The sequence below is a fragment of the Brassica napus genome, chromosome C6, assembly GCF_020379485.1.
Source record: "Brassica napus cultivar Da-Ae chromosome C6, Da-Ae, whole genome shotgun sequence".
NCBI classification, from domain to species: Eukaryota; Viridiplantae; Streptophyta; class Magnoliopsida; order Brassicales; family Brassicaceae; genus Brassica; species Brassica napus.
In genome coordinates, this window is record NC_063449.1 from 14,069,757 (window position 1) to 14,141,845 (window position 72,089).

The 72,089-nt window shown below is 40.6% G+C and overlaps 1 protein-coding gene, 3 long non-coding RNA genes and 1 other non-coding gene across 5 annotated transcripts; 4 read left to right on the forward strand and 1 right to left on the reverse strand.

Moving 5' to 3' along the window:
- The first annotated feature begins 26,256 nt into the window (after positions 1–26,256).
- LOC125588967 lies at positions 26,257–28,884 on the forward strand. Its single transcript, XR_007325156.1, has 2 exons — positions 26,257–28,519; positions 28,624–28,884. It is a non-coding gene; the product is annotated as an uncharacterized LOC125588967 (long non-coding RNA).
- A 6,404-nt stretch (positions 28,885–35,288) lies between these two features.
- On the forward strand, positions 35,289–36,138 carry LOC106404521. The gene is made up of 2 exons (XR_001281000.3): positions 35,289–35,643; positions 35,717–36,138. It is a non-coding gene; the product is annotated as an uncharacterized LOC106404521 (long non-coding RNA).
- A 6,279-nt stretch (positions 36,139–42,417) lies between these two features.
- Positions 42,418–43,105, forward strand: LOC125588969. The gene is made up of 2 exons (XR_007325157.1): positions 42,418–42,586; positions 42,662–43,105. It is a non-coding gene; the product is annotated as an uncharacterized LOC125588969 (long non-coding RNA).
- A 979-nt stretch (positions 43,106–44,084) lies between these two features.
- Positions 44,085–46,343, reverse strand: LOC111206692 (non-specific lipid transfer protein GPI-anchored 23). The gene is made up of 2 exons (XM_022703928.2): positions 45,916–46,343; positions 44,085–45,725 (listed from the first exon to the last, which is right to left on the reverse strand). The coding sequence occupies exons 1-2, from the start codon at positions 46,265–46,267 to the stop codon at positions 45,448–45,450; spliced, it is 630 nt and encodes a 209-aa protein (XP_022559649.1). The 5' UTR covers positions 46,268–46,343; the 3' UTR covers positions 44,085–45,447.
- A 15,893-nt stretch (positions 46,344–62,236) lies between these two features.
- Positions 62,237–62,343, forward strand: LOC125589465. Its single transcript, XR_007325652.1, has one exon. It is a non-coding gene; the product is annotated as a small nucleolar RNA R71 (small nucleolar RNA).
- Positions 62,344–72,089: the final 9,746 nt, after the last annotated feature.

Below are 72,089 nucleotides of genomic sequence, written 5' to 3' on the forward strand. Positions count from 1 at the left end.
CGTTCCAGGGCGTTCTCATCGAGAGTCAGCTTTCTTTTCTTTTTTTGGGAAGTTTCGATCGCCAAGTTCTTTCTTTTTAACTCGGCGGCGAAACATACTTGCGACATCCTGTGGTCTCCTTGTATAGTTTCGACTCCACGAGGGGTTGGAAACTTAAGGCACAGATGAAATGTCGAAGGGATCGCTTGTATGGAATTCAGCCATGGAGTACCGACGATCGCGTTGTACGATGTTAGGCGGTCAATGACTAAGAATTCCGTGACTTTGGTGACGCTCCCAGCTTTAACAACGAGGTCGATCGAGCCGAGAGTCATAGTAGCATTTCCCGAGAGTCCGAATATCGGGCTGGGTCTTTCCGTAACGGCGCACAGATTGATCTCCATTCTTTCGAGGGTGCTTTTGTAGATAATATTGGCCGAGCATCCGGTGTCGACCAACACTCTCGCTACGTCGATGTCCTGGATCATTAGCTCGATGACAAGGAGATCGTTGTGGGGTTTGGCCTGATCGGCCGTTGCCCGGTCCTTGAAAGAAACGACATCGTTAGCTGTTGGAGCGGACATCCTGTGTCTTTTATCGTTTAGTGATTTTTGAGTTAGAGAATTCGTCAACCTCCCCCCCCCTCCTTCTAGCGCCAAACTGTGGGAACCGAAATTAACACCGTCGATTATAATAGTATGAATACAAGATTTTCCTTGAACCCGTTTTTCCTTGAAGGTCCGAATTCTCTGCGTAATCACTTTAGAACGATAAAAAGATAGATAATCGTTCAGAGGCTTTTTATTGAATAGTATGAATACAAGATTTTCTCAGAGAGGAGTAGAGATATGCTAACTATCGGAAGAACATGACAAGAGGCGGTCAAGACGTCCTAAGCCTTGCCGTGCTAGTCTAACCACCTAAGCCCTAAGTTCTCTAAGCTAGCAGGAGTTCTCTAAGTCTAAACTCTCGGATCCTTTTTCTTCTGCTCCTGGTCTCCTTATATGGTCGCTCTAGGTTGGTGGCCCATCCTTTGCCTTCGGGCCCAAGTCTATCTCTTTCGGGCATATTCCATTTTTCGTTGATCTTGATAGTTATCCTCGAATCTTTACATTTATCGTATTTCTGCGAGTTAGGACAAACCGTCATAACTTTTATGGGCTCGAATCCCTTCTGAGAGTGTAGATGGGCCTCTAGACCAGTCTGGATCCTTGCGGAACGTTCTTAGGCCTTTTGGCGTTTATACGATTTCTCGGTTTTGGTCATAAAACTTCGAGAATAACTTTAATCAAAACGAAACGAGAAGTATATGGTCCCGAAGGTTGGATGTCACAGCTAGACGGAAGATACGGGAGTTGAATTAAGTCGGAGAGGCCGGGATCAGGTCGAGCTCGCCGGGCGAGCCGACTCGTGTGACGGCCGAACTTGCCGGCGAACACAACCACGCGACGGTTCAGCTCGCCGGCGAGCTGATCGGCGCGATGGCTGAGCTCGCCGGGCGAGTGCAACCAAATGGTGGTTCAGCTCGCCGGCGAGCTGACCGGCGTGATGATTGAGCTCGCCGGCGAGCTAACCCGCGTGACGGTTCAGCTCTCCGGCGGGTGGCTTTTGTGCGGGATTCGCTCGTTCGTTCACTTCCGATCTTTCTTTCAGTGATTGTTTTGCGAGAAATCCGTGAATAAGAAATAATCATAGCCGTTGATTTTGAAATAACCGTTTTTGACCCCAACAACAGGTTGGCGCTAGAAGGAGGGGGGGGGGGGTATGGATCAATCTAACTCTCAGCCACAACACAACACGCTCGACCAGACATGTCAGCTGACAACACGAACAACATGCAGACTCCTCTCAACGGAGGAAGCAACGATGATCAAAATACTCCAGAAGCAGCCGTGTATGCGGCCAACGTAACAGCTAACGCCGCGACGCTCGTGGAGTTCGAAAAGATGTTCTTTTCCTACGAAAAGAGGTCAAAAGAACAGGACAAGCTCGTGGGTACCTTGACGAAAAAGGTCAAAACCTTAACGGCAAGAACCCGTGCAGTCCTCCCTCACGGATCTACGAAAATCCGCGGAAGAACACTCGACTTCGCAACCCCACTCGACAGGCCTGGAACATTGCGGGAACGTCCTTCGGGTCAAGATCACAGCGAATCATCCCCTGCTGAGAAACAGAACTCTAAAAACCCTCTATCCCCCGCAAAGGTTGATGAAGTCGAGCATGTCGACTTGGATCCCAACGACGTTTCCAACGATACGGAAGAAGACGCTGACATACATCCAAGGAGAACCAGAAACCGATCGGCTCTGGAAGACTCTCCGTTTGATAAACCAATGACGGAAGAGGAGGAAAACCTCTACTGGGTCGAACAGGAAGAGTCAGCAGAAAAACAAACCGAGATCACTCGCAGCAAACGCCGACAAGCTCGAAAATCTGCTGACGAAAGATCAGACATTCGCGACCTTCGCGATTACATAACTAAAACTGCATCAGAAGTAAGGGCCGTGAAATCCCAGATCCATCATGCTACCAGCGCTGCCCCAGAAATCGATAGATTACGCGAGGGAGCTCGGAAAACACCTTTCACTGCTCGCATCTCAGATACCAAGGTACCAAAATACGATGGTACGGCTGATCCTAAAGCGCACCTTCAAGCCTTCCAGACTGAAGGAGAGTGAAAAGGACGCCGGTTACTGCCGTCTATTCGTCAAAAGTCTGGAAGGAGCGGCGCTCGAATGGTTCGCCCGCCTTAAGTGAAACTCCATCGGAAATTTCCACCAGCTCGCATCGGAATTTCTCAAACAATATTCATAGATAGAGAAACGTCTGATGTCGATCTCTGAAGTCTATCCCAGAGGGAGGAAAAACCTCTCCACGAGTTCATAAGCCGATTCAAGTTGGTTATGTCAGGGGTTAGCGGAATAAGCGACAAGGCAACAGACTACATCATAATCCTCAGAAAAACGCTCTGGTATAAGTCGAATTTCAGAAAATGGATAACCCTCGACAAACAGTGAACGATCCAGGACGGCCTTCACAAGGCAACGGACTACATCATAATCGAAGAGGAAACGAAAGTTTTTTCGCAAAAACATAAGCCAACAAAGACGTCCTCGAAAGATGCAGACCAAAAGACCAAAAAGAAAAACTCTCGTAACGACAAATTTGTCCATCATGAGGGGGAAGAGCTTCAAGGTGCGCATAACTACGCAATCAACTCGGAACAAGGCAGAACCTCGGGCAATACGTGGACTCGCAATCCAAGATACGACAAAAACACCTTCTGCGAGTTCCACCAGACCCGAGGGCACTCGACGACCAACTGTAAAGTCTTGGGAGCGAGGCTGGCCACAAAGCTACTAGCCGGAGAGCTCTCCGAAGTCACCAGCGTTAAAGATCTCATCCTTGAGACCGATCGTCCTCCAAAGACCGACAAAAATCCACCCGCGGAAAATTTTCCTCGGAGAAGTCAAGCGGGGGATAAATGCGGAAGGAGATCGGACGACAAAGGAAACGATAACAATCGTCGCAGAGTGAACATGATCATCGGAGGATCACAGTATTGCAACGACACAATCTCGGCCATCAAGGCCAATCAGCGAAAAGCCGAGTCAAGTGCAAATTGGCCTACATGGTCTCCTCCCCGAGATGGTCAAAGCGACTCGATAACTTTCACTGAAGAGGAAGCCGGCATAATCGATCAACCCCACTGCGATCCGCTTGTCATAGATCTCGTCGTACGAGATCTGGAGGTCGCAAGAGTCCCCATCGACACGGGGAGAACAGTTAATGTTATCTTCCGCGATACTCTCAAGAGGATGAACATCGAACTCGGGGAAGTTATCCCAACACCGAAACCATTGACGAGTTTTTCAGGTGAAACGTCAATGACTCTCGGATCGATCCAGCTACTGGTCATGGCCAAGGAAATTACCAAGATCGTCAACTTCGCGGTGGTCGATCATCCTGCCATCTATAATATGATCATGGGAACCCCATGGCTGAACGCCATGAAAGCTGTTCCGTCTACATACCACCTGGGCATCGAATTCCCTACCCAAAGCGGGGTCGCACCTATCTGGGGTTGTCAGAAACTATTACGACTTTGCTTTCTCGCAGAGCATAAGTTAAGACAAATCACAACTACCTCGATGGGATCTCGCAAACGCACGAAGTTAGCTCAGCCCTCGGCCGAAAACACTTCAAAGAAAGATGACTCGACATCGTCTGCTGAAGCAAACACCTCGGACATTGAAACTCAGCCTGATTCCGAAGTCAACGCTACCACTCAACCGGAAAAGAAAAACCCGGACAAAGATATCGACCCTGCCACAGTCGCAACGATTAAGGCGGTCAACACATCACCAACCGCCGAGTAAAAAAACTCGCGGCATGAAATAGAACTACGAGATGGCTTGATCCTCGAAGGGGATACATAGGCAGCTCGTCGAAAGACGAGTTCAGGTATCCCCCTCTCTAAAAGGGGGGGGGAGTGGGTACGTATACTCGTATACTCCCACGTTTTAAATTTTAAAACATGCATTATTGTACTCGAGCTTTTTAAAACTTTTACTACAATACGCATTTTATGAACTCTACAAACATTAAATTCTTGTCAACGGCCGTATCTGGTCCAAATCGCAAAACATTCGCAAACCTTTCAGAACTTAAAACGAATGAATAGTCTTCGAAATAACAGCGAGACGTCGCCAAAGTTAGAATCGAAACTATACGAACAACTGTCCAAACGCGACAATAAAATTTCAACGAATATTTACATCATGCTCGTCGATTGGCCCCGATGAACACATCAGCTGTCTTAAACAAACGCACCCTGATCATTCTGATCCTCAAACATCCGACACAAGGATAAAAGCGCGCTATATAAAAAATCCGAAATTTTGGTCAACCACTTCCAGTTGGCTTAAAAATTGTCTCTGGAGAGATGCTTGATTCATACCTTACAAGTCGTATAAGCCGAGAACCTATCGCGGACTTTATATCGGTATGAATCAGGTTGAAATCGCAACAGAAAAATCGATAGCTGGCTAGTCACCGCATAAACCTTAAAACCGAAAGTAAACCTAGGTCTTGCCCTAAACCCAGCACACTGGTCTCTAACATCTCAAGACATGATATCTAAAAAGTGATAAGAGATCTTAAAACATGTCTCTCCGTCCATATCTTAACGTTCATGAAAACTTCGTAAAAGTAAATAAACGATTTTTACGAAAATTCACATCTTGAGCGAACCGACATATTGAGCGGCTCGTTAGAAGTAAATATGAGACGACAACTCATATTTATTTCAGACATACTCAGAACAAAGTACTTCGATAAATATTCATCATATATAAAACCGCAGAGCAGTAGGGGTTCAAAGCCACCAACGGCCAGTCACGATAAAAACGAAGCGGCCAAACAGGCCCACACAAAGTCTCAACATAAAGGCCACACTCGGCCAGACACAAATAATAAAGGCCACATTCGGTCATAAACACAAGATAAGGGGGGAAATCGCTCCCCGACAAATACTTACTTCGATTCTCACAGATCAAAGTTAAAATTCTCGGACAAGGAAGCTCCGAATGCATCCGCGGGATAGTTCACTTCCTCATCGTCACAAGCAACCTCGGTCGCGACCTCCTCCATATCGGGAGAAACCGGGATGGGATCCCAGAATCCCTGAATCCTCCTATCAATCGGGGGAATAAGCGCCTCAGCATGGGCATGATCATTCATCCCACCTTTCATGGTTCCCATCTCATCCTCGAAAACATAGTCGTCTGTCTGCGTCTTCCAGAGGGTACCAACTGAACCACGACACTCGCGAAAATCACCCACCAAGGAATAAGCCTTCTTTAAGGTTTCCATACTCGGCTTTGAACTGAGAAGCACGATTTCTCATCATCTCGACAATCTCTCTCTTACCTCTCCATTCCGCTTGACGGACGGCCTTGGCATGATCCTTGGCAAGTTTCGAATCTCACTCTAAAATTTCGTTTTGAACAAGCGCAAGGTCTTTCTCCGCTTTCTCTGCTTTGAAGTGATAAACCTGGCCTCCCTGTGGCTTGTCTCGACGGCTGAGCCAAGCATGTTCAGTCCCTGCAAAAACAACTAACGTGTTTAAAAAGAAAGGAAAAGCGCATGATCCTATCCGCAAAGTTCCTAAAGAAGAGAGAGACTAACCCCATTGATTATGCGAGACCCTTCTGCAACTACCTTGGACCTTCCCGTTTCGGCCACAGACGGAGGAGGATCGAAACTTGAGGATAAGCCAGCAAAGAAGTCGTCAAAATCTAGGATAGGCGCCTCGCTCGAACCACTACCATCACCAAAAGCAAGGTCTGGATCCCATCCTGGAAGAATAGAGTCATCCACGGAAAACTCTATATCCCCAAGATCAATGCCATTACCCTTAAAGGACCTCACGTTCGCCTCCTCCGCGGGAACATCGCGAGGAGCAAGATCATCGGGCTCAGAATCACTATCCGCCTAAACGCCCTTTCCAAGGTTGAGATGCACGAGTCTCAACGCCCTACGAACTCTCCTTGGCGTGAAGAAAGTCCAGAAGAACGAACAATTCCTAAGGAGATCCCTCACTTCGATCACATCTTCGGGAAATGAGGGAAGCGGGTTGATGAAGGGACTGCCATTCGGCTTCCTCCGGAACAGTGGGATGCAATTCTGTTTGACAGATGCAACGTTTATACGGACGAAGAAGAAGAACTTTGACCACGAGTTAAAGTTGGAAATAAGCCCCTTGATCACCGTCATATATGTTCGAAGGACCAACCGGTAGAGGTGCGGCTTCGAGACAAGTTGCAGCCTAAAGATCGCTTCAAAATGGTCAGCGGTAAGGGAGAGACCATGCTCGTAACTCAGGATCACAATGCCGATGAGATGCTGAAAGCTGGTGGTATTCCGCTGGCTTATTGATACCTCGAAACGGTCCAACACAATATGATTTCAGGAATCGGAAACCACAGACGGCAGCGCACCAAGAAAGATTCGTAGCAACCAATTCGCAATCGAGTCGGTCGCTACGTAGCGACCAATTCGCAATCGAGTCGGTCGCTACGTAGCGACCGACCAAGCCATTCGTTTGGTCGCTACGTAGCGACCGAACTGTCTCGGACATCGACCAACGGGTACGACCCAAATCCGTGCATTCTCGTATGTTCCTCAAGCTAGCTGCCATGTACCGTAGTCATATCATTTCTCACTCCCATCGATTGGAGTTATCATTTAAACTTTACGATAAAAATCACTGAAAGTTCATTCTTATCGATAAAAATCGTGATAAACGTTTCAAATCGAAAGACGGCCCAAATAGGTCTAAAACACGATCAGAAACTCACTTACTATTTTTAAGGAAAAGCCCATAGATACTATGGCGGTTTATACTTAGTCCGCAAGAAAGGATAAATGTCAAAATTCCGCAGATAAATGTTAAGTTTCCGCGGATCATGAAGATCGGGAAAAATGGAATACTCCATTTTCGAGTTATGAAGGCTTAAGGGCAGGAAAGGAAAAGCTCATACGCGAATTTGGAATAAGACAGCTCCATTTTCGAGCTACGACTTAACTTGGTTTTGCAGTCTTAGCTTGTTAGAACTAGGAATCTCGCCGACAGCTCTCATAGCCGAGGCTTCTACCTTGTTGTAGCGCTCATACGCGAATTCAGAATAAGATACCTTTTGCTCTTTTTACGATTTCTTATGTCTTTTAGTCTTAACTTTCGTGTTCTGATTGCTTGGCGTGTGGTTTAGCAGATATCCGGGACCTCTGGGAAATTAGGGTTTTCCTAACTTTCCTTATTTAAACGGAAATCATCAGTGCAAATTTCAGTTCCCACAAAGCGTGCTTCTTTGCGGATTGAACGCTCCAAGCTTGCAGGATCTGGTGAGAATAGTAGTTGAGTTTCCTTGTTGCTTCTAGTACTGCTGGGCATTTACCTGAAAATCCAAGAAAACCTTTTATGTCAGAAACTTAACAAAAATTAAATCAATAGGCGATCAAAGCTTCCCGGCAACGGCGCCAAATTTGATATCACTCAAATTACCCTAACGAGTGATTTATATTCTCTCAAATAAGAGGTCGAGATGTAGTACTTAGGGATCGAATTCACAGGGAGCTAGGGAACCTAATGGATCTAATATGATTTGTTAAGTAGGAAGTTTTCAAGATTGATTGGTTGAGGTTCTGGTGCTTAAAAAGAAATAGCTAGACTTAGGGTTTCTATTCAGGAAACTTGGAATTATAATCCTACAGATGCCTAATGAGTTGCATGCATGATAATGTAAAGCTCAACTATCAATTCAACAAGTCCATAAGCTATCGCATGTTTGAACTTGTCTATTAACTAGATCTAATGACCCAAACAAATGTGTTCGATCAATAGCAGTGTCGATCAATAATCCTATAGGGATATCGATCGATACACCTTACACTCCGTCAATTGATTGTCCAATATGAATATCGGTCGACGCGCTTCAAGTTAAGCTTTATGCTCGGGTTGAATAATGCTTACTAAGCTCACTAGATCAGCTCTCGCCTTACTCTTAGCAAGAAACTTAGCTCAGTTAGAATGTTTTCAGGCTGAGAATGAAGCTCTCGCTTTTATCTATCAATCCTAGGACAAGTTCTAGGTAGTTAATCTAGAAACATGCATTAATGAACAATCCTAATGATAATTACCACAACTCAGCAATCTATAGTTGGGGCTAATCCCTCATAACCTATTTAAACCCTAAATCTAACAGAGGAACTACTCAAACATGGCCAAATAATCCATGAAAGCAATTAGGTTAGAAAACTTCATAGAATAGTAAAATATATATTAATGGAGTTCCAATCACAAATTATAACTTTGGATCTTCTCTTCAATCTATCACAATCCTAAAACCTTTTGCTGAAAGTAATAAAACTAAAAACACAGAAAATCACATTTTGCCTCTAACATGGTGGCAAAGCTTATATAGTTGGGTTAAAACTCGTCAGGAGTAATCTTGTAAATTGGTGAAGACTTGGGTTTCAAGTCGGCTGTGACCAAACGGGATTTCGGCGCGCTTCGCTGTCGATCGATGTTCAGGTCTGAACATCGATCGATATTCCTCCTCCAATATCGACCGATGGTCGAGCTCGATGATACCACTCAAATTACCCTAAGGAGTGATTTATACTCTCTCAAATAAGAGGTCGAGTTGTAGTACTTTGGGATTGAATTCACAGGGAGCAAGGGAACTTAGAGATTCTAATATGATTTGTTAAGCAAGATGTTTTAAGAGTTTTAAAAGTAAATTGCAGTTTTATATTGAACAAGTATTTGTTCCATAGCAAGTTTTGGGGTTTTGGTGCTTAAAAAGGAAATAGCTAGACGTAGGGTTTTTATTCAGGAAAGTTGGAATTATAATCCTATAAATGCCTAATGAGTTGTGTGCATGATAATGTAAAGCTCAACTATTTGATCAACAAGTCTTTCGGCCTTTGCGAGCATTGACTTGTTGACTATTATCTAGATCTATGATCTCAACTCTCGTTATATTGATCAATAGAAAGTGTCGATCAATATTCCAATGGGCGTATCGATCGATACACCTTCTGCACCGTCGATCGATTATTCAAGTGTGATATCGATCGACGCTCTCTAGTTAAGCTTTATGCACATGTTGAATGAATGCTTACTAAGCTTACTAGATCAGCTCTCGCCTTGCTCATAGCAAGAAACAAAGTTCAATTAGAATGTTTTCAGGATGAGAATTAGCTATGGCTTTTATCAATCAATCCTAGGGCAAGTTCTAGGTAGCTAATCTAGACACATGCATTAATGAACAAGTCTAAAGATGATTATCACAACTCAGCAATCTATAGTTGGGGCTAATCCCATCTAACCTATTTAAACCCTAAAATCTAACAAGAGAACTACTCAGACATGGCTAAGCAATTCATAACAATGGTTAGGTATAAGAACTTCATAGAATAAATAAGATAAATATCAATGGAGTTCCAATCACAAATTATAACTTTGGATCTTCTCTCCTATTTATCAATAAAACAATGAAACACAAAGAAAGCACACTTTGCCTCTAACATGGTGGCAAAGCTTATATAATTAGGGTAAAACACGTCAGGGGCAATCTTGTAAATAGTGAAATCTTGGACTTCAAGTCGGCTGTGACCAAACGGGCTTCTGCGCGCTTCACTATCGATCGACACCATGACTTGTGTATCGATCGATTCTAGTTCTCCAATATTCTAATATCGACCGATTGTCGATCTCGAATGGTCATCTCAAGTGCTTGCTCCAAATATCTCCAAAATGCTCCAAATATCTCCAAACATTCCTGATCTTATAAATAAAATAAATAGACTCTATAATAATATAAATATTAGTAAAAACACCTATAAACTACGGATGAAAACAGGTCAAATCCATAGTCTATCAACTCTCCCAGACTTACCCTTTTGCTTGTCCTCAAGCAAAACAAACAGGCAGTCTCTCTGAAAGAGGTTTTAAAAACCGCAGGGACTCACATCATTTAAAACTTAGAATCATCACCTCTACAATTTTTCAATCCACATCTAAGAAATCCTAATCACAAAAACACATCATACCATATCCTAGGTTAGCAACCAAATTCATCTAGCCAACAACTTAGCATAATCTTGTCTTTCATTCCCCTCTACCAACCTCGTTTCTTAGCATAAATTAAAAGTGAAGGCTTTACCTTGGGAGTATCGATCACAGGATTCAAGGATTCTCAATCAAGTATCTGGACCTGCAGGTAAACATTAGTTCATATCCTCTCTCTCTACTAATTCTCATTTCTTAGCATAAAATAAAAGTGAAGGCTTTACCTTGGGAGTATCGATCACATGATTCAAGGATTCTCAAACAAGTATCTGGACCTGCAGGTAAACATTAGTTCATATCCTCTCTCTCTACTAATTTTCTCTCTTGGTTAAAAATCTGCTTATATGCAAGATCATTATCCAAGATTGGACATGCTTCCATGAATCAAGCCTTAATGGTGTTTGCCACCAAGTCATGTTCACTTCTTTTTGACCTATATCCTAGGATTATTTGTGAAGCAAGCCTTAATGGTTGTAGCCACCAAGTCCTGTTCTAATCCTTTACCTATGAAATTCTTATGAGGCAAGCCTTAATGGTTGTAGCCACCAAGTCCTGTTCGAATTCATTCATAATAAATGTCTAATATAATAATACATATATATATATATATATATATATTATCTAAATTTCGAAAGTAGAGAGAGAAAGGGTGATAAATCTATATACACAGGGCTTTACCTTCCAGACTTGTTTGAAGAATCCAATCCCATGTATACCAAGCCCCAAGACAAGCAGTTGTGTTAGGTTTGGTGTTGGAGGTTAGCTTTGGTTCCTTCAAAACAATCTTAGCAAGAGTGAATAGTTGACAGGTTGATCCACTTTAGTATCTTTAGTACTATCTGCAATCAGTAAGTCTAGAATGGTGCTAAAGAGTGGTTAGATATCTAGCAAAATCTATAAGTTCATAATCCATTTCTTGACTCAATAATAACTTAATTTGAAATTTTTTTTAATAAGACTAATAAGTAAATAAATATCAGTAAACCTCCCCCCAGACTTAAACTACACTGTCCTCAGTGTAAATTCAGTCGGAGTTATGGTGAAAAATAAATCATAAGGACTCAATGTAACAAGTAGGAACGATATACCAGACCGGAATATATGTCGACCGATTCAAGGATGTTGTTGTCGGTCGACGCAGGTGAGGCAATGTCGATCGATGTCGACTTGTTCGCGTCGGTCGATACAGATGGTAATCGTCTACTCGGATCTTTTTTTTTAATGACCTGCAATAATTAAAAACCAACATAAATAGTAAATCAATGAAAACTTAATAAATATTATCTAATAGTGGGTTGCCTCCCACTCAGCGCTTTGTTATAGTAATTTAGCTTGACTTTGGAGGTGTTTTGGGTAGTAGTGTTGAGAACTAGGACTTGTTGGAAAGCAAGTATCCATCTCTTCTTTGCGCTTGTTTAACCATGTACCAGTGAAGTCTCTCATTGCTTCATCCCATCTGCGCAATTAATCCTTCATTGTTGCAGTTGTGTTTTCAATCCTCTGCAATCTTTCACCAAGACTCTCAAGGTTGAATTGATTTCTGGTAAGTGCGGCGTAGGTGTCAGCTGAGATCTCCTTTCCATGGTAAGGTGTGTTGGACATGTCGGATGTCGTCTTTGGTACTAGCCTGCCTCGGTTTGTATCAATGTCGATCGATGCTGAATGGTTGGTGTCGATCAATTTGTTGATGCGTCTGTTGATCGACATCGATGCTTCTGGTCGACGTGCAATGTAACTCTGAATCTCCACCAACTCCCCTTGTATAGCTTCAACCTTTGAGGTCAAAGCACTAATGGTAAGGTCCATTGGAAAATAGATGTCATCACATCTCCCATCAAGCCTCTCTTCTGAAGTTTCCAGCACTTTATAGATCCCTTCTACCAACTGATCTATCTCTTCTCTGGTGTGGAAATTCAGTTGAGACTTCATCGTGTGTGGGCATGGCAGATTGATGTCGATCGATGCGGCGAAGCGGTTGTCGATCAATGTGTGATGGTGTTTGTCGATCGATGGTGATTGTCTGCTGTCGATCGATTGGGAGTGTCGTCTGTCGATCGATGGAGGTCGAGCAACGTCGGTCGCATTCTGAATTCTGGCCATGTCTTGCTTCATCTCCTCCATGCAAGTAGTTAGCCAATTTATACTATCATTCAATGGATAGTAGACACCATCAAGTTTCATCTGGAAGGCTTCTTTGTTCCTATCATGTTCGCCACAGACGCCATAGAACATCTCATGGATCTCTTCCTTGGTGTAGATCTCTGGTACCAACTTTGTCTGTGTGAATTGGCTAGCATGTTCAGGAAGACATATGTAGGCTGGCTCATCTTTTGAAGCTCTTTCCAGAAGTCTTCTGATATCCTTGTTGTGAACAGGGATGGTGTGTCCATTTAGATCTCTGGAAAATTTTCGATCATCTCTATTGACTCCATACTCATCTTTCTCTCCCCAGTAAAATTTCCTGTTACCATAAGGGTCAAAAGCTCTTCTGCTGAATTTTGGCTGTCTGGTGACCGTTGGAACGTCTATGTTGATCGATGGATGGGTTGTATCGCGAGATCGTTGTTTGAAGCTGTTTTCTATGCCACCAACTGCGTCATAGAACTCCTTTGTAGTCTTATGTTCGCTGTTGCTGCATTGATGCATGAACAGATCGTCTGCTCCATTGGCTGTCTGAAGGATATCTGCGATATCTTCTCAAGATACGTGTAGTGTGCGGCCATCTATTGCTTTTGCGAAACCATTGGGGTCCCTGAAAATACCAAATTCGTCTGGGGTTAGATACTGGTTATCTATTTTATCTTTTTCGCTTACAGTGATGTTCGGTATTGGAAGGTTGTCGATCGATGTGATATTGTTGATGTCGATCGATTGTTGAGGAAGCTTATCGATCGATTGCTGGTGACGAGTGTCGATCGATTGGGTTCTTTCCCAAGCGGCTTCAGCTTGAATCTGATCTGTATTGTCGCGCTTTTACATGTTGAGTAGCTCCTCGTCTGTGAAGCTATCTTGTAGTTTATCTGCTCCTAGTGTGTAGGTTATTGTTTCTACTGCAAAGCTCTCATGGTGGGGTTCATCTGCCCAACTACCGATCGAGTAGTCTCCTTCTCGCACACGGTTGAAGTCAGTGTCGACCGATTTGTACTAGGCAGTGTCGGTCGATGCTCGCTTTCGGCATCGTTGTTGAGGTTGAGGGTCGATCGATGGCAAGCTTGCCAAGTCAAACGATGGTGCATTCCTTTTCCAAGAGGAATGATGTAAGAGTTTATCTTCCTCATCAAGGATGGCTCTGTACTCAATGGCTCGTTCCTCCTCGAAGTCTTCATCATACTCGTCTGTAAGTCGTGCCACATCTATCTTCGGCATCTGCACTCGGTAGGTGATAGGGGCTCGTCGATCGATAGGAGTTGATGGTTGTCGATCGATATTAGCTTCTGAGTATTGATCGACGTTGCTGTTGGCATGTCGATCGATTCAGACATTGTTAGGGCTGGGCGGATGTAGGTGTTTTTCTGCGAACTCTTCGTGAGTTAGATTCTTCACGGCATTGCAAGATGCGGTTGACTCCGTAGTTGTTGTCGATCGATACTATGGTACTCCTTTCGTTCGATCTTGGTTGGTGTAAGTCGATCGATGCTCGGTGGTTGATGTCGATCGACACCAATGTGACCCGCCGAAGCTTATCAAACTTTCTACCTCGAAATCGCCTTCTTGCAGCTTCTCTTCCTTCAGCACTTGCCAAAAGTCATCCTCAATAATGACATTCACGTGGTGCTTCATCACATTATCCCCTACTCCTCTTGTTGAAGCTTCCTGCCTCCTAATAGCATCTCCTGTCTGCACAACCTGTATCTCCATCTTCTTCACATGAGAGCTCAAAGTCTCAAACTTTGTGTTCAGGTTGGTGTAGACAAAATCTATCTTCCCATTGAAGTCCACTGTCATTCGCTGCTGTGCCCCAAGAACCCTATCGAGCATCTCTTGAATCTTGCTCTCTTGAGTAGGCGGCGGTGGCTTCTGGTAGTAGGAACTTCCAAAATTCTTGTTGTTGCTGTAGCTGTTGTTGTAGGGTTTAAGATACTGCGAGTTTTGGTTGAAGTTACTCCTATTTCCATAGGAGTTTCTGTTTCCACCCTGGTTTCCTTGGAATCCAACTTCACCAATGTAGTTTACTTCTTCTTCTTCTGTTCTACCCTATACAGCTTCTGCATCTTCAACAAAGCTAACCTGCTTCTTGAGAAGCTTGTGAACACTGTCCAGTTTTGCCTTCACCTCATCCATTTGATCATTCCTAAGGATGGTGGCAGATCTCTTCCTCTCAAAATCAGTATTCTTGGTGCTGTTGCTGGATGCTAAGTTTTCAATCACTTTGACTGCTTCCTCTGGATTCCTGGTGTTGAAGTTTCATTTGATGGAAGCATCAAGAGCCATCTGGTACTGCACCGCGATGCCTTTGTAGAAAGTACTGAGTAGCTGTACTTCATTGAATCCGTGGTGTGGACAGTCTCTCTGGTAAGACTTGAATCTGATCCAAGAGCCTCTGAATGATTCTGCAGGCTCCTGAGTGAATGTAGCAATCTTGCTCCTCAAGTCTTCAGCACGCGTCTCATCAAAGAAATTGCATAAGAATGCATTCTTGATTTCGCTCCAAAATTTAAGAGATTTTGGTTGTAACTGCTTGAGCCAATGCAGAGCTTCTCCAGCAAGTGAATATCTGAAAAGCTTGCATAATAGGTAGTCTTCAGAGACTCTCTTGACTTTAATAGCAGAAATCAGATCCTCGAACCTCTCCAGATGGTCCATAGGATGCTCGTGGGATAGTCCATGGTAGGGCAACTGTCCCACAAGTGTGTAGTAATGCGCTTTCAGCTCAAAATCCCTCTCAATGGTAGGAGGAAGGATGACTGATCTGTTGGTGTAGTAGCGATCTGGACGGTTGTAGTCAGCCAACGTCCTGGGTTGCACAGCCTCATCTATAGGTAAGGTAGTACCGGTAGTAGTAGCATCAGGCTCAGGGATTGCAGCCCCCTGAGCATATATTCTATTACCTGCTACATTATGCAGATGACCCTCCTGGTCATACAGGTCTCCATTGTTGTCCCGAACAAGTATCAAAGGCGGAACAATTGCTCGCGTTTCAGTATCGATCGATGTCCGAGATGGAATGTCGATCGATGTCGGGTGAAGGTTATCGGTCGACGGAAGATCTATGTTGTCGATCGATAGGGGTGAGCGAGAAACAGTCGATGGGACTAGTGTCTGGGTTGACGGTGGTTGAGCAGAATCGAGCGACACGAAGTTGTTGTTGTCGGTCGATAGGGAGCACGCTTCCGTACGGATCGTGCGTTCCAGACTTGCAGGATCTGGTGAGAATATCAGTTGTGATTCCTTGTTGCTTCTGGTACTTCTGGGCACGTACCTGAAAATCCAAGAAAATTTTTTATGTCAGAATACTTAACAAAAATTAGAAAACAGGCGATCAAAGCTCCCCGACAACGGCGCCAAATTTGATACCACTCAAATTACCCTAAGGAGTGATTTATACTCTCTCAAATAAGAGGTCGAGCTGTAGTACTTAGGGATCAAATTCACAGGGAGCTAGGGAACCTAGAGATTCTAATATGATTTGTTAAGCAAGATGTTTTAAGAGTTTTAAAAGTAAATTGCAGTTTTATATTGAACAAGTATTTGTTCAATAGCAAGTTTTGGGGTTTTGGTGCTTAAAAAGGAAATAGCTAGACTTAGGGTTTTTATTCAAGAAAGTTTGAATTATAATCCTATAGATGCCTAATGAGTTGCATGCATGATAATGTCAAGCTCAACTATTTGGTCAACAAGTCTTTCGGCCTCTGCGAGCATTGACTTGTTGACTATTAACTAGATCTATGATCTCAACTCTCGTTATATTGATCTATAGAAAGTGTCTATCAATATTCCAATGGGTGTATCGATCGATACACCTTTTGCATCGTCGATCGATTATTCAAGTGTGATATCGATCGACGCGCTCTAGTTAAGCTTTATGCACAGGTTGAATGAATGCTTACTAAGCTTACTAGATCTGCTCTCGCCTTGCTCATAGGAAGAAACAAAGTTCAATTAGAATGTTTTGAGGATGAGAATTAGCTATGGCTTTTATCAATCAATCCTAGGGAAAGTTCTAGGTAGCTAATCTAGACACATGCATTAATGAACAATTCTAAAGATGATTATCACAACTCAGCAATCTATAGTTGGGGCTAATCCCTTCTAACCTATTTAAACCCTAAAATCTAAAAAGAGAACTACTCAGACATGGCTAAGCAATTCATAACAATGGTTAGGTATTAAACCTTCGTAGAATAAATAACATAAATATCAATGGAGTTCCAATCATAAATTATAACTTTGGATCTTCTCTCCTATATATCAATAAAACAATGAAACACAAAGAAATCACACTTTGCCTCTAACATGGTGGCGAAGCTTATATAATTAGGGTAAAACACGTCAGGGCAATCTTGTAAATAGTGAAGTCTTGGGCTTCAAGTCGTCTGTGACCAAACGGGCTTCTGCGCGCTTCGCTATCGATCGACACCATGACTTGTGTATCGATCGATTCTAGCTCTCCAATATCGACCGATTGTTGATCTCGATGGTCATCTCGGATGCTTGCTCCAAATATCTCCAAAATGCTCCAAAATCATCACTTATCTCCAAAACATTCATGATCTTATAAATATTATAAATAGACTCGATAATAATATTAATATTAGTAAAAACACCTGTAAACTATGGATGAAAACGGGTCAAATCCATAGTCTATCACTCGATGGTCATCTCGGTGCTTGCTCCAAATATCTCCAAAATGCTCCAAATATCTCCAAAATGCTCCAAAATCATCACTTATCTCCAAATCACTCCTGATCTTATAAATATAATAAATAGACTCTATAATATAATAATAGATAGTAAAAACACCTATAAACCATGGATGAAAATGGGTCAAATCCATGGTCTATCAGCTATGGAACCTAATAAATCTAATAAGATTGATTAAGGTAGGTTGATTATGATTAAATGTAAAAGACAAGTTTGTCAGCAAGGCAGTTGCTCGATTGATTTGATTGGGGGTTTTGGTACTTAGATGAAAGTATATAGACTTACGGTTTTTATTCAGGTAATTAGGATTGTAATCCTACAGATGCCTAACAGGTTGTATGCATGATATTATAGAGCTCAACACTTATAAACAAACCATTAGGCTCTTTTCTAGGTTTGTATATTGACCAGTGTCGATCGATGAATCTATTAGAATATCGATCGATACACTTGTTGAACCGTCAACCGATTATTCGATTGGAATATCGATCGACGCGTTTTGTCAAGCTTTAACGCGCGGGTTGATTGTGCTCACTAAGCTTCCTAGATCAGCTCTCGCCTTACTCTTGCAATCTTAGCTCAGTTAGGATGGATTCAGTGTGAGATGCAAGTTATCACTTGTGTCTACAACTCCTAGGGTAAGTTCTAGGTAGCTAATCTAGAAACATGCATTAATGACAATCCTAATGATGAATATCACAACTTAGCAATCTATAGTTGGGGCTAATCCCTCACAACCTATTTATACCCTAAACCTAACAAGAGAACTACTCAGACATGGTTAAGCAATTTATAACATCAATTAGGTATAAAAACTGCATAGATAAATAGATATATATCAATGAAGTTTCAATCACAAATATCTTTGGATCTTCTTTCCAATCTACTAAAAATCCTAGAAAACCTTTTGCTGTGAAAATAGAAAAACAAGAAAGCACACTTTGCGTCTAACAGGTTGGTAAAGCTTATATAGTTAGGTTTAAACTCGTCAGGTGTAATCTTGTAAATTGGTGAAGACTTGGGCTCTAAGTCGACTGAGACCAAACAGGCTCTCTGCGCGCTTCGCTGTCCATCGATGTCAAGATGTGAACATCGATCGATTATTCTTCTTCAATATCGACCGATGGTCGTGCTCGGTGGTCAGCTCGGATGCTTTCTCCAAATGTCTCCAAAATGCTCCAAAATCATCACTTTCTTCCAAATCACTCTTGATCCTATAAATATACTAAATAGACTCTAGATTATAATAAATAGTCATTAAAACACCTATAAACCATGGGTAAAAGTGGGTCAAATCCATGGTCTATCAACTCTCCCAGACTTACCCTTTTGCTTGTCCTCAAGCAAAACATACATGCAGTCTCTCTGAAAGAGGGTTGAAAACAGCAGGGACTCAAATATTTTAAAACTTAGAACCAACACCTTAGAAAGTTCTAATCTCAGAAGCACACTATACCATATCCTAGTCTAGCAACCAAGTTCATCGAGTCAACAACTTAGCAAATCATGTCTGACAATCCCCTCTACCAACCTCAATTCTTGCATAAATAAATAAAGTGTAGGCTTTACCTTGGGGGGATCGATCACAGGATCCAAGGATGCTCAAACAAGTATCTGGACCTGCAGGTATACAAAAGTTCATATCCTCTCTCTACTAATTTCTCTCCTTGTCAAAGTCGGCATTATTGCAAGATCATTGACCAAGGTGTTGGGGTCAAAATCGGTCACGACGGAATCAATGTCTAAAAGTCCCCAGAAAATATTTCTCGCTATATGAATTTCGTATAATTTTTATTGAAAAGGTTGTATGACATTCTAGAATTATTTTATCGACAATAAGAAGCAAACATTGTTGGGGTCAAAAACGGTTATCTCGAAATAAATGTCCAAAAATTGTGTTTCTGTACGAAAGCTTTCTCGACAGACCCTCAACAAAATTTCCTGAGCAAAAGACTCTAGAGAAATGGATCACAGAACCAAACAAGTGGTCCAACTTGTTCGTTCGGACCTTTTTAGGTACAAAACTGCACAGACGCGTCAGATGTTTAGCTATGAATGAAGACCTTTCCATGGTTTGATTGAGCCCATCTTTAGACACAAGATTGTGGCAGAAGTTATGCCCATTTAGCACAGACGCGTCAGATGTTTAGCTTTCCAATGCCACCGGCTGACATCAGTCAGCATCCTGTAGCAGAAGTTATGCCCGTTTTATTGAAGGGTGAACAGAGCACACCGTCCAACTTGGAGGATGGCCGAACTGGATCTACCACAAAACAATCTCGGCCATCCGCCGAGCTGAACCTGTCCAGCTTGGCGGATGGCCGAGATGGATCGACCATGCGACCAGCTCGGCCATCCGCCGATCTGAACCCGTCCAGCACGGCGGAAGGCCGAGCTGGATCGACGACACGATCAGCTCGGCCATCCGCCGAGCTGGACCAATCTAGTTTGGCGGATGGCCGAGCTGGATCGACCACGCGACCAGCTCTGAGCTCTGCCATCTGCCGAGCTGGACCAGTCCAGTTCGGCGGATGGTCGAGCTGGAACAGTCATGCTGTCCTCTTCTCGCCCCTAAAGATTCTTCCCCGAAATTCCATCAAACTTGCTCTTATATTGCTTGTTCGGATGCGCCGTTGGAACTTTACGACTTTAAAATCGCAAGAACTTGTTTTCTCGTGTGAAGTTCGGATTTATCGTATGAAACGGTAATGGTTAACTAAACACCTTGAACTCCTTAAATCGTATGAGAAATCTGGGCTTTCTTCACAATCGACGTCGTTTCGAGAGCGCTCTTCCATGAGTCGTGAAAAACGCTTATGCCGAGAAACGGCCCAAAAAGGCCCATAACGCGGCTAACAGCCCACTCGCAACTTTGTATAAAATCAAGCCCAATCGATATGACGGTTTATCTTTTATGTTGCAGGAGAAGATAAATGTGAAGTTCGGAAGATAAATGCTAAGTTTCCAAGGATAAACACAAAAGATCGAAGAAAAATGGAAAGTTTCCGCGAAGTGATAAACTCAACCAAGGGAAGAAAAGGAAGGGGGAACCGACCTAGGAGGATATATAAGAGGAGCAAAAGCCAGAGGCGAAGGGGATAATACTTTTTACTCTTAGAACTCTTTGCACTTAGAAACTTTTAGGCATTATTCTTGACATGTTCTGTTTCTATAACTGGCACTCGATTACTAGACGAACTCGCCCAGGCAGTTCGATCTCTTGTTCTACTCTTTCAGTCGAACTACGTTCGACTTGATCCTCGAAAGGGGTACGTAGGCAGCCTTTCATAAGGTTCAGTCCGAAATCAATCAAAACCTCTTTCGTATCTTTTTCGTCTTCTGTTATCGAACTGTGACTCAACTAGGTTTAAGGTTTTAGGTTCTTAGAACTAAGTAATTCGCTGACAGCTCTTGTGGCCGAAGATTTTAAAATCTCTTGTAATGATTGCAACGCTCTTACGCGGATTTGAAATAAGATCTACCTTTTTCTATGAGTTTGTTTTGTTACCTTTTCGTATTTTCCGCATTTGTTTGGTTACTTGTCGTTGGCTCTCGCAGAGAATCCGGGACCTCAGGGAAAGTTAGGGTTTCTTGACTTTCCTCCGATTACGGAAATCGACGGTGTGAATTTCGGTTTCCACACAAGGTCGGACATGCTTCCATGAATCAAGTTTTAATGGTTTTAGCCACCAAATCATGCTCACTTCTTTTTAACCTATATCGTAGGATTATTTGTAAATCAAGGCTTAATGCTTGTAACCACCAAGTCCTGTTCTAATCCTTTAACTATAGAATCCTTATGAAGCAAGCCTTAACGGTTGTAGCCATCAAGTCCTGTTCGAATTATTTTCTAAGTTTTTCTATTTCTAACTATATATATATATATTTTTTTCTCATATGAAAAATTAAATTCGAAATTGAGAGAGAGAGAGGGTAATAAATCTACACAAGGCTTTAACTTTCAGACTTGTTTGAAGAATCCAATACCATGTATACCAAGCCCCAAGACATGCATATTTGAGCTCAATTAGGTTGGAGATCAGCTTTGGTTCCTTTAAACATTCTCAGCAAGTGTAACATAGTTGACAAGTTGATCCACTTTGGTATCTTGAGTGCTATCTGCAACTAGTAAGTCTAGAATGGTGTGGTTAGATAATAAGCAAAAATCAACAAGTTCATTATCCCCTTCTTGACTCAATAAAAACTCTTTTTGGAAACATTTTAATGAGACTCATGAATAAACTAATATCAGTAAACCTCCCCCCAGACTTATACTACACTGTCCCCAGTGTAAATTCAGTCGGAGTTATGGTGACAACTAAAATATGAGGACTCAATGTAACAAGGTAGAATGATATACCAGACCGGATTAGATGTCGATCGATGCAAAGGTGTTGTCATCGGTCGCGGCAGGTGATGCTCTGTCTATCAATGTCAGCAGTGTTTCGTCGGTCGATACTCATGGCAATCGTCTACTCGGATCTTTTTATTTTGTTTTTCTTTTTATGACCTTCAATAATTAAAAACTAACATAAGTACTAAACTAATAAAAACCAATTAGATATTACCGAATAGTGGGGTGCCTCCCACGCAACGCTTTGTTATAGTCATTTAGCTTGACTTTGGAGGTAATTTGGCTAGTAATGTGGAAAGATGGGAGTTGCTGGGAAACAAGTTTCCATCTCTTTTCTGCACTTGTTGAACCATGTACAAGTGAAGTCTCGCATTGCTTCATCTCCTCTGCGCCATTTGTCCTTCATTGTTGCAGTTTCATTATCTATCTTCTGCAATCTTTCTCCAAGACTCTCAAGTTGGAACTGATTCCTTATGAGTGTGGCGTCTGCGTCGTCCGAGATCTCTTCTCCATGGTTGTGTTGTATCAGACATATCTGATGTCATCTTTGGTACTAGCCTCCCTCGGTTTGTTGGTGAAGCTTTGTCGATCGATGTCCTTCTGCGACTGTCGGTCGATATGTTGTTGCGTCTGTCGATAGATGTTGATGCCTCTGGTCGACGAGCGATGTATCTCTGAATCTCTACTATCTCCCTCTGTATTGCTTCTATCTGAGAAGTCAAAGAATTCATTGTAAGGTCTATTGGATAATAGATGTCATCACATCTCCTATCAAGCCTCTCTTCTGCGGTTTTCAGAGTTCTGTAGATCTCTTCTACCAACTGATCAATCTCTGCTCTGGTGTAAGAATCTGGTTGAGACTTCATCGGATTTGAATGTGTGAGGTCATCGTCGATCAATGTTGAGAGGTGTTTGTTGATTGATTCTGGTGTAGTTGCTTCGGCCGCAAGCTGTGTTTGGATTCTGGCTATGTCTCGCCTCATCTCCTCAATGCATGTAATCAACCAACTGATGCTATCATTAAGTGGGTAATAGACACCATCAAGCTTCATCTGGAAGTCACTTTCATTCTTTTCTTGGGCTCCACAGACTCCATAAAACATCTCATTTGATAACATCCTTGGTGTAGATTTCTGGTACTAGCTTGGTTTGTGTGAATGACCTAGCATGTTCTGGAAGACATATGTAGATGTGCTCATCCATTGAGGCTCTTTCCATAAGACTTCTGATATCATCCTTGGATACACGGATGATGTGTTCATTTACATCTCTGGCATGTCCATAATCATCTGTAGACTCCATACTAATCCTTCTCCTCCCAGTGGAATCTTCTATTGCCATCACAGTCACATGCTCTTTATCCAAATTCTGGGCGTCTGTCGATCGATGTTGGGATGTCAATATCGATCGACGGTCGGGTAGCTCTCGTGAAAAATCGGCTGAAACGTGTTCCTTCCCCACAAGCTTCTGGTCTATGTTGATCTACTTCATCACGTTCTCGCATGTTCAGAAGTTTCTCAGCAGTGAAAACCTCATGAAGCTCGTCTGCGCGTGGTTGAGAAATTGCTGTCTCTACTGCAAAGCTCTAGTGATAGTGATCATCTGCCCAACTGCCAATTGAGTAATCTCCTTCTCGTGCACAGTCGACTACAGTGTCGATCGATGGGTAGTAGGCAATGTCGGTCGATGCTCGGTTGCAGCTTGTCTGATGAAGACGAGTGTCGATCGATGTTGGGACGGTTTTGTCGATCGACATCGCATTCCTTTTCCAAGAGGAATGGTGGAGAAGTCTATCTTCCTCGGCAAGGATGATTCTGTACTCTATAGCTCGTTCCTCCTCGTAATCCTCATCATACTCCTTTGTATGCAGGGTATCTCTCTGGTGGTCTCTAGAGGGTTAGCTGAAGGTTTGGGTTGTGGTCGGAGTGCATTGAGATGGGCGACGTCTATCTTTGGCATCTGCACTTGATATGTGAGAGGTGCGCGTCAATCGATGGCGTTGGAGTCGATCGATGGCGGTCCCTCTCTGTCGATCGATGGTAGGACCAATTTGCCGATCGATTTTGACATAAAAAGGGCTGAGCGGATGTGGGTGTCTTGCTGCGAACTCCTCGTGTGTCATGATCGTCACGGCATTGCAAGATGCGGTTGACTCTGTAGGTGTCGTTGATCGATGCTCTGGAGAGGCTGTCGACCGGTTTTGGTTGACATCCATCGATCGATGTTCGAGATCTGGCGTCGATCGACACCAATGCAATCCGCCGAAACTCATCGTACTCTCTACTTCGAAATCTCCTTCTTGCAGCTTCTCATGCTTCCCCACTTGCCGGAAATCATCATCTATGATGGCATTCACGTGGTGCTTCATCGCATCATCTCATACCCCTCTTGTTAAGGTTTCTTGCCTCTTAACAGCTTATCTTGTCTGAACAACCTGCATCTCCAGCTCCTTCACATGAGTGCTCCAAGTTTCAAACTTTGTGTTCAGGTTGTTGTAGACAGAGTCGATCTTTCCATTGAAGTCCACCATCATGCTCTGCTGTCCCTCGAGAACCATATCGAGCATTCCTTCAATCTTGCTCTCCTGAGTAGGTGGTGGTGGATTCTGGTAGGATGAGTTTCCATAACTCTTGTTGTTGCTGTAGTTGTTGCCGTAGGGTTTCTGGTACTGCAAATTCTGGTTGAAATTACTCCTCTGTCCATTGCCATAGAAGTTTCCATTCTGTTTTCCAGACCTCTGAATTCTAGTTCCACCAATGAAGTTCACATCTTCTTCTACCTTTGCTATACCCTCTGTGTCTACATCATATGCATCCTCTACTAAGCAAGCCAGCTTTCTGAGAAGCTTGTGAACACTGTCTAGCTTTGCTCTGACCTCATCCATCTGGTCATTCCCAAGGATGGCTGCAGATCTCTTCCTCTCAAAGTCAGTGTTCTTGGTGTTGTTGCTGGATGTCAAGTTCTCAATAACTCTCAAAGCCTCCTCTGGATTCCTAGTGTTGAAATTCCCATCGCTGTAAGCATCAAGAGCCATCTGATACTACACTACGATGCCTCTGAACAAAGTGCTGAGCAGCTGCACCTCATTGAATCCTTGGTGTGGACAATCCCTCTGATAAGACTTGAATCTGATCCAGGGGCTTGTGAAGGACTCTGTAGCAATCTTGCGTGAATGTAGCAATCTTGCTCCTGTGTGAATGTAGCAATCTTGCTCCTCAAGTCTTCAGCACGCGCCTCATCAAAGAAGTTGCATAGGAATGCATTCTTGATGTCAGCCTAGGATGTGAGAGATCCTGGTAGTAACTACTTAAGCCAATGCGAAGCCTCTCCAGCAAGTGAGTACTTGAAGAGCTTGCAAAGTAGGTAGTCCTCAGGGACTCCCTTGACTTGAATAGCAGATATAAGATCCTCAAACCTCTCCTGATGGTCTATAGGATGCTCGTGAGATAACCCACATTAGGGTGTCTGTCCCACGAGTGTGTAGTACTGTGGCTTCAACTCGAAATCGCCTCTCTGGATAGCTGGAGGACAAATAGCTGATATGTTAGCATAGAACTGATTTGGATGGTTGTAATCAGCCAACGTTCTGGGTCGAGCAACCTCATCTACATGTAGAGTAGTTCATGTAGCATCAGTATTGGACTTAAGGATTGCAGCCCCCTGAGTGTCTATCCTTTGACCTGCTGCATTACGCATATGACCCTCCTGGTCATGCATGTCTCCCTTCTCATCACCTATAAGAATCAAAGTCTCAACCATGTCTTGCGGCTCAGTATCGATCGATGTGTGGACTGAAGTATCGATCGACTTTTGATGGAAGGTATCAGTCGACGGAAGAGTGTCTTCGGTGGATGGTGGTGAGAGAGTGTCGGTCGATGAGACTGGTGTCTGTGTCGACAATAGTTGCCGAGAATAAGGCGACGAACTAGTGTTGTCGTCGATCGATGAGGAGCATCTTCCTTTGCGGATCGAACATTCCAAACTTGCAGGATCTGATGAGAATAGCAGTTGAATTTCCTTGTTGCTTCTGGTAATGTTGGGCATGCACCTGAAAAGATAAGAAATTTTCTTATCAGAAATTGGTTTTAAAGAAGAAACCTAGACAAAATCTATTAGGCGATCAAAGCTCTCCGGCAACGGCGCAAAATTTGATCTCACTCAAATTACCCTAAGGAGTGAATTACTCTCTCAAATAAGAGGTTCAGTTGTAGTACTTAGGGATCGAATTCACAGGGACCTAAGGAACCTAATAAATCTAATCAGATTGATTAAGCTAGGTTGATTATGATTAAATGTAAAAGACAAGTTTGTGAGCAAGGCAGTTGCTCGATTGATTTGATTGGGGGTTTTGGTACTTAGATGAAAGTAGCTAGACTTAGGGTTTTTATTCAGGTAATCAGGATTATAATCCTACAGATGCCCAACAAATTGTATGCATGATATTATAGAGCCCAACACTTATAAACAAACCATTAGGCTCTCGCTTTCTAGGTTTGTCTATTGACCAGTGTCGATCGATGATTCTATAGGAATATTGATCGACGCGTTTGGTCAAGCTTTAACACGCCGGTTGAATGTGCTCACTAAGCTTCCTAGATCAGTTCCCGCCTTATTCTAGCAATCTTAGCTCAGTTAGGATGGATTCCGGGTGAGGTGAAAGCTATCACTTGTGTCTACAACTCCTAGGGCAAGTTCTATGAGCTAATCTAGAAACAAGCATTAATGACAATTCTAATGATGAATATTACAACTTAGCAATCTATAGTTGGGGCTAATCCCTAAACCCTAAACCTATCAAGAGAACTACTCAGACATTGCTAAGAAATTCATAACATCAATTAGGTATAAAAACTGCATAGATAAATAGATAGATATCAATGGAGTTCCAATCACAAATCTCTTTGGATCTTCTCTCCAATCTACTAAAAATCCTAGAAAACCTTTTGTTGTGAAAATAGTAAAACAAAAAAGCACAGTTTGCCTTTAACATGTTGGCAAAGCTTATATAGTTAGGTTAAAACTCATCATGGGTAATCTTGTAAATTGGTGAAGACTTGGGCTCTATGTCGGCTGGGACCAAACGGACTTTCTGCGCGCTTCGCTGTTGATCGATGTCAAGATGTGAACATCGATCGATTCTTCTTCTTCAATATCGACCGATGATCGTACTCGATGGTCAGCTCGAATGCTTTCTCCAAATGTCTCCCAAATGCTCCAAAATCATTACTTTCTTACAAATGTCTCCAAAATGCTCTAAGATCATTACAATCTTCCAAATCACTCCTTGTCGTATAAATATACTAAATATACTCTAGAATATAATAAATAGTTATTAAAACACCTATGAACCATGGATAAAAGTAGGTCAAATCCGTGGTCTATCATACCCTACAACAAAACTTTGCCACAAAGCACATCCTCATAAATTTCCGCAGGTATCTCAAAGTTCACCACACCATCGACAATCTCAAACTCCGGACCGATTGTATCCCCCAACCCCACATTCACTACTTTTGCATACGAACTTTTCTCCATGACAGAAATTTTCGTGATTACCTGATGTGTAACTCCTTCCCTAATCACCAGCTCTTCTTTTCCATCGACAATCCGATATTGTGAAAAGCTAACCGGCAGATACACCACATTTACCAACCCGACATACTCCCCATCAATCCCAGTGCGAGCATCCCCACTCTCAATCCGAATCCCCTCCACAGATCCCTCTGTAACTTTGATCCCCCGACCTTCTGACTCCCCCCCAACCTGACACCAGACCCCTTCCTCCAACCTCTGATCCCTCTCTCCCATTGTCACCGTTTGAATCGAACGGCGGCTCGGTCGCCATTATCGCCTTTCTTGTCGTCTTAGGGTTTCTTTCCTTATTTACTATAAAGACTATTCTATTACTCAAACTATAGGTGGTTTACATTTTAAAATTTCTAATAGAGATAACAATACGTATAAATAAAAAGCTAATCTCTGATTTTCTAATCACACACATAGCGCAGTTCCAAACATGAACAGTTACGAATGTATTACTTCAAAAATATAATTAAATAACTAAGTAAATGACTAAAAATAATTATTTGAAAATATATTTGAAAATTTAGTTGATAGATCTTTGGAAGATTTTTAGATCGTATATGCTGAAATTTTGTTGAAAACATATATTTTCAGTATAAACGGATATAAAATCATTAAATTGCAGTAAGCCATAAAATTATCTAAATTTTATATTCTGTTTATAAAAATAGTTATAAAAATCCATTTATGTGGTAAAGAATGAAACACTTTGATCCTTGCTGTGATTGAGATACTCATTGTTGTGGTCGTGGAGCTCTTCCCTAAATAAAAATAAATAAAAATGTATGACCCAAACAAAATTGAAATGTAGCAAATAAATTGAAAATTTCAACGACATACAAAACCTATTTTTTGGTCATCCTCTTGGTTTCTTTGAATGTCTCTCCGCTTAGATTTTTACAACCTTACTTATTGTGTGCATCTTCGTTGCAGTTTAAGCATGTCATCGCTTTCATCTGGAGTGTCAACTGGATGTTACTTGATCCATATTTATTTTTTCTTTTTTTCTTTTCTGGCATAATTACTTGGTCGTCTCAGATTGCGTTTTCTTCATGGTGGTAGCAAGACAACTAGCATATTTACTCTAGGCCAAAACTTCATCACTTGTAAAGGATTTATACCATCTTTATATATTTCTTGTCACTTTTTTTGTTGTACAATATTCATTGACATATGTTTCAACATTTTTTACATATTATAATACTTGCAGCAGGAACGGAAGGGATTTCTACCATCCACCACTTCCTGCAACCACAAGTCTTCTCATTCATGTCAACCACAATTAACATTATTGAGCTCTACCTCATGCAAATTATTTATGGCCATGTAGTGGATGTTAGAGATATGAGAATCATTTGTATATATTATCTCTTCCTTTGTTTTAGGAAACTAATAACTGTATCTCTTGTATATAAACTCTCGTGTATCATTCTCATTATTCAATATACTAAGATACAATCTTTACATGGTATCAAGAGCCTCCGGTAACCCTAATTTTCTTTAGCCGTCAACCAAAATTTGTTTTTTTCACCATGACGACCATCGCTGAACAAATCGATGACTCCAAATCGCTTCTCAACATCAACATGATCAACATCACGAAGCTAAGCTCAACCAATTTCATGACTTGGAACCTCCAGGTTCATGCCCTTCTCGGTGGCTACAATCACGCCGGCCACATTGACGGTATCACCACCGAACCAGACAAGACGATAACCGTTGATGGTGTCATAACGGTTAACCCATATCACACCAAATGGTGACGTCAAGATCGCCTGATCTACAGTGGCCTTATAGGCACACTCTCCCCATCCATTCAAGCGCTGGTGACGAACACAAAGACATCCCGAGACGTTTGGAAGTCTCTGAGCGCTACGTATTGCCACATCCAGCAACTTCGCCTCCAACTCAAACACTCAACCGAGAGAGACAAGACAATCGATGACTACATGAGAGGTCTGGCTAGCCGATTTGATCAGCTTGCCCTACTTGGCAATCCGCTGGACCATGAAGATAAGATTGAGAACATCATCGATGGCCTCCCTTAAGATTACAAATCAGTTGTTGAACAAGTGGAAGGCAGAGACACCACACCTTCAATTGTTGAGATCCATGAGAAGTTGGTTAACAAGGAAGCCAAGCTGCTCTCCATGAACACAACTTCTCTGAACACAGCTCCGGTCTCTTCAAATGTTGCGACTTCTCGACTCCGGCAGTACAACAACAACAAGCAGCAGTACCGCTCCAACAACTCCAACTGGAACAACAACAACAAACCTCCGCAACACTACAACAACTCATGAAGTCAGGACTCAAGAAGCTCGAAAGGATACCAAGGGAAATGTCAGATTCGCAGTGTCTTCGGCCACAGCACAAGATGTTGCCCTCAACTGGCTCAATCATCAAACTCGAGCTTCAATCCTTCGCCCTTCCTACCGAGGCAACCACTGGCCAACATGGATGTCTCTGCTCAGAATCCTACGAACGCGTGGCTGATGGATTCTGGTGGCACACACCACATAACCAGCGACTTACAGAACATAAAGATCATGCAGCCTTATCATGGCACAGACTCTGTTCTCATTGGTGACGGTTCAGGTTTATCGATTTCTCACACTGGCTCTCTATCTCTGCCTACTCTAAAACACCAGTTACAACTTAATAATATCCTGTGTGTTCCAAATATTAAAAAGAGCCTGATATCTGTCTATCGTCTTTGTAATGCTAACAAAGTTTCGGTTGAATTTTTCCCTGCTTACTTTCAGGTGAAGGAATTGAGCTCGGGGCTCCCGTTGTTCCAAGGCAAGACCAATGATGAGTTGTACGAATGGCCTACCCAAACACCAAACCTTCAATCCTTTTACGCCTCAGCTTCACCAAAACCAAAACAGTCTGATTGGAACTTCCGCCTAGGACACCCATCTTCATCAATTCTTCAGTCTATTGTTTCCAGTTTTTCTTTACCTGTTGCCAACTCTGTAACACCAAACACATCATGTTCAGATTGTGCAATCAATAAAACTCATAAATTTCCTTTTGCTCAATCCCCTATCACCTCTACAAAACCATTGCAATATATTTTCTCAGACTTGTGGACCTCCCCTATCATATCCATTGATAATATCAAATACTACCTTGTTTTGGTTGATCACTATACCCGATATACATGGATTTACCCCCTCAAAACCAAGTCTCAAACCTTGCAAACCTCCAAAGCTTTCAAAACCCTGGTCAAAAATAAGTTCTTTTCAAAGATAGGCACTTTGTTCTCCGACAATGGTGTCGAATTCTAACTTTGCGCTCTCTCTTAATGGAAGTTGGCATATCTCACCTTACATCCCCACCACACACCCCCGTACACAACAGAATTGCCGAACGGAAACATCGGCACATCATCGAAACTCGTCTTACCCTTCTCACTCATTTCGAAATGCCGAAGAAATACTGGCCCTTCACCCTCGCCACTGCAACATACCTCATAAACCAACTCCCAACTCCAGTCCTAAACATGGATTCTCCATACCATAAACTATTCCAAACACAGCCCAAATACCTAAAGATCAGAGTATATGGATGTCTCTGTTTTCCGTGGCTACGGCCTTACAATGCGCACAAGATGGAAGATAAATCGATGCCTTGTGTGTTCCTTGGATACTCTCGATCGCAGAGTGTGTATCTATGCTTAAACAAAAGCTCATGCCGTATTTACGTCTCGCGACATGTTACTTTCGACGAGACAAGCTTTCCCTTCAAAACTAAAACATGTTCTCCCACTCCAACCAGCCAAGAAACAGAACAATCACACTTACAATCACCACCACTAACCCTCATTCCCATCCACAAAACACTAATAACTCAGCCGCCGTTCGTACAACCAACAGGCACCACGAGCTTGACTCCTCTCCTGCAGGTGCAGGAAATTTCAACTGCAACTGAAAGCACGACAGCTCCAACGGATGTTCTGCCAGAGACTATTCCGACTCCACAGGCTGTGCTTCCGCAGCAAAAACAGTTGTCAACTACATCTCAGCAGCTTCCGTCTCCAGCTACAACGAAACCGGCTGTAGCTATCCCAGCTCCAACTAATGCAGAAGCACCTCCGAATCAACATCCTATGGTAACTCACCGGAAAAACCAAATAAGCAAACCCAACAGCATATACAACTACATGGCAGCCATGTCTTCAATCATCCTGGCAGAACCCAATACTCTCAAACAGGCCCTGCAAGATAAACGTTGGCGTGGATCAATATCGTCTGAGATAGATGTGTTTGCGCGCAATGACACGTTCGAGCTAGTTCCGAGACTTCACGATCACAATGTGATAGACTGTCGTTGGCTCTACACGAACAAATTCTTCTCGAATGGCTCACACAAATGTTGCAAATCTCGTCTTGTGGCAAATGGATATAATCAATAACAAGGACGCGACTACACAGACACATTCAGTCCGGTAATCAAATCAACAACCCTTCGATTGGTTCTGGACATTGCGGTCAGTAGCAGTTGGCCCATACAACAGCTTGATGTGAACAATGCGTTTCATCAAGGAACGTTAACGGAGGAAGTCTATATGGTGCAGCCACACGGATTTATCGACTCTGACAAGCCAGACCATGTTTGTCGCCGCAAGAAAGCAGTGTACGGTCTCAAGCAAGCTCCCCGAGCTTGGTACAATGAACTCCGTACATTCCTTCTCAGCCTTGGGTTCTACAATTCCCTCGCAGACACATCACTTTTTATTCTAAGGAGGGGTACGGAGTTAACATATCTGCTTATCTATGTCGATGATATCGTCATTACAGGTAACTCAAAACCATCTATCAAGAGAATCCTACAACTTCTTACTGAGCGGTTTTCAGGGAAAGACCCAGAGGATCTTAACTACTTCTTGGGGATTGAAGCTCATCGCACAAACTCCGGTCTCCATCTAAACCAGCGGAAGTACATACTGGATATTACAAAAGTATGATATGACCAATGCTCGCCCAGTTACAACACCCATGGCGTCTTCTCCCAAACTTCATATCAAGTCCGGAACACCACTCGCTGATCCCTCAAAATATAGACAGCTCATTGGAAGTCTACAGTACCTGCAATTCACATGACCAGACATTGGCTTCTCTGTCAACAAGCTATCCCAATTCATGCATATGGCGACTGATGAACATTGGCAAGCTGCAAAAAGGATCTTGCGATATTTGGCAGGCACACCCACACATGGCATCCACTTCTCTGCGACGAACAAGTTGATACTCCATGCATACTCGGATGAAGATTGGGCTGGGGATTCCGACGACTCTGTCTCCACCAACGCTTATATCATCTATCTGGGAAAACACCGATATCTTGCATGAGTAAGAAACAGCGTGGAGTCGCCAGATCATCGACTGAAGCCAAATATAGAGCTGTCGCCAACACAGCAGCTGAACTCTCTTGGATCTGCAACCTACTGACTGAACTTGGGATTCAGCTACCCTCTTCTCCTCTCGTTAATTGCGATAATGTAGGTGCGACATTTCTCTGTGCAAACCCGGTCTTCCACTCTCGCATGAAACACATTGCTATAGACTACCACTTTGTGAGAGGTCAAGTAACAAGAGGGGCTTTACGAGTCTGCCATGTTAACACGAAGGACCAACTTGCGGATGCGCTCACGAAGCCTCTATCTCGCGCAAGATTCTTGGAACTCAGAAACAAGATTGGAGTTACTGTGGACACTCCATCTTGAGGGGCGTGTTAGAGATATGAGAATCATTTGTATATATATTCTCTCTTCCTCTGTTTTAGGAAACTAATAACTGTATCTCTTGCATATAAACTCTCGTGTATCATTCTCATTATTCAATATACTAAGATACAATCTTTACAGTGGATGAAAATTTTTGACCCATTTACAGTCTCCTATTATCCTCAACGCAGTGGGGAAACTACAACTCTAACTTCAACAACCTCAATTTCAGGTGTCTCTCCACTTGGTGGCACACACTCATGTTCAACATCTCTATCTCCTTCAAACTCTGGACTTCGTCATGGTGGAGGAGATCCAACTCCGGCTTCAACATCTTCAGTGGTAGGTGCCTTTTTAATTAACACGAGAGATTTGTTTTTGATATAAAAAACATGTGTCTCATGTTCTCGAGACAGTATCGCTCGATAGTGCTACAGTGTTGCTCGACAGTGCTACAGTGTCGCTTATTGTCGTTACATTGCTACAGTGTTGTACCTATTCATCATTTTTAACTCTTAAAATGTGAAAATACTTATAGTTGGTTGCCTCCCACTAAGCTTGTTTTTAGCCATTAGCTTGACATCTGGAGATCAGATGTGGTATAGAAGAGAACAAAAAGTTTCTCCAACACAAATTTAAATGTCTATTTTCTTCAGCTTCATCACACTGCTCGTAAAAGCCTTCATAGACTATTCTTCTTTGTCTATCATTTCAGTAATAAAGAGTGCTTGAACCTTTGCAAATGGCTGTGAGAAGCCTCTACTACGCACTCTGTATTTTCTGGCACCATTTGAGAAGTATGGAATCAATGAAAACTGAGGACCTCCCTTGGTCCTTTTTCTCTTCTTCTTTTTCCTCTTCTTTCTCTTCTCTCCCCTCCAGACTTTTCTAATCTCGCGGTGGTGCCTCCATCAAAAAGATTTCGACACACTTCACACTCCTTGTTCTTTAATACGCCACGGGTGTTGAGACACCAAAGTGGTGTCATTCGAAACTGCTACCGATAAGCCTCGGTCGGCATCACATTTATACCTCAAGCCTCGGTCGACATCAATTTAAACCTCAAGTCTTTCTTATGAGCTATTCCATGCAGAGGATCATCAAATACCTCAATGTCAGAACCTAAATGCACACTTCTATCAGGTGGAATAGGAAATTCATCTTCAGAAATTGTGCATGAAATCACTAACTTCAGAGGGTCATGTATTTTTTTCACTCTTTTGTGAAAACCATCAGCCTTTTCTGTGCAGATAGATTATTTCAGATGTTCGGGGACAGCAAGGTGTGAGGCTTTGGTCTTGTCCATTCTCTCCTCAACTGGTTCCAACTCAATCATGCGCCTTGGCAGTTCGTTCAACCATGATTTTCGATCTATATAAGGTGGCACTACAAGAAAAACGGTTTTGATAGCAGTATAGTATAGTGTTTTTTGCCTTTCTGCTATGGTTGATATAACCATTAGTTTTAGATAGCGTTTGTATATTTGGAAACGCTACGATAGAGTGGTATATTTGGAAATGCTACGATAGAGTATGTTTAATAGCAAAACATAACTAAAACGTTATGTTTGTCTTTTTGAATCTAAACCCTAAACAAGTTTTTAAACCCTAAATTCTAAACACATACTTTAAACTCTAATATTTTAACATCAAATTTTAAGTTTAACCTCAAATATTAAACATAAACTGAAAATTATTTCTTTTTAAAAAATTAGTCTCATATCTCAATACCCCAAACCTTTAACCCTAAAACTCTATATTCAAACCTCTATTCTAAACTCTAAACTTGATATCAAAATTCTAAATAGAAACTTTTCAGAATTTTCAATCTTATCAAAATTGGGTTTGAGTATATACATTCAAACTTTAACCTAGAATCTTAAACTCAAACTCTAAACCTTATATACTCAAATCTTATATTATAATATACCTCGAACTTTCAATTTAAGACCTTAAAAATAATTTCATTTTACATCTAAACTAAATTATTATATTCTAAAATATGATGATTAAAAATTTTGGACTTGGACTAATGGTTCCTAAAGTTATGATCCACTAACCTGTTTTCTGATTGGTCAATGTGGGGTGACAAAGATCTTTACTTTCAGCCTTTGATTTATGTTCATCCAACGGCCACAGTTAATTAATCATTTTTTTTCTAATTTATTTCTCTGTCTCAGATTTTCTTCTTTCCTTTCAATTTTGTTCTTCTTTCCTTACGCCATCACCATCTTCATCTTCTTCATTTCAGTGTCTCCTCGCATCTCTCTTTCTTATTCTCTAAACCACCACCACCACATCTCTTCTTAGTCTTACTCTTCTTCATATGGCGGTTGACTCCGAGGAAGGACGAATGAGAAGAGAAGATAACATGGTCGAGATCTGGAAATCCAAGAGTAAGAGAGCTTTTGCTCAAGAAGCGGCGTGAAGGTCTTCAATCCACACAGAAACTTCAATACGTTTCTTCTCCATTGCTTCTGATTCATCCATCGAGAATAAGGTAAAAATCAATATAGATCTGAAACCGATTTATAGGGTTTATAACTGATTTAATTGCTTTAATTTTTGATTAGTTGGAGAGCTTGCTGTCTATAGTTGGTGGAGTATGGTCTGAGAATAGAACCTTGAAGATTGAGACAAAGGTGTGGCAGAGAGGATAGATAAGCCGGAGACGAATTTGACGGTTGTGTATGTGACGATCTTAACAGTGGTGAGCCGAAGACGAGCTCAACGACAGTGAGTGGGAAGAGTCGTGGTGATTCCGTCGCCGTCTCCGGCGTGGAAGGAAAGAAGAAAGAGACACGAGGACTTGGTCTTCACAGCAAATGGTGGTTGACGGCGGCGGAGTTAAGAAGCTTGAAGGCGGCATGGTTTTGTTATTAAGTTTAGTTAGCAAATAGGTTTAGGTTCAAGCTTTGTTTACTTTTGGTTTATTTTTTTACATGTAAACCAGTTTTAGTTTATTAATAATTCAATTAAAAAATTTAAAAATATCTTTTTATATTTTCCAATAGTGTAATAATAACAAAAAAAATACACTATTAAAGAATATTTAATTGCATACAAACAAACCCTATAGTATATGACAATAAGATAGCAGCGCGAAAAACCGTTATCTAATGTGTCTGAGCTACTATGACGGGCGATGATACAACGCTTCAAAAACCGCTATGGTATTTATAGATAGCGTTATTCGTCTGCTAAGAAAAGCTTTTTTTTTCTTGTAGTGTGGGTACCAATTGATACTAGCCTTTAGTGAAGTATCCAGATCTTTTCCCACATGGTGCCGATCGACATCAAGCTTCAATTTCGAGTCATGGCCCAAATTTTGAAGTTGTTCTTCATCCTTTATCTCCAAGAAATCTTTCATAGTGATTTTTCTATTCAAATCTAAATTTTCAGACTTCATATTCTAGCTCCAAGAAATCTTCCAAGGTGATTTCTTTATTCAAATCTAGGGCAAGATAACAGCTTGATCTATGGGTGCTTTTAAGGAGTGTCGACTGACATGGGAAGATTCACTACAAGAAAACGTAGCAGTAACAACGGCGGTTTACGACGAAATTATTTCCTCGTAACTTTACATGGGCTTTACAACGCAATTACGACGAGACATTATTTCGTCGTAAACTCCATGGTAATTTACGACGAAAGGATTTCGTCGTAAAATCAATGTAAGTTTACGACGAAAGTACGTGGAATGCGAAATAGTTGTAAACGTTACATCGACATTACAACGAATCATGTTACCGTTATATAAAGGTGAAAACGTGTATTCAATGTGCTTTAACTTACCTAAATTCGTTGTAAAGTCGTTGTAAATGTTCCATGTAAAATCCATGTAAAACTTTTCTTGTAAAATCATTGTTATATTTCTCTATATATATATGTCATTTCCCACAACTCTCTTCTTCACAACACACAACTCTCTTCCTCTCGAACCTGATGGCGTTTAGACTCTGTTCCTCATTCAGCCACCAATTACTATTTCGAAGATGACGATAGGGAACATGAGTCATTCGTCTGTCTGCCAATTCAGTGGAGCGACAAGGAGAAGTGGACGGAAGTGCAGTTGGTTTATACTTGAAAGGAACCTCCGACCATCGTCAAAGGTTCCTCTCAAGTACAAACCAGCTGCACTTCCGTCCACTTTCTCCTTGTCATTCCACTGAATTGGCAGACAGACGAACGACACAGGTTCCTTATCGTCGTCTTAGAAATAGTAACTGGTGGCTTAACAACGCAATTACGACGAAACCAACGAAACCAAATTTCGTCGTAAACGCCATGTAATATTACGACGCAAGTACGTCGAAAAGTAAACTTTACATCGACATTACAACGAATCATGTTACCGTTATATTTAGGTGAAAACGTGTATTCAATGTGCTTTAACTTACCTAATTTCGTCGTAAATTCGTTGTAAATAATATGTTAAAACCATGTAAAATCCATGTAAAATATTCCTTGTAAAATCGTTGTTATTTTTCAACTACCCAACTCGAAAATTTCTCTATATATATGTCATTTCCCACAACTCTCTTCCTCACAACACACAAACGGGAGAAAAAAAATCCGAAAAAAAATCAGAAAAAAAAAGATTTGAAAAAAAAATCTAAGAAAAAATGGCCGGTGGCGGTAGTATTTACGAGTTACGGAGTTGGATGTATTTGCACAAAGATTCCGACGGGAGGGTGACAAACGCATTTCTGAGCGGGCTAGAGACATTCATGCACCAGGCGGGCTGTACACCGATCACACAGGAAAGCGGTAAGATGTTCTGCCCCTGTCGGAAATGCAAGAATTCAAAATTTGCACGTAGTGAAACTGTATGGAAGCATTTAGTAAACAGAGGATTTACACCACAGTACTACATTTGGTATCAACATGGAGAGGGTTATGGGGGAAATGAAGCTAGTAGTAGTAATAATAATTTTGAGGATGGTCATCATAGTGAAGAACCGAATCATTTGCATAATGAATATAATTATCATCAAGATCATGAGCAGATGGTAGATCATGATAGGGTTCAAGATATGATTAGTGATGCATTTTTAGAAACAACTACAACAATAGCTGATGGAACTGGAAATGTAGAAGAACCTAATTTGGATGCAAAAAGGTTTTATGAAATGCTAGATGCTGCAAATCAACCAATCTACACTGGTTGTAGAGAAGGTCTCTCTAAATTGTCTCTAGCAGCTAGGATGATGAATATTAAAACGGATCATAATTTACCTGAGAATTGCATGGATGCATGGGCGGAGTTGTTTAAAGAGTATTTGCCAGAAGACAACGTGTCTGCTGAATCTTATTATGAGATTCAGAAATTGGTTTATAGTCTTGGGTTGCCTTCGGAGATGATTGATGTTTGCATCGACAACTGCATGATCTACTGGAAAGAAGATGACAAGTTAGAAGAGTGTCGATTCTGCAAAAAACCACGATTCAAACCGCAAGGCCGTGGGAGGAATAGGGTACCGTACCAAAGGATGTGGTACCTACCAATTACAGACAGATTGAAAAGATTATATCAATCTGAGAGGACTGCTGCATCGATGAGGTGGCATGCGGAACATGTCCAGAGAGATGGTGAGGTTGCACATCCATCAGACGCAAGAGCGTGGAAACATTTCAACAAGGTACACGCAGATTTTGCTACAAATATTCGGAATGTCTATCTTGGGTTATGCACCGATGGATTTTCTCCATTTGGAATGTCTGGTAGACAATATTCTTTGTGGCCAGTCATTCTTACGCCGTACAATTTACCGCCGGATATGTGCATGGAACAAGAATTTCTATTTTTGACCATATTAATCCCTGGGCCGAAGCATCCAAAACGGTCTCTTGATGTTTTTCTTCAACCGTTGATAGAAGAGCTAAAGCAATTGTGGTCAGAAGGGGTGTGGACGTACGATTGTTCCTTGAAAAACAATTTTACGATGCGAGCAGTTCTGCTGTGGACGATAAGTGATTTCCCTGCTTATGGGATGTTGTCTGGCTGGACAACACATGGAAGATTATCTTGTCCATATTGTCTTGGATCGACGGATGCTTTTCAACTGAAGAATGGTAGGAAGAGTTGTTGGTTTGACTGTCATCGTCGCTTTCTTCCACTTGCCCATCCGTACAGAAGAAATAAGACATTGTTTCGGCACAAAAAAATTGTCAGAGACGGTCCTCCTCCATATCTCACCGGCCAGCAGATCGAAGCAGACATTGATTATTACGGAGCTCAGGAAACAGTTAAAGTTGGAGGAAATTGGCATGTTCCTGGAAATATGCCTGATGGATATGGTGTGTCTCACAATTGGCATAAGAAGAGTATATTTTGGGAGCTACCCTATTGGAAGGATCTTCTCTTACGCCACAATCTGGATGTCATGCATATTGAGAAGAACTTTTTTGAGAACATCATGAATACATTACTTAACGTCCCTGGGAAGACAAAAGATAACAAAAAGTCAAGGATGGACTTACCTGATATTTGCTCAAGAAGTGAGTTACATATCAAGAGCAATGGAAACGTTCCTGTTCCCATCTTCCGGTTGTCATCAGAAGCCAAAACAACCTTGTTTGACTGGGTTGCATCAGAAGTTAAGTTTCCTGATGGTTATGTTTCAAATCTGTCAAAATGTGTTGAACGAGGTCAAAAGTTCTCCGGAATGAAGAGTCATGATTGTCATGTGTTTATGCAACGACTTCTTCCATTTGCTTTTGCCGAGCTCCTTCCAGCAAATGTCCATGAAGCACTTGCAGGTAATTATAAAACGTTAATATATATACATATGTTATGAAATGTTATTAATTTGATTACTTTTGCAATATACAGCCATCGGCGCTTTTTTCAGAGATCTCAGCACACGTACGTTCAAGGAAGAAGTCATCGAACAACTTCATCATAACATTCCGATCATATTGTGCAACCTGGAGAAGATATTTCCTCCTTCATTTTTTGACGTCATGGAGCATCTAGTTGTCCACCTACCATATGAAGCATTGCTTCGTGGACCTGTTCACAACGGATGGATGTATCCGTATGAGCGACAGATGAAACATTTGAAGGGGAAAGCAAGAAATCTTGCAAAGGTGGAAGGTTCAATAGTTGCGGGAAGTTTGACAGCCGAAACATCTAACTTCACATCATACTACTTTGCTCCAACTGTTCGTACGAGGAAAAGAGTTCCTAGAAGATATGATGATGGTGGAGTACCGACATCATATCCAATTGATGGTGTTCCTGACATTTTCTGCGAAATTGCAAGGTTTGGTGGTAAAACGAAAGAAGTATGGTGGTCATGTGAAGAGGATAAACATAGTGCCCACACTTATATTCTGCTCAACTGCGAGGATGCAATGACCCGTTACTTTGAAAGGTAAATATTTTTGTGAATGTTAATTATATGAATTGCAGTTAATTATGTATGACTTGATTATTTGTTTAATTTGCAGCATGTTTGTATCTCAAGTTGAAGAAGCAATACCAGGAATATCTGCAACTGATGTGGACACACGTAAAGATAAGCACTTTGTCAAGTGGTTAAAATCACAGGTACGTAATATATCTCATACATTGATTAATTAAGTAAGTGTTTTGATACTTCAATATTAATTAAGAATAACTGCTTTTTGCAGGTTGATTACGACGATCCTTATTATCCCGTATGGTTTCACGAATTGGTTCAAGGTCCAGTTGCAAAGGTCACCACATCACCTATGTATTTCACACGAGGATTTACCTTTCACACATACGAGTATGGGAGACATCGGGCAACGAGTAACTACGGAATATGTGTGAAAGGTGAAACGGACTTTTACGGGATCTTGCAGGAGATTATTGAAGTGGAATTTCCGGGGTTATTGAAGCTAAAATGCGTCCTCTTCAAATGTGAATGGTTCGATCCTGTTGTGAACCGAGGGATTCGGTATAACAAATTTGGTGTTGTGGATGTCAATTTTGGGAGAAGATACAACAAATTTGAGCCTTTCATTTTAGCTTCACAAGCCGAGCAAGTAAGCTTCCTTCCTTATCCTCGGCTTCGAACTTCCGGGATAAACTGGTTAGCTGCTATCAAAATTACACCTCGTGGACGCATTGTCGCTGGAGAAGAACCGCCCTTGCAAGAAGAAGACGCTATCAATGAAGTTGAGGTACCAGAACAACCAACTGATGAAATCCTTTTGATCGACCCGCAAAACTTTCAATATGAAGATATTCCCGAAGATGCGACAGATGAAGCACGTGAAGACGAGTTCGAGAGAAGCGACGATGATGATTGTAATGATAGTGATGAGAACGAAAACGATTTAGAGTGATGTAATATTGATGAGAACGAAAACGATTTAGAGTGATGTAATATATGTCTCTGATGTTGTATTTCTCTATTGTAACGTATGTTTAAAGAAATATTGTTTTTTTACCATCCTAATGTATGTGTAACAAATGTTGTTTTATATAATATGTATTTGTGTTAATTTTAAAAAAATTATTTGGAGTTTTAGGGTTTTAGAGTTTAAGTTGGAGAAAGAGCACAAAGTAGTAGAGAAGAAGAGATATGATGTTAGATGATATGTGACTTTGGGGTTTAGGGATTTCATTCTCGGTGTTTAGGGTTAAGCGTTGTAAAATCGTCGTAAACCGATTTTTCGATGTAATTTCGTCGTAAATGGAAAAACGCGGGCCTGGTAACTTCGTCGTAAACGTGGGCCTTGTAAATTCGTCGTAAACCAATGTTTCGACGTAATTTCGTCGTAAATCGAAAAACACGGGCCTGGTAACTTCGTCGTAAATTAAAAAACACGGGCCTGGTAACTTCGTCGTAATGTTACGAGGAATTTACGAGGAAACCGTTTTTATATATATGGGAGAAGTCTTTCAGACGAGCACTGCTCGTATCTTCCTCCCTAACTCCTCTCCCCCTTTAAGGTAACTTTCTCTCTCTATCTTTTTTTTTTTTTTTTATAGTTTAGGTTGTTAGTTTAGGTGATTAGTTTAGGTGATTAGTTAACGGAATTAGTTTAGATGATTAGTTTAGAAAATTATTTTAAACAATTCGTTTAGGATATATATTAATTTAATTTTTTTAAATTTTCTAGATGGCTCCTAGACCGAGACCAGCAGCTCCTGCACCTACGTATGCGGATTTGTTTGGCGATGGATCTTCCTCTAGCGGTCCATCGTCTTCTTCCGGGACAGTTCCAGACTCTCACACATCTCGGAGAGTTCCTTCGACCCCTCCTCCTCTTCCATCTCAGATGCCTCCCCCACGAGCTCCACCTGTCGCCCCGGATCAGCCTGCCCCACCGGCTGCAGTTCATCCCGATTTGCGGGTGCCAGCTCATGCACCATTCGCAAGATACACCGTCGAGGATTTGCTTGCCCAGCCCGGACGAGAGGGTTTACACGTTCTGGACCCCGATAGACCCCCGGGTACTTATTGGTAAGTACATAAAATTATTAATTTTAAATTTAAAATCTTTGATCAATTTTTTTAACAAATTTGTTATATTTGCAGGTTTGGGGCTAACAACCGTGTTAGCCGGAGCGTTTCAGAGACGATGAAGGGATATTATGACGGCCCTTATCCCAACTGGACCATGACTCCCGATCACGTCAAGACGACGTGGTTTAAATGTTTTGCGGTAATTATATTTACATATTATTAATATTTATATTGTTAATTAAATAATTATTATTTTTTTTTCTAATCTTTTAAAATGTTTGTTTTTTCAGCAAAGGTGGAACTGGTCCGTAGGAATCACCGAGAGGGTGAAGAGCGAATTTATTGCAAAGGCGAAAACTCGTCTTTGCAACACCGTCTCCGATTGGAAGGACAAGTGGGAGATTTACGGCTATGAGGGGAAGCCGAGCGGGGTCACAAAGGAAGCATGGGATGGCCTCATCACCTATTGGAACGAACCCAGCTCCATCCGCAAAGCCAACTCCTGCTCCGCTTCCCGAAGAACGAGGGATAAAGATGGCCATTTGCCCATGGTTCATAGATCCGGCCAAAAACCCCATGCCGGAATTCGTCTCGAAGCTGTAAGTTTTATTTAAATTTATAATTTTCATTATTTTAAACTTGTATTTATTAATTATATTTAATTTATTTATTATTGTTGTTTATTAGTTGGAGAAGACGGGAGTTTTGCCATCTCTCTCGGACTTATTCAAGATGACTCACGCCTCACCAGATGGGGTTTTTGTGGATCCTGCATCCGAGAAACTCTTCAACGCTGTGGCGTCTCGGGTTGAAGAGCAAGAGACGCAACTTACCCAACAGTCTGCAGATGGATTACCCGTCAAGTTGTCAACCGTAGAGGTCGACCGGATCTTCGAGGAGGTAAAATTTAATAATTTTAATTTTTTTTCTTTATTTTATTATTAACTCTAAATACGGTTTTATATATATACATATAGGTGGCTCCTAGAAAGAAGGGAAGGACGGTTGGAATAGGTTCCGTTAACGAAGTTGCAAGGGCGACTTCGTCATACTATTCGAGACGGGACCAGGACAACGACCGGATGCAGGCTCGCATGGATACCCAGCAGCAGCGTTTGGACTCTCTCGAGGGTTTGCTGGATGTGATGGCGGTGGGAAATCCAACTTTGCAGAGAGCTTTGGCGGAGAGACGAGCAGCTCTCGGGATGAGCCAGCCGGATCCCGAAGCAGGAACGTCTACAGACCCGAACCCCTCAGCCAACTACTTCGATGACCATGATGTTGGCCTTTAGTTTCCTTTTTTAATTTCTTTTGTTTTGTATAAAAAATTTAAATTCTATTTAATTAATGAATTTATAGTTTTTTTTAAAAAATTATTTGGTTTCATATTTAATTTTATTTCAAATATTTTAAATTTTAAAATTATTGTTTTATAAAATTTATATAATTATTATAATTAATTAATATTTTAAATATGGAGATGTAAATTCGTTGTAAAATTCCACGTTAAGTCCTCGTAACGTTTACGAGGAATTTACATGAAGTCGTTGTAAAGTCCTCGTAAAATTTACATCGACTTTACGTGGAAGCCTTACGTGGCTTTTACAACGAACTATTACGAGGTATTTACATCGTCATTTACGAGGGCATTACGACGAATAGTTTCCTTCCGCTTTACGAGGAATTGACTTCCTCGTAAACGTAACTAGGACTTTACGACGAAACCTCCGTTACGACGAGCGTTTAACAACGAAACGCGTATCGATGTTAATTCGTCGTAAAGCCCCTATTACGACGAATTTACAACGAATACCGCTCTCGTAAAAAATATGTTTTCTTGTAGTGATTGTATTGATCGACACTGAGATTGGATCAACAGTACCAGCTTCGTCCACTCCGCTCAGTTCTCCAAATCCATGATGTTCATTTCCTTTTTCCATAATAAGGTCGACAATCTGTCTTTGGTTCATATCTTGCATCTGCATAACATCATTTGTCTATATCTGGCTTTTTGAAATGAGTGTTCAAAATTTCAAATTCTCCAATGACATTGATTGCAATGAACAACTTTTTTGCCCTCGCGACCTTTAAACATAATCTGAGCACAAAAACCATATATTTTTATATGAAAAGACTATTCTATTACTTAAACTATAAATGGTTTGTATTTTAAAATTTCTAATAGAGATAACAATATGTAAAAAGAAAGCTAATCTCCGATTTTCTTATCACACACATAGCACAGTTCCAAATATAAACAGTTACGAATGTATTACTTCAAAAATATAATTAAATAACTAAGTAAAAGACTAATAATAATTATTTGAAAATATATTTGACAATTTAGTTGATAGATATTTAGAAAATTTTTAAAAGACTAATAATAATTATTTCAAAATATATTTGACAATTTAGTTGATAGATATTTAGAAGATTTTTAGATCGTATATGCTGAAATTTAGTTGAAAACATATATATTTTCAGTAGAGACAAATATAAAATCATTAAAATTGTGGTAAGCCATGAAATTATCTAAATTTTATCTCCTGTTTATAAAATAGTTATAAAAATCCATTTTTGTGGTAAATAAAGTTTTTGTTGTTGGGATGATGGAAAGAAAATTGTAAGCGTCGTTATTTTTTGTTGTGCAGAACCGAACTCTTCGCAAGTTAACTTGCGAGTTTGATGGGGCTTACAAGTTGGGATAATTAACTTTATTGGATATAAAATCAAGAAATCAAAATCGGTAACTAAATCGAGAATTGAAAACCATAACCATCTCTAATTTATTTCTCCCCAAATCCATGAAACAATAACAGAATAATATTTCAACTGAATTAAATGGAAGGATTAAAAAACTACGCTAAAAGATAAACAAAAGAAGAAATCATCATGACGATTAGGAAGAGTTTTGATACGGACATATTTTCCATTCCAGATTTAGATGGCGAAGGAGCAAACATAGCAGGTGACGGAGCAGCAAGTGTCGGTGGTGATTGTATAATTGTTGGTGATGAACCGGGTTTAGCGGCAGATGAATGGCTACATGCAGGTGAAGGAACAGACGGTGATGTTGTGGATATTGAGGGGGATGAACCGGAAGATGGTGTAGTTGTCGGTGGTTTCGAAGGAGATACTGCATATATACCATTAATAGAATATCATTTCAACAGTTTAAATTTAATCATTAAAAAAATAACAATATATCTTATTCCAGAAGTGCAGTTTACTAGTGAAAAACTTGTTCGTCGTGATAGTTGAGAATCATTCAATTTTTTTTTTAAGCGAACCATAATCATTAGAGAAAGAAAGAAAAAATAAGATACCACAATGAGGATCGATGGGGATGTTACAAGTAGAAGGCATTGCAAGAGCTCTATTGTTAATCAAATCAAACCCCATTGCACGACTACTCTCCAACGCAACGCATAGACAGCTAGAGTTATATTCAAGAACAATTTTAACCCCTTCGCAGCATGTTTTAGTAGGACTAAGATCAGTTGATCCAACTGTCAAAAAGGAAAGACAATCAAACATGCCGTAAACTACTGTGGAACAATCATTGTTTGATGGTTCAGATGGAGAGGACACAGGTGACTCTGACGGCGACATGAATGCAGCGGCATCGCATGTGGATAGAAGTAGTAATACATTAGATAGAACAAGTAATTGCTTCATTTTTTTTGTTCTTCTCTTTTGTTTTAAGTTTGATTTGTTTTCTTTAACCTTTTTACTTGGAGATCAACAACTTCTACGTCTATATATAAGGTTACGAAAGAATATAATTATTAGGTGTAGCATATTCTCTTTTCGAATTTAAAATAGTTATTGTTATTTAAAATTTTGTTTTTATATTAAATAATTTAAAAATATTACTAGAATTTGACTTGTTTGTGCCGTTATTTTTTCCATTCTTATATTTGTTTGACTTGGGTTTATAATAATTATTTTAATATATTGTTCACATTTTGGTTTTATATGTCGCGTATTGTTTTGTTCATGTATTTTGTATTAATATATACTAGTTTATGTTTTTAGTTTTTACTTTTATTTTTTTATTGACAAAATCACGTTCTATTACTCATACTTGAGATGGTTCAGGTAACTAGGCCGAAATTAAATAAACAACAAAACATATGTTCCTATGAAAGGATCTTAGCTAAATGATATGTAGTTTCATTCTGCTCCCTATGGATATATGTGATTTTGAAATCTTGAAACATGCTCTTGAGGTCTTTAATTTCCTTCGACTCCATTGAGAAGCTCGGCCATGACTCAGGATCCCCTACCATTGTTATTAGCTCTTTGCAATCCGTACCAAAGTGTTGCCACATCGAACGATGCAACATGTTCTCCATAGCTCATTGAAGCGCTCTAACTCCATATGCAATGGAGATTTTCTTCGTCTTATATTTCTTGTACCCATGAGTTCTGTCCGAACATCACAATGAATCAATGTCCATCCACATTCACTGTATAGAGAAGTAGAGGTCCAAGAACCATCTACCAAGCAAATACTCTCCAAACGTAAGACTTGAAGCGGTATCACATACTCAAGATGTAAATATGTAGTTAGCATTAGCCAAAAACCATTCTTGATATTCTCCTTCAACATATCTTATCAACTCCAGTGGGTCTCTATGGATTCCTCTAAATAACTTATCATTCTTTGCTTTCCAGAGATACCAAATTATCCATGGATCTCTATCTATTTTCGGATCCTCGATACTACTCTTTGACCAGAAAAGATAATCCATATTAGTATATATGCTGGAAACAAGAAAGTATCAAATGAGACAGAGTTGCTGCTAGAACCCATGCTTGAAGTGCCAATGAGTATTCAAATGTCACGTGAGTTACAGACTCATATGGTTCCCCACATCGTGGACAAATATTATCACATCGCATATGACGACTTGTTAAATTCCTCGTGACAACAATGTGACCGTGATTAATTTCCATATAAGATGACGTATTTTCTGAGGAGCATTTACCTTCCATGGAAAGACATGTAGTTTTGTAATCCTTCTCTCCGTATAAGAAACATCATCCTGCTCCATTAGTATGTGTCTAGCAACCAATACCCTAATTTAACAATGTACAGTCCACTCTTGGTGAAGCTTCAACAAAAAGAACTAGTTTTAACGATCGGCTTATGGCCAAAATCATAATCACGGAAATATCCTCTGGTGTGATAACAATCTTCTCTGCTGCAACATCACCTTTGGATAATTCGTCGACTGTCGCATTCACTGCAGCCAAAGCTTCAAGCGACATTAAGATCTTATTAGACCTAAACTGGTCTAGAGTGGTTGGGGAGGCAGATCTCTAGGATGATTTCAATGACTTTCTTATTATTGATCTCCTCATCCACATGAATTTCATCCTGCTCAAGCTTGTAACACCCCCGAACCATTTTAAACATCAGTCGGCCAGTCAGGCAATGATCTCACTCAAATTACCCTAAGGAGTAAATTACTCTCTCAAATAAGAAGTTCAGTTGTAGTACTTAGGGATCAAATTCACATGGAGCTAGGGAACCTAATAAATCTAATCAGATTGATTAAGCTAGGTTGATTATGATTAAATGTAAATAGCAGGTTTGTGAGCAAGGCAGTTGCTCGATTAATTTGATTGAGTTTTTGGTGCTTTACATGAAATAGCTAGACTTAGGGTTTCTATTCAGGTAATCAGGATTATAATCCTATAGATGCCTAATAAGTTGTATACATGATATTATACAGCTCAAACACTTATAAACAAACCGATCGGCGTTCGCTTTCTAGGTTTGTCTATTGACCAGATATAAGTGTTGATCGATGATTCTAGAGGAATATCGATTGCTGCACTTGTTGTACCGTCGATCGATTATTCTATAGCAATATCTATCGACGCGTTCTTAGTCAAGCTTTACGCGCGGGTTGAATGTGCTCACTAGGCTTCCTAGATCAGCTCTCGCCATACTCTAGCAATCCTAGCTCAATTAGGATGGATTCAGGGTGAGATGCAAGTGATGAGTTGAGTCTACAACTCCTAGATCAAGGTTCTAGCTAGCTAAACTAGAAACAAGCATTAATGACAATCCTAATGATGAATATCACAACTTAGCAATCTATAGTTGGGGCTAATCCCTCATAACCTATTTAAACCCAAAACCTAACAATAGAACTACTCAGACATGGCTAAGCAATTCGTAACATCAATTAGGTATAAAAATTGCATAGATAAATAGATAGATATTAATGGAGTTCCAATCACAAATCTCTTTGGATCTTCTCTCCAACTCTACCAAATCCTAGAAAACCTTTGATGTGAAAATAAGAAAACAGGAAAGCACAATTTACCTCTAACATATTGGCAAGCTATATATATTAGGTTAAAACTCGTCAGGGGTAATCTTGTAAATTGGTGAAGTCTTGGGCTCTAAGTCGATTGGAACCAGACGTGCTTCTGCGCGCTTTGCTGTCAATCGATGTCACAGGACGTGCATCGATCAATTATTTCTTCTAAATGTTGAACGCTAGTCTTGCTCGATGGTCAGTGATAGACTATGGATTTGACCCATTTTTATCTATAATTTATATGTGTTTTTACTATTAATTATTATATTATAGAGTCAATTTATTATATTTATAAGATCAGGAGTGATTTGGAGATAAGTGATGATTTTGAGCATTTTGGAGATATTTGGAGCAAGCACCCGAGATGACCATCAAGCTCGACCATCGGTCAATATTGGAGAGGAATAATCGATCGATGTTCATTTCTTGACATCGATCGACAGCGAAGCGCGCAGAAAGCCCGTTTGGTCACAACCGACTTGAAGCCCAAGTCATCACCATTTTACAAGATTACCCCTGACTATATAAGCTTTGCCACCATGTTATATAAGCTTTGCCACCATGTTAGAGGAAAAGTGTGCTTTTCTGGTTTTATTATTTTTCACACCAAAGATTTTTAGGATTTTGATAGATTGGAGAGAACATCCAAAGTTATATTTTGTGATTGGAACTCCATTAATATCTATTTACTATTCTAATAAAGTTTTCTTACCTAATTGCTGTTATGAATTGCTTGGCCATGTCTGAGTAGTTCCATTGTTAGATTTTAGGATTTAAATAGGTTAGGAGGGATTAGCCCCAACTATAGATTGCAGAATTGTGATAATTATCATTAGGATTGTTCATTAATGTCTGTTTCTAGATTAGCTACCTAGAACTTGCCCTAGGATTGATTGATAAAAGCGAGAGCTTCATTCTCATCCTGAAAACATTCTAACTAAGCTAAGTTTCTTGCTATGAGCAAGGCGAGAGCTGATCTAGTGAGCTTAGTAAGCTACCATTAAACCCACGCATAAAGCTTAACTAGAAGCGCGTCGATCGATATCATTATTGAATAATCGATCGACAGAGCAAAAGTTGTATCGATCGATATCCCTATAGGATTATCGATCAACACTTTCTAGTGATCGACATACGAGAGTTGAGATCACTAGATCTAGTTAATAGACAAGTCAAAACATGCGAGAGCTGATTGACTTGTTGATCAAGTAGTTGAGCTTTACATTATCATGCACGCAACTCATTAGGCATCTGTAGGATTATAATCCCAAGTTTCCTGAATAAAAACCCTAAGTCTAACTATTTCCTTTTAAGCACCAAAACCTCAACCAATCTATTGAACAAACACTTGTTCAATATAAAACTGCAATTTACATTTTGATCTCTAAAATTATCTTGCTTAACAAATCATATTAGATTTCTTAGGTTCCTTAGCTCCCTGTGAATTCGATTCCTAAGTACTACAACTCGACCTCTTATTTTAGAGAGTATAAATCACTCCTTAGGGTAATTTGAGTGATATCAGTCAGCTCGGATGCTCTCTCCAATTATCTCCAAAATGCTTCAAAATCATCACTTTCTTCCAAATCACTCTTGATCCTATAAATATACTAAATAGACTCTAGAATACAAAAAATAGTTATTAAAACAATTATAAACCATGGCTAAAAGTGGGTAAAATCCATGGCCTATCAAATCCCCCAGACTTATCCTTTTGCTTGACCTCAAGCAAAACATACATGCAGTCTCTCTGAAAGAGGTTTGAAAACAGCCGGGACTTACAGATTTAAAACTCATAATCATCACCTTAAAAAATCCTAGTCTTAGAAGCACACTATACCATATTCTAGTCTCGCAACCAAATTCACCTAGTCAACAACTTAGTAAATCATGTTTGACAAACCCCTCTACCAACATTAATTCTTGCATAAATAAAAGTGTAGGCTTTACTTTGGGGGTATCAATCACATAATGCAAGGATGCTCAAACAAGTATCTAGACCTGCAGGTAAATAAAAGTGTCTTTCCTCTCTCTCTACTAATTTTTCTCTGAGTCAAAGTCTGCTTATATTGCAAGATCTTTGACGAAGATTGGACAGGCTTCCATGAATCAAGCTTTAATGGTTTTAGTCACCAAATCGTGTTCACTTCTTTTTGACCTATATCCTAGGATTATATGTGAATCAAGCCTTAATGGTTGTAGTCACCAAATCCTGTTCTAATCCTTTACCTATAGAATTCTTATGAATCAAGCCTTAATGGTTCTAGCCACCAAATCAGGTTCGAATTCTTTTCCTAAGTTATTATCTATAACTATATATATAATTTTTTTAATATATATCTATATTACGTAATAGAGAGAGAGAGAGAGGGTGATAAGTCTACACAAGGCTTTACCTTTCAGACTTGTTTGAAGAATCCGATCCCATGTATACCAAGTCCCAAGACAAACAAAGTTGAGGTCAGTTAAGTTGGAGGTCAGCTTTGGTTCCTTCAAACATTCTCAGCAAGTGTAACATAGTTGACAGTTGGATCCACTTTGGTATCTTTAGTACTATCTGCAACTAGTAAGTCTAGAATGGTGTGGTTAGATAAAAAGCAAAATCAATAAGTTCATTGTCCCCTTCTTGACTCAATAAAAACTTATTTTTGAAAACATTTTAATAAGACTCATGAAATAAACTAATATGAGTAAATCTCCCCCCAGAATTAAACTACACTTTCTCCAGTGTAAATTCAGTCGGAGTTATGGTGATAACTAAAGTAAAAGGACTCAATGTAACAAGTTAGAACGATATACCAGATCGGAATATATGTCGATCGATGTAAAGATGTTGTTAAGTGATGTTATGTCGATTGATATCAGCAGTGTTTCATCGGTCGATACTCTTAGCGATCGTCTACTCGGATCTTTTTTTTATGACCTAATAGTGGGTTGCCTCCCACTCAACGCTTTGTTATAGTCATTTAGCTTGCCTTTGGAGGTGATTTGTCTAATAATGTGGAAAGCTGGTACTTGCTGGAAAGAAATTTTCCATCTCTTCTCTTCTCTTGTTGAACCATGTACCAGTGAAGTCTCTCATTGCCTTGTCTCCTCTGCGTCATTTGTCTTTCATTGTTGCAGTTGCATTCTCTATCTTCTGCAATCTGTCTCCAAGACATTCATTGTGTCACCTGAGATCTCCTCTCCATGGTTGTTTATATCAGACATATCTGATATCACCTTTGGTACTAGCCCTCCTCGGTTTGTTGGTGTAGGTTCGTCGATCAATGTCTTTTTGTGACTGTCGGTCGCTATGATGATGCGTTTGTCGATCGATGTCCATGCCTCTGGTCGATGAGCGATGTATCTCTGAATCTCTACTATCTCCCCCTGCATTGCTTCTGTCTGAGAAGTCAAGGAACTGATGGTGATGTCCCATGGGAAATAGATGTCATCACATCTCTTATCAAGCCTCACTTCTACAGCTCCCAGAGTTCTGTAGATCTCTTCTACAATCTGATCAATCTCTGCTCTGGTGTAAGAATCTGGTTGAGACTTCATCGGATTTGATGGTGACGGGTCATCGTCAATCGACGTTGGAATGTCTCTATCGATCGATGTGGGAAGGTTTATGTCGATCGATGCTGGTGTAGTTGCTTTGGCTGCACGCTGTGTTTGTATTATAGCTATGTCTTGCCTCATCTCCTCCATGCATGTAGTAAATCAACTGATGCTATCATTCAGTGGGTAGTAGACACCATCAAGCTTCATCTTGAAGTCATCTTCATTCATTTCTTGGCCTCCACAAATTCCATAAAGCACCTCATTTATCTCATCGTTTGTGTAGATTTATGGTACTAGCTTGGTCTGTGTGAATGATCTAGCATGTTCTGGAAGACATAGGTAGCTGTCCTCTTCCATTGAAGCTCTTTCCAGAAGATTTCTGATATCATCTTTGGATACACGGATGATGTGTCCATCTACATCTCGGGCATGTCCATGAAAATCTATGTAGACTCCATACTCATCCTTCTCCTCCCAATGGAATCTCCTAGTTCCATCACGGTCATAGGCTCTTTTTCCAAACTCTGGAAGTCTGCCGATCGATGTTGGGTCTCCAATGTCGATCGACGGTCGAGTATGCTGTCGATACTTTGGCGTGAAACAATCATCTACTCCACCAGCTATTTTGTAGAAATCGTTAGCAACTCTTTGCTAGTGCTCTAGAATGAAGAGATTTTCTGCTCCATTAGCCATCTGAAGAATGTCTGCAATGTCCTCTCTGGATACTTGCAGTGCGTGCTTGATATCACTCAAATTACCCTAAGGAGTGAATTACTCTCTCAAATAAGAGGTTCGGATGTAGTACTTAGGGATCGAATCCACAGAGACTCTAGGACGAGACTCTAGGACTACAGAATAGATTATGGTCTTGAAATAAATCTAGATTAATTGGTTTATAAGTTTTAAACCAGTAAATGGATATGTAAGCAAGTTTATTACTCGATTGATTTGTTTTGAGGTTGTTAACAGTTGAGAGAGTAGCTAGATTCAGGTATATTCTCAGGTATGACAAGTAAAACTTAAATTGGATTTTTAGGGGTTTTTTGATATTAATTGTTCTTGAATTCAAACTAAGATATAATCAATCTGATTATCTAATCTGGACCTCGGATTTCAACTCTCGTATGTCAATCATGAGAAAGTGTCGATCGATAATACGTTACGAATATCTATCAATACACCTTTCAAAATATCGATCGACGGGGCTATCGCTGTGTCGATCGATACTTCTTCCAGAAAGTTTTACGAACAGGTTTGATATATATTCTCTAACTCACTAGATCAACTCTCGTCTGTGTCTAGTCAGTTAGATCATACTAGTTTATTTTCAGGTATTGAGTCAAGCAATGGCTTGATCTCAATTAATCCTAAGATTTAAGTTTAAATGGTGATCAATCCTAAACTTAGCTTTAAGCACAACTAGATGAAGAACTATATTTTTAAACACCCTAACAATTGTTTGTGTCAGTAATACATTTATCAACCTATTGAGAAACCTAAATCTAACAGTAAGGACTACACAGACATATTCATGAAACACATAGTTATGATGGTCTGAATTATACTTAAATAAAATACACAACAAAAGTAAGCAACAAAATAAGTGAAGGCAAGGGAGTTCAAGATCTTCTCTGTTTTGCAGTATTGATCTATCTCTCCAATCCTAAGCTATCTCCTATCAATGGTGGCTTCTTGCTTCCTCCAAGTTAGGTCTAAAAAGGTCTCCAGACAAGTCTGCCTCTAAAATGATACAAAACCCTAATAAATAGCCTAACAGGCGGCCAAGGACTTAAGATGTAATTATTGAAAATTTTGTGAAACTTGAAATCTTCTAATTTGTCATTAACTCTCGAGTGGCTTCGCTGTCGATCGATGAGAAGAGCTCAACATCGATCGATATTTGTTGGTAACCGTCGACCATCTCCTATTTCCAGCAAAGCTCAAAAGATCTCCAAATAGCTCCAAATACATCATTTTCTTCCAGTTAGTACTTGAACCTGTAATTACTCTAAATAGACTCTATATAATAGTAAATCTATCTTAAAACACTTATAAACCATTGCTAATAATGGGTAAAATCCATGGTCTATCAACTCCCCCAGACTTACTCTTTTGCTTGTCCTCAAGCAAAACATACTAGCAGTCTCTCTGAAAGAGGTTTGAAAACAGCAGGGAATCACACAAATTTAAACTTAGAATCATCACCTCTACAATATTGCAATCCACATCTAACAATTCCTAATCACAAAAGCACATTATACCATATCCTAACTTAGCAACCAAATTCACCTAGCTAACAACTGAGCAAATCTTGTCTGACATTCCCCTCTACCAACCTCATTTCTTAGCATAAATAAAAGTGCAGACTTTACCTTGGGAGTATCGATCACAGGATGCAAGGATTTTCAAACAAGTATCTGAACCTGCAGGTAAACATTAGTTCATATCCTTTCTCTGTACTAATTTTCTCTCTTAGTCAAACTCTGCTTACATTTGCAAGATCATTGACCAAGATTGGACAGGCTTCCATGAATCAAGACTTAATGGCGGTTGCCACCAAATGCTGTTCACTTCTTTTTGACCTATATCCTAGGATTATTTGTGAAGCAAGCCTTAATGGTTGTAGCCACTAAGTCCTGTTCTAATCCCTTACCTATAGAATTCTTATGAAGCAAGCCTTAATGGTTGTAGCCACCAAGTCCTGTTCGAATCTCTTCCTAATAAATCTCTAATAGATATGTATATATATAGAGAGAGAGGCTGATAAATCTATCTACACAAGGCTTTACCTTCCAGACTTGTTTGAAGAATCTGATCCCGTGTATACCAAGCCCCAAGACAAGCAGTTGTGTCAAGTTTTAGTGTTGGAGGTCAGCTTTTGTTCCTTCAAACAATCTTAGCAAGTGTAACATAGTTGACAGTTTGATCCACTTTAGTATCTTTAGTACTATCTTCAATCAGTAAGTCTAAAATGGTGCTAAAGAGTGGTTAGATAACAAGCAAAAATCTAATAAGTTCATAATCCCCTTCTTGACTCAATAAAAACTTTATGTTTTCAAAATATGATTTAAAAATTCATGAATAAACTAATGTTAGTGAGTACCTCCCCCAGACTTAAATTTCACTGTCCCCAGTGATATTCAGTCTAATTAAAATTGGTTGGTTAGAGAATGAATAATAAGTACTAACTTAGATGTTAGACAAGAGAAAAGAATTATTGTACCCCTCTGTCTCGAGTGTCGATCGATATACAAAACGCTCCATCGATCGACAAAAGCGCATCACCGTCGATCGACGTAAGTACCTCTTCGTCGATCGATAGCGCAGAGACAGAAAATTTCTGTGCTAGCTGCAGTGTATCAAGGTGTCTAACTCATCATAGAATCAGTATCTGTCAGCTAGGTTAGCTCTGTTAGACAATCCAAACACATGCATGGTTAGCAAAATAGTTAAAGAAGACATAAGTAGATAGGGATAAAGATATGAGAACTAGTCCTCATCAGTGGTTTCGTCGCTGGAGGTGCCTCTGCGCTGGCGTGATGGTCATGCTGCTAACGGTTGGCTGGCTCACACACTCCTCCTGCTCGAATAGCGATATCTTGATACTCTAGCCCAGATGGCAGTGAGAGCATCGACTACGACGCGCTGGTAATCTTCCTCAGGGCGTGTAAACATGTCGGCATAGGTGGGAATGGCGGGAGTGTGGCCTCGGGCTGATGCGGCTGAGGTCCTCCAGGTAGCTGGACCGCGTAGCGTCGCGGCATGGTCGCTGGGGCTCGGAGGAGGCATGGGTCAGGGCGGAACTGAATGCTGGTAAGGCCATGGTCGAAATCCATGAGTGTACGAAGTGATCAAAGAGCGGGATAGGTTCGTCTTCGCGCTCGCGTGGCCAAGGGTACTGGTCGCGAACCGGTGGTGGTGGCGGAGCTGTGCTACTGCCGCCTATGTTGAACTTCCGCTTTGTCCTCCTTTCATACATCTGCAACCAAAACCATAAACGAAAATAGGAGTTCGGTTCGGTTCGATGGTTTGGTGCAATATCGATCGACGGTAACGGGTCGGTTTCGATCGATATTCGGTGTGACAATCAATCAATGAAAGTTGTGTATCATCTGCCGATTCACCTTCGCGGGAACCTGTAAAACCCCATTGATGCAATTCGAGTTGCATGGCATATATAATCGGTTTAATCGATTAGTAATCCCTATTCTATCACTCCTTTAGCACAAATCGATCGATATAGGCCCGAAAATCTCGGTTCTAACTCATTCTCTATTTCAAACCTAGCAAGAACGAAAATTTAGAAAATTTCATGTTCATACCATGATGATGAGTGAGTTAAGCGATGTAAGCGGATAGAGGGTTGAAAATCGAGTGGATTGAGCGAAAGAATCGTTGGATTTGGCCGAAAAACAAGAGAGAAAAAAGATGGGAGTGTTTTCGTAGGGTTTTCGGGTTTGTGTGAATGTCGACTTAAGTGTCGACTTAATATGAGCCCGCGTCTGTTCATTCACTATCGATTGATGAAGAGGTCTTGTCGTCGATCGACAAACGTTATGTTTTCCGATAATTAATTAATTTTTTTTAAATCCTAAAAATTCTAAAACTAAAAATGGGTTGCCTCCCATTCAGCGCTTATTTCAATTCCGTAGCTTGACTCGATGTTCGATCTTTCTAACTATCGGGAGGAGGGTCTAAGTGTATAGCCCCGCTAATTTGTGGTTTATCCCAATAGTGTTTTACTCGTTGGCAATTTACCGTGAATTCATGTCCTTTATTATTTATAAGCGTAATAGCTCCGTAAGGATTGACGTTCACAACAGTAAAAGGACCTGACCAGCGAGATCGGAGTTTTCCAGGAAATAGTGTTAGGCGAGAGTTATACAGCAGCACTTGATCATTTGGTTCGAAGTGTCTGGAGATGATCTTTTTATCATGATATGCTTTCGTTTTTCTTTGTATATCTTTGAACTCTCGTAGGCTAAACGTCTTATTTCATCTAGCTCTTTAAGCTGTATGAGCCTCCTTTCGGCTGCTGATTTGATGTCGAAATTTAATAATTTAATAGCCTTAGGCTGCTTTGTGTTCCAGCTCAACCGGTAAGTGACATGATTTTCCATAAAGCAGGTGAAATGGGGTGGTTCCTAAAGGAGTCTTGAAAGCAGTCCGGTAAGCTCAGAGTGCATTGTCCAATTTTCTAGAACAATCTTTTCTAGATGTTCTTACAGTCTTTTCTAAGATTACTTTGATCTGTCGATTTGAGACTTCTACCTGCCCGCTCGTCTGCGGGTGGTTGGGTGTAGCAACTCTATGATGTACTATGTTCTCCCGGAGTAGTCCTTCAAAAAAAATTGTTAATGAAATGGAATCCACGATCACTTATGACTATTCGGGGAATTCCAAATCTCAGGAAGATAATGCTTTTGAAAAGCTTAATAACTACAGATGCGTCGTTCGTTGGGGAAGCTACTGCTTCGACCCATTTTGACACATAATCAACAGCGACCATGATGTATTTATTCCCGTAGGAGGAGGGGAAAGGACCCATGAAATCTATCCCCCAACAGTCGAATACTTCTACTTCTAGAATAGATTTTTGTTCCATTTCATGTCTTTTAATGATTTTTCCTCTCCGTTGACATCTGTCGTATCGTGCTATGAACGCATGAGCATCGCGAAACATAGTCGGCCACCAGAATCCCGCTTGAAGAATTTTTGATACCGTTTTAAAGGTTGCAAAATGTCCAGCATAGTCGGATCCATGGCATTGGAATAAAATATCGGGTGTTTCAGTTTCAGCGATGCAGCGCCTATACATCCCGTCAGAGCAGTGCTTGTAGAGATATGGTTCGTCCCAGTGATATCTCCTAACTTCTCTTAAAAACTTCTTCCTTGTATACCCTCTCAGCTCTTCGGGTTCTATGTTAGCAGCTAGATAGTTCACTATATCTGCGTACCAAGGTCTGCTCCTTGAACCTTTTTAGACTGGGTGCACTTCTCGATGCAGACTTTCATCTATAGGTGAATCATGGTCAGAGTGCAGCTCGTTGTATTCAACGTTTACTTTTATATCGAAGGTGAGGGTTATGAGATTTATTTTTATGTTTAGATCATCTGGAGTGTCGATCGACATAGCATCATTGTCGTCGATGACAGTTCTTCGGAAGTTAGACATACATTTCCGACGAATGAATCCGTTTGGTAAACGTTTTCCGTTGGTAAGAAGTCATCGATAGAAACGTCATCTTCTATTTGTATCCGATAAAGATGATCTGCAACTCCGTTTTCTACTCCTCTTTTATCTTTAATCTCTATGTCGAATTCTTGAAGTAGAAGGATCTATTGCAGAAGTCTTGGTTTCGCATCTTTCTTTTGCATTAAATATTTAATCGCAGCGTGGTCAGTATGAACGATGACTCGCGAACCAACCAGATATTGGCGGAATTTTTCAAATGCATAAACTACAGCAAGCAGTTCTTTTTCTGTTGTTGCGTAATTCCTTTGTGCCTCGTCGAGTGTTTGACTGGCATAGTAAACTGCATGTAGCTTTTTGTCTTTCCTTTGGCCTAGAACTGCCCTTACAGCGAAATCGCTCGCATCGCACATAATTTCAAAAGGAAGATTCCAGTCAGGTGCTTGTACAATGGGGGCGGTTATCAGGGCTTTCTTTATCTCCTCAAAAGATTTTACGCATTCTGGTGTGAAGTCGAATTTAACTTATTTACAGAGGAGGGAGGTGAGAGTACTAGCAATTTTGCTAAAATCTTGTATGAACCTCCTGTAGAATCCGGCATGCCCGAGAAAACTTCTCACGTCTTTTACGTTCGTGGGTGCAGGCAGGCCGGTCATTACCTCAATCTTTGCCCGATCTACTTCTATACCGGCAGCGGACACTTTATCTCCTAGGACGATTCCATCATTAACCATAAAGTGGCATTTTTCCCAATTCAGAACGAGATTCTTTTCTTCACGTCTTGCCAAGTCTTTACATAGGTTATCGGGACAGTTTTTGAAACTGGATCCATGCACAGAGAAATCGTCGGTAAAAACTTCCATGAAGTCCTCAATCATGTTTGTGAAGATTGACATCATGCAACGTTGGAAAGTGGCGGAGGCATTTCAAAGACCGAAAGGCATTCTGAGGTATGCGAATGTTCCTTAAGGGCATGTAAAAGTTGTCTTTTCTTGATCGTCAGGATGTATAGGGATTTGAAAAAATCCGGAGTAACAATCAAGAAAACAAGATTATTGGTGATTTGCCAATCTTTCCAACATTTGATCAATGAAGGGCAAAGGGAAGTGATTTTTCCTTGTGGCAGCGTTCAACTTCTATAGTCGATACACATCCGATGTCTGGTGACAGTTCGCGTAGGGATGAGTTCGTTTTTATCATTCTTCACCACAGTGATTCCGCCCTTTTTTGGTACGACATGCACATGGCTAACCTAGTTGCTATCCGAAATTGGGTAAATAACCCCTGCGTCTAGAAGCTTGATTATTTCCTTTTTAACAACTTCTTTCAAGTTTGGGTTTAGCCGCCTCTGGTGCTCCACTGACGATTTCGAATCGTCTTCTAGGTGAATCTGATGCATGCACAGGTTTGGAGAAATACCAGGAATATCCTCAAGAGAGTATCCGAGGGCTTTCCTAAATTTTCGCAGTTTGTTTAATAACAACGCAAGTTCTCCATTGGTCAGGTCAGCGTTCAGGATTACGGGGTAGGAATTTTTATAGAGAAAAGCATATTTGAGTCCAGCGGGTAGTTGCTTTAACTCAATCTTTGGTGCTTTTTCAGGATCCCAATCTTCTAAGGGAGATGGTTGTCGATCGACAGCTTTTTCCAAATATCGATCAACGTTTATTTCCGATGTGTCATCCTCTATGTCATCAACATTCGCTACTTCCATACTTGCCTCCATCAATCGTGTGTATTTCTCAGCTCTGCTGTCAACACTAATTGTTTCTTCCTCACTGGACGTGAGTACTTTTTCCAGGGGATCGTCTGAGCACAGGTCTATGAAAGATTCTTCAGCCAACTTAGAGATATCGTCCACGTAGGAAGTTTGTTTATCGATTAAAGGTCGTCTTATCAGATTTTCCTTGTCGGAGTCAACGGAATGTTTCCAATGTTTAGACATATCCTACCTTCCTTGACATCGATGATGGCACCAGCTGTAGCTAGAAATTGTCTACCCAAAATGAGGGGATCTTTGGGTTCATTCTGATATTTCAGCACAACGAAATCCGTTGGTATGTGACAGTCGTTAATCTTTATTGGGACGTCGTCAAGTACTCCCTCAGGTACTCTAACGGATCTATCGGCAAGAATCAAAGTTATTTTGGTAGGTTCGACCAAGTGTGACATGAGGTTTACGCTGGAACCTAAATCACAGAGGGATCAAGGAAAACTTTTATTTCGTATATTGCAATCTAGAACAAAACTGCCCGGATCAGGTCTCTTGACCGGGGTTTCGCCTTGGATTATTGCACTTACTTCTTCCGAAACCATCATGACGTTGTGTTCAGCAGCTGGGAAGCTGTTGGATACCATGTTTTTTTACATATTTCTTAATCGAAGATGATACTTTTATGGCATCACTTAGTGGCATTTCGAACGTGATTTTATCGAATGCTTTCTTGCAGATCCCTTTTATCCAATTCTCGCTTAGTTTGCGTCTTGTTAGGAGGAAAGGGTGGCAAAGTCCTATACACTCTCTCTACTGCCGGCTTGGCAGGAGTCGAGCGTCGATCGACATTGTTTTCATTATGTCGATCGATATTTACCGTAGTCGGTCGATCAACATTATTCCCTTCTTGTCGATCGATATTTACCGTAGTGGGTCGATCGACATTGGGTCCATCTTGTCAATCGATTTCTACATCTTCTTCCAACTCCTCTTCTTCCTCCTCGAGGTCAATGGCTACTCCCTCAATATTGGACGGCTCTTTCTCTCGAGGTGTTTTTGATTCGGGATTTGGACTATCGAGGATTATTGGTCGTGACCTAATTTCACTGGTTTTCTCAACTTCAGCACGTTTTTCCGTGTTGTCGATATCTAGTGTGCTCGGGATGAGGCGTTTTCCGCTCCTTAGTAACACAACATTAACTTGACATTTCAGATTCGCGTCAGTCCGCCCAGTGAGACGTCCTGTTTCCCTTTTGATGGCGGTTGCGTTTTCCGCGACTTGACCGTCCAGTCTCTTAATGTGTTCACTTAAAGCGTCGAACTTCCTCATTAGTTCACTGTAGATTATGTCTATCTTTCCATTCAGATCAGTGGCCATTTTGCGATTTCCTCTGAAAGCTTGGTTTAATCTAAATTTCGCTCTGCCTCGGCGTGATCCAACAGTAGCATCGTAATTTTTGGTAAATCTATCGGGGTTAGGGATAGGGTACCGATCTTTCAAGGTTGAAATATTGTAAGGGATATCTACGAAGTCTGCTTGTTGTTCTAATTCAGAAAGGGTATTATCATCAATTTGGTAAATCCCAAATTGGTTTTGTCCCTCTAGAGCAGAATGAAGCGAATCTAGAGATTCTTTGATTTTTGCTAAAGGTGGCCCATCTATTGAGTCAACTTTCCTTCTTCGCTCTACGTCCATCATTTCGTAGGATCTACCTGTAGCTACATTCTTGATCAAACGCTTTGCCTCTTCAGGGTTCTTGGTACTGAAGCTCCCTTCACTGGCTGTGTCAAGCATGATTTGGTAGTGCAAGTTAATACCTCCGTAAAATGTATTAATGAGTTGTGGTTCTGAATAACCATGGTGGGGACATTCAAGTTGGTAGCTCTTGAATCTCTCCCATGCATTTCTGAATGATTCCCGTGGAGCTTGACGGAATGTGGAGATTTTCTTCCTTACTTCCCAGTAATGCATCTCATCGAAGAAATGATTGATGAAGGTATTCCTTATCTCCTTCCAGCAGGTTAGAGAACCCGTAGGTAGTTGGTCTAGCCACTTTCTGGTGTCGCCTTCTAAGGAGAATGGAAAGATTTTGCAGCGATTGTACTCATCATCCATCATATATTCTAAGTATTCGATGTGATCGTGTGGGTGCTCTGAGACGGTTCCACGGAAGGGGTTTTGACATACCAAGACTTAATGGCGGATCTATTGGAATAGGTCCTACCAGGGTTTAAGTAGTCTTGCAGAAAATTTTTTATTTCATGATCTCTTTTTGAGATCGAATTAATTTTAACAGGGATTGCAGTCCCCTGTTCATTCATGATTGAGTTAATTGAATTCCTTAGTTGACCTTTACGTTCTCCTAGGACTACTCCCTTATTAGCATTATAGGTAAGAGAAAACTTACCTGCTTCAGGCGGGGTGTCGTCGATCGATGTTTGATGTGCGGCGTCGATCGATTTTGTCGTCCACTTGTCGCTCGATGTTGTTGTCGTTTCGTCGATCGATATCCGTCCGAAATCCATATCTTCCATCTTTAAGTTCCTATGTCAGCAGGAAAAGAGGGAAAATTTTAACAAATTTAGTAACAAAATCTAGACTGAATTATAAACTTAATCTAATGGTAATAAGAAAGAGTCCCCGGCAACGGCGCCAAATTTGATATCACTCAAATTACCCTAAGAAGTGAATTACTCTCTCAAATGAGAGGTTCGGATGTAATACTTAGGGATCGAATCCACAGAGACTCTAGGACTACACAATAGATTATGGTCTTGAAATAAATCTAGATTAATTGGTTTATAAGTTTTAAAGCAGTAAATGGATTTGTGAGCAAGTTTATTGCTCGATTGATTTTTTTTTGAGGTTGTTAACAGTTGGGAGAATAGCTAGATTCAGATATATTCTCAGGTATGACAAGTAAAACTTAAATTGGGTTTTTAGGGGTTTATTGATATTAATTGTTTTTGAATTCAAACTAAGATATAATCAAGCGACAATCAAGCACCCTGGTAGTATCATTGGGCCATCCGCAACCCTTTGTGTCACCGTTCATTCCATCAGTTCTCCTTCCTCACGGATCGAGTCCATATCTTTCCTTACCGGTCGAGTGTTCGTTCCTTAGGGCGCAACAAGTGGTATCAGAGCCACTCTTCCGGTATTGTCTTTTTCATTCAGCTTCTCATCTTTCCTTTCTTCATAAACAATTCTTCTTCTATCTATCTTAAATCCGGGCACCTCATTACAATCCATAAAAAAAAAAAAGATCTACGATTTAAAAAAAAAAAAAGATTCAAAGATTGATTTGTGGATTGGTGGTGGAAGAGAAAACCTGCTGGCTGAGGAGAAATCCAGCCTTTGAGGTGGTTAAAACGGATTTCAAAAATCAAAAATCTCTTATCTTTCTATCTTGAGAAAATTCCCTTGTTTACTTGGATTTGCCCATTGGGATTCTTTGATTTGTTCTCTTAGAACATTGAGTAAAAACTTGTGTGTGATCACCTAAATCTGAGAAAAACACTTGAGTGGGTGAGATTAAACATTTGAGAGTGTGAGGTTTTATTTCCTAACTTTTGGTGTTGAGATTTTCAGGTTATGATGTTTGGTCTTCAAAGGAAAAATAGCAAGGAGAAATCCCCACAACAAACTATCTCTCAATCTTCATTTAAATATTCTTTGAATAATTTTGATGAGTTTGTTAGTGTGCAGGATAGGCCAAATAGGAGGTGCAATGAACCTTTCAAGTCGTCCCAAGGTGAAGCTGATCCAAAGAGGCGATTCCTTCAGTTTGATGTCCAAGAGATATGTGACAATTTTGAGAAAGGAATGATGAAAGCCATCAAGGACATCAGCAAGAACCAAAAGAAGAGCACATCCACACGTGCACCTATAGCTGAGCATCCTTATTCATCAGCAAGAAATCCATACGTAAATCTGAAACCCATGTTGAGGAGTTGAAAGCTTTTTCAGATTCTTTACCTACCTTTGATGAATACGATGAAGAACCAATTGAAAGCTTGATGATTTGTGAGAAAAATTGTGATCTTCCTTCTCTTCAATCTGAGTTTATGAATGATAATGAACAGACTATTGTAGAACTAACCGTTTTGCAACCAAAGCATCCGAGTAGTCTTGTTTTGTCTCAACAGGTTTTTGAGGAAGATCCAATGGAATATCCACATCAAGGACCACGTCTTGACACTAGAAAACCCTTGGATGATGATATAGGTCCCATCTTTGATGAGGAGGACGAACCTGGTCCAGTCTTTGATGAGGAACCAACAAGCATCACCTCCATCGCCATGGAGAGCCATCTTTGCTTTGATCCCGGCACAACTCCTTCCCCTTTGTCTTTTGAACTTCAAGAGCACTTGTTTGTTTTGAGTATCCAGGAAAGAGAGGTTCAGCTTCTTGGAAATGAAAGCACTGACCGTGCCCAACATCCTGAGATTTGGAGATACTTTGTTATCTAAACCGGCTACCTTGGAGATGCCAGCGACAGGGGTCCAGTCCAAAACGTATATCTCAACATTAAGAAGGTATTTTGTCATTAATCTAATCTCCCTAGGAAGCCAACTCACTAAGGATTCAGCGAGGCTTGGAATCACTTGAAAATCTTCAGGGAGGAAGAAGTTATGAATTTTCCAAACTAGAGGTCCTTCAGTCCGTCTATCTACGAGTACCAGATTTCTAAAGGAGATCCAGGCCCAAAAAAGAAGCGGCCTAAGCCAAACCAGATCATAGGATTCAAGATTGATCTCTCAGATTTCTATAAAGACCGAAACCAGGAGAAATGGCCATGTAATTATGAAGTTATGATCCATCCACCAAAACCGGCTATACCAAAGACAGCTCAGCCTTCATCAATTAGCCAAGAAACCGGAGGTACTTCCAAAACTTCTAAATTTATTTGTGCTGATGAATCTTTTAAGTGTCATGTCAAGAATCAGGTTACCATTGACGTGCTCATGGAGCTTATGTGTTTTCTTCCTTTTCATTTTGATGAATTGAAAGAAAACCCAACAAATGAGGCAATAAAGTGTTCACCACATGGAAAACAGTTGGAGTTGACGATCCTCAATGAACCAAAGGTGTTTTCTCAGTCAAACCCTCGTCATATCCAAAAAAAATGTAAGGATCATGGGATGATTGTCTCTGCTCATCTTGAAAATGTTTTGAAACCGAGAATTTCTAAGCAAAAACAAATCTTTACTCGGTTGAAAAACGTTTTGCTTAAACCTTTTCATGAATTGTTTTCATTGAGCTGTGCTTTGAAAGAGATTTGGTTTAGGAAAAGGCATGAACCAAAATTACTTAGGCCAAAGAATCAATTTGATTTCATTCATGATGAGAAGTTTTCGAAATTGGCACTGTCTCATTCTTTTCATAACAGTTTCACAGCTTGGCCTGATTTTAAGATTGATAAACCAATTTTTGGCAATCATTTTACTTGCTTGATGTTTACCCACGTGCTTGATGATTATCCTAAGAGCTTGGATCCTGTTTTTGATGTCATAAGAAAAGAGAAACCCTTTGATTATTTCTTTCGCAGATTTGATGTGGTTTCTCTAGTTGTTTTGAAAGTACAGGATATAAAGGATCAGTTTCAGATGGAAGCAAGCAGAGGAGGACGACACAACACTTGTGTTCCTGGAACATGGAACTGGAAATACTTGAAGAAAACAAGTTCAAAACTCCAAGAAAGTTTCTCTCCAAATTTATCCTTCATTGAATTTTACTTGTTTTTAAAATTCGTTTTGTCTGATTCATTTTCTTTTGATTCTGGTAAAATGGATTTGAGGACAAATCCTTTTGAAGAGGGAGAGTATGATACGCCCTGGATCGAGCATCGACTTGTTTGGTTCATGGACACGGCCCAAGGTGGCTTTCTTGTTTACCAGCTCGACCAAACCGAGGTTTTCATGTCGGATCATGCCAGTCTTACTGTCAGTGTTAGTCTATCTAATCATTCCGTCCATGCTGATCATAATTTCCCATCGGATCGTGTGGATCAGACCGTCCGAACCATCCCATCTGGTCACCCGACCATACTGGCGACCGTACTGATGAACTGATCTGACACTTCGATCAGTTCATGGACTTTGATCATCTGAATTTCTCTAAGGAAAGGATTCTCAAGCTTTCAGATGATTTAGCACATCTTTGGTCAAGGCCAGTTCGTGAATTTCTTCCATCCAACCATGCGGGCCGAACTGGACGCGTACTGCTCCTGACCGTAGGACATGTTGCAGGATACACTGGACAGTGGAAGCTGAAGGGTTCATTCCCCAGTCAACTCCTTTTTCTGTGCCTTGACTAGATCTGGTCAATGTTGTAGTTTCTATGTCTTGTTTTTACACATTTCTCTTAATTCTCTTTGACTAAGATTTCTATAAATATGTAAACACTTCTCATAATCTAATAATCGATTTTTCCTTCTTCTTTTGAGTTTATACTCTTTGTTCTTTGCTTAAAACATTTTTAGTTTTCTTGGTGTGGTTAACTCCAAGTTAAACGCCTCTTTCTTGTTGGACCGGTGCGTCACATCCGGCAACAGTTCAAGTTTTGCTTCCTTGTCGGACCTGTGAGTCATATCAGGCGACAATCAAGCACCCTGGTAGTATCATTGGGCCATCCGCAACCCTTTGTGTCACTGTTCATTCCATCAGTTCTCCTTCCTCACGGATCGAGTCCATATCTTTCCTTACCGGTCGAGTGTTCATTCCTTAGGGCGCATCAGGACGGATAGCTGATCTTTTTGCATAGAACTGATCTGGACGGTTGTAATCAGCCAACGTTCTGGGTCGAGCAGCCTCATCTACAGGTTGAGCAGCTCCTGTAGCATCAGTATTATGCTCAGGGATTACAGCCCCCTGAGCATCTATCCTCTGACCTGCTACATTACGCAGATAACCCTCCTGGTCATGCAGGTCTCCATTATCATCTCGTACAAGAATCAAGGTCGCAACCATGTCTCACGGCTCAGTATCGATCGTTGTTCGGACTGAAATATCGATCGATGTTGGATGGAAGATATCGGTCGACCAAAGAGTAGCTTCGGTCTATGGTGGTGAGCGAGTGTCGGTTGACAGAATCGGTGCCTGGGTCGACGGTGGTTGGCGAGAATTGATCGACGAATTAATGTTGTTGTCGATTTATGATGAGCGTCTTACTTTGCGGATTGAATGTTCCAAACTTGCAGGATCTGATGAGAATAGCAGTTGAGTTTCCTTGTTGCATCTGGTACTGCTGGGTATGCACCTGAAAAGACAAGAAAAAGTTTATGTCAGAAAGTGGTTTTAAGAAGTAACCTAGACTAAATGTATAGGCGATCAAACCTCCTCGGCAACGGCGCCAAATTAGATCTCACTCAAATTACCCTAAGAAGTGAATTACTCTCTCAAATAAGAGGTTCAATTGTAGTACTTAGGGATCGAATTCATAGGGAGCTAGGGAAACTAATAAATCTAATCAGAGTGATTAAACTAGGTTGATTATGATTAATTGTAAATAGTAGGTTTGTGAGCAAGACAGTTGCTCGATTGATTCGATTGGGTTTTGGTGCTTTAAATGAAATAACTAGACTTAAGGTTTCTATTCAGTTAATCAGGATTATAATCCTACAAATGTCTAATAAGTTGTAAGCATGATATTATAGAGCTCAAACACTTATAAACAAACCGATCGGCGTTCGTTTTCTAGGTTTGTCTATTGAGCAGATATAAGTGTCGATCGATGATTCTAGAGGAATATCGATCGATACACTTGTTGTACCATCGATCGATTATTCTATAGGAATATCGATCGACGCGTTCTTAGTCAAGCTTTACACGTGGTTTGAATGTGCTCACTAGGCTTCCTAGATCAGCTCTCACTTTACTCTAGAATCCTAGTTCAATTAGGATGGATTCAGGGTGAGATGCAAGTGATGACTTGAGTTTACAATTCCTAGATCAAGATTCTAGCTAGCTAAACTAGAAACACGATTTAATGACAATCCTAATGATGAATATCACAACTTAGCAATCTATAGTTTGGGTTAATCCCTCATAACCTATTTAACCCTAAACCTAACAATAGAACTACTCAGGCATGGCTATGCAATTCATAACAACAACTAGGTATAAAAACTGAATAGATAAATAGATATATATTAATGGAGTTCCAATCACAAATCTCTTTGGACCTTCTTTCCAACTCTACTAAAACCCTAGAAAACCTTTGCTGTGAAAATAAGAAAACAAGAAAGCACAATTTGCCTCTAACATATTGGCAAGCTATATATATTAGGTTAAAACTCGTTAGGGGTAATCTTGCAAATTGGTGAAGTCTTGGGCTCTAAGTCGGCTGGAACCAAACGGGCTTCTGCGCGCTTCGCTGTCGATCGATGTCACAGGATGTGCATCGATCGATTATTTCTTCTAAATGTTGACCGCTGGTCTTGCTCGATGGTCGGCTCGGATGTCGGCTCGGATGCTCTGTCCAATTATCTCTAAATTGCTCCAAAATCATCACTTTCTTCCAAATCACTCATGATCCTATAAATATACTAAATGGACTCTAGAATAATAGTAATTAGTTATTAAAACACTTATAAACCATGGCTAAAAGTGGATAAAATCCATGGCTTATCAGGCAACAATCAAACAAGAACATGCCCAAACGACCTTCCTCAGCCAAGTCCGGAGATGTTACAACGGGTTGAGAATATACTTTCCAAATCACAAAACATTATTCTGTAACCCGGAATATCCATTCAAAACTGGTTCCTCTAATCTTTGGCCGGAGGCTTTGCAACTCGTACCGATTCATAGAGTTGTGTTAGGTTGGACTAACCTAATATCAGATTCAATAAACCACGAATATAAAACATATTTTATTCATATATAAAACATGAAGTTCACAAGCCCAAAATATTATACAGAAGGTCCATCGACGCAGCTGAAAGTAAAACATACATTCATATATCTTGAAAACGAGTATTTAGCAAAAGATGTCTAATCTACACCAGCCCTTACAGTTCCGCGAGTGCTACGGTCCTTTCTACTGGTCTCCTACAAAAGGATGTGAGGAGTGAGTGAACTAGTTTCACTCAGTGAGCCAGGGTTCCCTATCTAGCATATACAACTACTCGTCATCCCAAAACCCAACCCTAAACACAAGTAAGACGGATAGTTCATCAATCAGTATTCAAACTATTGGAGTATACACAATTAAAGCAGTAAACCATTAAACCATAATAAATTGAACACCCTTCCAGAGTGTCACACATCAATCAAATATATATAATCCTAGGGCCCGACAGAATCATTCTTCCTCCACACAAGGGACACCGGTAATCCTTTCACTATTATACCACACAGGCGTAGGAGCTCGGGAATCGCCCGGTCACGGCCCTCAATCGGAATCGCCATGCCCCGGTCCTCTATCGGACTCGTCGGAGGCTGTCACATCCACGTGTGACAGTCGACCTTGGAGATCAAGCCAAGTTAAACTGCGCCCACCACTTTCCGGACCACGACCGGCTTAGTGGTACCATTTGAGGAAGCAATGACCGACAAACTACTACTAGAACCACCACGAGATTCTCACACAACAGTACCAACACGAGGTATATACCATTACAACATACAATAATCACATAATCACAATAACCCAAGTGCTTAGACTAGTCTTCCTATCCACTTAGCCTAGATATCATCTCAAGCCTTGGAACCACAAACTGTCTTCTAGACCGGTCCGGCTTTCATAGCTCAGAAACCGTCTCCGATGTCAGGATCCTGCATTAAAATTTATTAACAAACAATTAACCGTGACTCACTGTGATTAACCGATGTGACTTGACTCTTTTATTCCAGATTTTGACCAAACCCTTCTTAACCATTCCAAGCCTTCGTCTTGATTCTGTACTGATAATCTTCTGGTCTTCAACAAGTTCAGGCTGAGGTGTGAAGGACAAGCAGAATTCATCACACCTTTCTCTGATTTTTCTTCTGATTTTTCTCTCTGATTTTTCTCTCAAACTATGACTGATTTTTCTCTAGTATATATGGCTATTACAGGACATCCAGAGGAGAGAAGAAGGTATTTATAACATAGTAGTTACTTCATCTGAGGGTTTTATCTTTACACAAAGCAAGATAGTGAGCAGACATGTGGAGAGCTGCTTCATCAATCTCATCACAAAATAGGACTGGGTGAGGAGAAGTGGAGAGCTGCTTCATCATTCTCAGCAATGAGCTGCTGTCATTTCCTTCTTATGAAAAAAAGCATTACTCAAACATATGTTCCTCACATGTCCTGGTTCAGCAAGGAAGCAAGCATGCACCTTGTGATTTGCATGTGATCTTTAATGAGCAAGCAGACCAAGCAATTTATAAGAAGCATATGTCTTTTTAATGAAGAAGCAAGGAAATCAATCACCTTATCTCCATCACATGATCATCTAAATAATCAAGCAAGCAACCAGTTGCAACTCACATGACTAATTTACTAAATTCCATCCACTGAACAACAACATCCACATAACCATCCATGGAAGTCCATCCACAGAGCCATCCATGGAAGTCCATCCACAGAACACCATCTATAGAACCATCCATGGAACACCATCCATAGAACCATCCATGGAATTCCATCCACGGAACACCATCCATCTTATTTGATCTTCTAAATCTTCTCTCTTTGTATTTTTTTTTTGTAGACGGGGTATTACAAAGCTGATCCATTATCTCCTTTTGAACTTGCAAACCCCTTACCAATAATCTTCTCCAAGCATTGCTAGGTCCCAAACGCTTGACTCAAAAAGAGCATCTTAGGATTGCGGATTTCTTGTTCTGCCATGTACTTATGGCAGTTCTCATACGAGCTTGGAATTTATTAGACATCTCAGTTGCAACTCGCTCTCGCTCTTTGACGACCCATTCATCGAGAGACCATCTCAGTCGCTCAGTCTGGAATTTCAGCTTCTCGACAAGAGCATCCCTCTATGATTCCAGCTCCGAGACAACAACCTTAGAGTCCTCCAGCTGCTTTGATAACTCGATAAGCTTCACATTGGCCAATTTTAACTCAGCAATCGCCTGATTCTTTTCACAACCACAGTAACAATACACTCTTTTAAGACTTAAAGATCCTCCTTGAATTTATTGTAACGTTCAGTCTTCATGTAGGCAAAACTAATAGTGCTCTGAACGTCAGCTTCTTTCTTTTTCAAAACAGATTCATAGTCAGAAACATCCAGTTGATATAAAGGGCATACTGAAGAAAAGAATAACAAAGTAAATTAGTGATTAACTAACATACGATGAGGAGCTAAAAATAAGAACTACGTTACTTACTTAAACCTGCTTTAGTCTGTCAAAAGAACTAGACAGGAGCTTCGAGGCCATCAACAAAAGGCACGTTATCTGAAGCATATTTAAAAGTCACGTTATCATTCACTTTAGCCCTCACCCTTTCCGACAGTGGCTGGACAATCCTTACAGCAAAAATGTGTTTTGCCGATTCTAGAAAATTGGCTCCATCACAGATTCGTGTGCTTGAGGTTCCAATTCACCTTCATCGATGGTCTAATCAGCCCCTTGATAAGCCTTTGCACTCTTTTCAGGATATCCGACAGGTCTACATTGTCTGTGCAGTAGCCCCGTCAGTCACCATAGCATATTCTCCATTTTTGGATTTCTTCGATGGCTTCACTTTCTTCA

Bases quoted from the DNA above. Each gene is read 5' to 3' on its own strand.
- LOC111206692 (XM_022703928.2), bottom strand. From the start codon at position 46,267: ATGAAGCAATTACTTGTTCTATCTAATGTATTACTACTTCTATCCACA. The intron at 45,726-45,915 runs GTATCTTATTTT...GTATATATGCAG, and splicing joins CCCCATCGATCCTCATTGTG to TATCTCCTTCGAAACCACCG.